Source organism: Lotus japonicus, chromosome 1 (genome assembly GCF_012489685.1).
Source record: "Lotus japonicus ecotype B-129 chromosome 1, LjGifu_v1.2".
Taxonomy (NCBI): domain Eukaryota; kingdom Viridiplantae; phylum Streptophyta; class Magnoliopsida; order Fabales; family Fabaceae; genus Lotus; species Lotus japonicus.
Window position 1 is genome coordinate 26,689,216 of NC_080041.1, and position 57,368 is coordinate 26,746,583.

Here is a 57,368-nt window from a genome sequence, read left to right on the forward strand (position 1 = left end):
CATTTCTTCTTAGAAGGAAAGTTGTGTGTTTGAACTCCGTTGTTAATGTGAGAGTTGTGTCGATAAATATTATATAAGTACCGCTTTTAGTCAAGATTTAATTTTGAAGACATGTCCTGACTCATAATGGTGACGGAAAAGGAGCTCACACAAACTTTTATTCCCAAAAATATAAAAGATATATAAAGTTAAGGTAGTATTACTTTATAATCAAGATTGTGGCTCTCCAGGCCCATACTCTCCGCCTCCGGTCTCCACTACTGATCACTTTCATGAAGGGAATACCCAATATGTGATGTGTTTAGAAAAGCAACGACAATTCACGGTGTATTCTATCTATTCATAGAATATGCTTCCCACTGCATCTCGATTCTAATGTAACACAGTTTTTCCAAGCTTTCTAAACCCCTCGCCAAGGTTACTTTTAGTAACTTCTCAAAAAATAAATTTAAACCTACCTAGATGCCAATCACTAATTAAACAAACTAATATGTATTTAGATTTCAGTTTTAAAAATAGAGTTTAAGTGAATGTAGGTTTGTAAAATATGTCAAAGCGGATTGGTTGTAATATGATAACATAGTTTGGAGTTTTGGGTTAAAAGTGATATGAGTGAATGTAGAAGTAAAAATTTAGTGAGTGGAAATAAAAATTGGTTTGAGGTTAAAAATGAATTGGGTGATTGTGATTTAAAATCTGCCAAAGAATTTTTTTTTTGAAACTAAAATTTGCCAAAGATAATAACACAAAGCTACATTTTTCGATGTAAAAAAAAATAACATAAAGCTATATATTTTTGGAGTTTAAAAAAAAAATTTGAAGGCCAAACGGAAAAGGCAATGAAAGGTAAGGGACACGAGCTGAGATTGAAGATTGAACAATTGATATTGCGTTTAAAAATATGATTACTTTGAATTCTACCATGCCCCGATTCAACTACTGATACTATCATGTCATGTGGTGTTCCACAACAACAGTACCAAAGGTGAAGCTTCTATCCTGATCGCAGTGACAGTCAGAAACTTAATGTCACGTAAACAAACGTATTGAATATATAATTAAACTTTTCAAATGTGTACGTATAAAAAATTATTTTATAATCATCAAATCAGAATAAGAAAAAGAGATCTAGTGAACATTACAAAATTACGAGTACCATGACAAAATTTGCCTATGGAAAAGAGCTCTGCCTAACAATGCGAACGTATCAGCCTTGAGCATGTTCGTAAAGAAGGATCATCTTACTTGGTTACAATAAATTCTAACTAGTTGAAATGATGTTTGAGTATACTTATAAAATTGATATTATGTGTCAAAAATTAGAAAACATGCAATTTTGCAATAAAACATTCTTACACAATGAGGAGGGATCCAAGATTCATGTTCAAAAAAAAAAAAGATTGATTTTATTGAAATATAACGGCTGAGATTAAAACCTAATTAAGCTCTTCCTTGAGTTGTTGTCGGCTGCACACCCAAGAGAAATTTTCTGTTGATCAGAGCTGCGATCTAACTGCCCTTTATTCTCCATCAGATTAGACAACGTGGCTATTGGGTGAAAAAGTTGGTCTGCACCCAACATAGAGTATTGTCTATTGGGGATTAGACAAAGTGGTTTCAATCTTTAGGATGTTTTAAGCCAATCGCAAGCCAATTGTCTGTTGGGTGAAAAAGTGAAACATTGTGAAAGATTAATTCCCTTTCTATGTGTCTTGTGTTGTGGCCCTTTTACAAATATTTGGGATGCATTTATATTTCTCGACAGAGACGATGAATTGGCTCGAGTAATGATATATACACACCTCACTTTCTCTTCCATTTCATTTCCACACATTTTTCTTTCTATCTGTCTCTGCATTTCCTGTCACATCACAAATCATATCACTTATTTCTCTCTAATTTCTACATTATCTCTTTAGGTGGAGGTGAAATTGATTTGTATACTAAACATTATTGGATTGGTTGTGACCCTGTGAGAGAGGAGGAGAGGTGCAGGATTCTAATTGAGAACCATGTACGTGCTTTCTGAGGGCCGGTTCCAGCAATAGTGCAAGGAAGGTTCACATGAGAGATTAATTAAGTTTTAATCTCAGCCGTTATATTTTAATAAAATCAATGGTTAAGATTGGGAGTATGTTTTTTAATTAACCCCAGAGTTAATAGATACCTCCTCGGATACATTTACCCGAATTGACTTTTGAAACTGAAATATAGTATAAATACACAAAATCGGATCAGCCTGATGGAGAAGTTACCCAAGTCAATTCTCTCAAATTCAGATCAAATGTGTAGAATTTATTCTCAAAATTTATTCTCAAACATCTTCAAAACGATGGAGATCCACGTTTGAGACTCTGATCCATGTTTGGAGCTCTGATCCATATGTTTAGAGCTTAGATCCACTTTGAGAATTGTAACGAAACACACCCATAAATATTTCAAATGAGTGTTTGAATTAGTGTTAGCAGAATTGAATTTAATCGGAATGAGTCTCGTTAAAATTAAGTCTTGTAAACGTGAGTTAAAGTGATGATGTGAATTATGTTCCAATACAATTTTAAAAATGTTATTCATGTAGGAAAACGTCGTTTGAATATATTTGATTAGAAATGCTTTTGAATGTATAATGATAAAAATGGGTATGCATATTATTATCATGAGAGAAAATACTGTCATGTGATGAGAGAGATTTTTTAAAGCAAACAACAAAATTGACAGAAATCAATATGCATTGGTCCATAACCAAGCATGCCCTTCTTGTGAAAGCAATGAGCAAAGGAGCCCATAATCATCCTCCGCCGCCCCCAACGTATCATTTCCTCCCACCGCCCCTGCTTACTTTTCTGAAGGTATAACACAAATCTAATACATTTAAAAAACCCTTATATATTTACAACGACAAATTATGATTAAGCATTTCAAAGATTGAAACTTTTTTGCCGTGAACAGGGTCGATGGCAGAATTCAGAAACAGCAATAACAAAAGGACACCGTCTCGCAAATCGCAACGACGTTGTCTCGCTTTCAGTTCTTCAACCAAGTCGCAACGACGTCATCTCGCTTTCAGTTCAACCTCACAACTGTTCGCTCGATCAACGACAGAAACCATCGCATAAATCCCACAACCTAGAACGTCGATTGAAAAAGGGTAAATGAAGGTGTAAGGAAGAAAGAAAAAGGGTATAGATGGAAAGGTGAAACATGACACTGGCGTTCTTTTGAGAGAACTGATTCAGCCTAATGTAGAAACTACTATAAGATGCTTCAGCCAAACATGAATCGATTCTCAAAATTGGAAACCAAACATCTGCAAATTGGATGGGATCCACATTTGAGGTTGGGACGTGATTCTGCAAGATAAGAACCAAACACACCCTTCGACCAAAAAAAAACCAAACACAGCCTAAGTTGTGTTGACCTAAGCTTATGAAAACAAGTCATGACTTACTCCGTATACTCTTGTGAGCTTATTTCAATAAATTTATTAGATAAGCTTATGTGATGAGTGATTGTTGACAAAAACACTTAATTAAATCTATCCAAACACACCTTAAAAAATAAATCAAAGTTGAATGGAGCGAAGATTGCATTATTCTCCCCAAAATTTATTCATCATTCTAATAAACTTTATCTGTTTAAAGATACTTTTAATATCAATTACATGGTATCATTATCACTGCAGCTGCAGCAGTTAATATAGATAAGGAAAAAGGTCACAACTCAGACATCCCGTACCATCTGGGATGCACCAACCCTATCACGCGGAATCAGGCGAAGTTCTGAACCATGCTTGAGGAAAACATTTCCTGAAGAAGTGGCACAGTGCAGCATGTCAATTCAAAGATAACAACAATAAGAGCAAGTCTATTAATACATTAGATTCACTGTCATGATGTATTGCTTCAATAGGAATACATGAATTGCAATTCTGAACAACATAGCCATTTTATGAATAGAGCAAAAACTAATGTCATAATGTTGAACCAGTCCCTGACATTTAAGCAAATCAGCAAGAAAAAGTATGTGTAAGCAACATGCCTTTTAGTTTTGGTTTGAGAAAGAATTATTTTACAAAGAGTTCTTCAGAAGAAAATTTGTCACAGTACACCCGATTAGAACACAAAGATTGATGAATTTTACAACACCAGCTTCAAGTTATATATATGGAATGAATAATGATGGCAATTGCAGTGTACCAAAAACCAAAAGATATGGAACTATGTGAAATATAAAGAAAATCAAATACAGCAAGCAAAAGAAATACACAGTGACATACCTGCACTCTGCTGAGGATTTATCCCAACACCATCTGCAAGCATAGCAAGTAATAAGTAAGACTTACAGCAAATCAGCATTTGATGGTACTATAACAGAAACAAGAAAGAATATTCAGTAAATTATCCCCCCCACCCCCCACATTTTGCGTTTACTTCACAGATCTCCCATATGTTATGAGAACACCCGCAAAACCCCTAGTATTTCTGCAATGCACTCCAATTAACTCCAAAATGCTGTTGAGCCCAATAGATTCAACTATAGAATTGAACCTTTTCCCGGATATTGAAGTTTAGGGCCAATTTATTTCCCAAGTGAATTAGCAAAATTCTATGATTGGTGCTTAAATATTAATTTATTTGTCAGTATATTATACCATGACTACTAGTGTACTACATTACTTGCACTTTCTTTTGTTCTACTATAAAAAGACCTCTCTGAAATATGTTAGACACTAAAGTATACACAGGCACTAATCTGCTAGACCTCTCTATAACTATCAAATAAAAAATGACCACCTGCAGAAGCAACACAGACTAATGAAAAGCAATAACACATTTTGAAAGGAAAAATATTTTCTATTAAAAAACTAGGAATGAGTAAATAGGGGAGAATAAGATACCCTCCAATTTTCTTTTGTTTTGGAGGCTCCAAAACAAAGAAACTAGATACAATAAGGAACGTGAATAAACTCGAGGGCAACAAGACTACCCAATCTCTTTGCTTATCCAAAATAGCAAAACTCAATTAAAGCAGTCATGAGTAGAACCAGAGAGATGCCAAAAGCAAAATCCAATCCCATAACAAATACAGGTATAAAGAGACATCTTTGAGGATGCAAACATTCTGCTCCATCTAGGTCCACCTAAGGATCGCATACATGGCAAACTACCCTAAAAAATGCCGTATTTATTTTTATTTAAAACTTCATAACTAATCATCCAAAAATTGTTCCAAAAAGCACAAAATGAAAGATCTAAAGAGAAGCAACTTCCCTACAAAGCAAAAATATCAATCTACTGTTCGTTAACAAGATCAGGGACACAAAAGTTAAGAATTAGCAGAAAGAAATAACTTGACTGATAAAGAGAGACAAAAGAAAGAGATTAGAGAATACGGAGAATCTCCCCCCAAGGGTTTCTCTTTACAATTGAATGTGGTTCTCTATTATTTAACTTTCCAGCATGAATCCACCGCCACATGATTGGACCCTAACCAATGACAGATCTAGAAACCTTAAGTTGTGGGAGCAACATATATACTCACATACACAAACATGGAGTACTAACATATAAAATTTTCGTGGGGGTGATTAATACGCAATTACGCATTACATATAATGTTAAGATAATATGATATTCTTGTGGGGGCAATGACTCCCAAAACACTAGTTTGGAGAAAGTGTAATGTAAGACCTATGAATTTTCGTTGCACCAAACTCAGAGGAACCTTTTGAGTTACAAAGGAATTGCCAATAAGGAATATTTGGGAGCGCATCAGAAGCTAAACAAAATATTAAAAACAAACATGTGAGAAGATTTAAAAGTCCAGACTCTGCTATCTAAATTGGAAAAGAAACAAATTGATTAAAGCTAAAGAAAAAGATACTGGGTCAACAACTAGAATATGGAAACTAGAAAACAAGTTAGCAGATCATATTTGCTCCAATTAAAAAAAGCAAATCAGTTACAGAAGCTAAAGCACAAACATCTACAACAATACACAGTAACACCACAGAGTAAAATCGCATTTCATAAAAAAATCAGAATTAAACTTTTCGATAAATTACCCTCTTCTCTCTTGACGGATGCTCAAATGACATTGCCGTATTAACTACATAGAAATATTACAGTCCTCCCATGAGAGATCAATATTTTTCACATTTTATTGCATTTTACCATGAGCAAGTGCATAAAGTTAAAACAAAGATTTTGGGTGAAGCCCAAAGATGAAAATAAAGGGTGTTCAAAACTTAATTTCATATACTAAAGGCTTAATTGCAACTTTGGTCCCTGACATTTACAAAAGCCACGATTTTGGTCCCTCACCTAATTTAATTACAAAAATCGTCCCTCACCTAACACTTCGTGAACAACGTTGGTCCAACCGTCAATTTTTTAACGGAAGAAGCTTACGTGGCGTCTGAAAGCTTATGTGGAAGTGCCACTGGCGTCAGAATCGATTTTTCCTCTCCTCTCGGCTGTTTTTTTTATCTCATAGTGAAGCTTTGCTGTTGGGAGGCCTAGTTGTTGGAACGCTGGGATTGAGGTTGTGTCCTATTCCTCTGAGTTTTTTTGTTGTTTTTTCCTCTGAGATGTAGAGGCATGTGCCTCCCTCTCTCCAGTGGCACTTCCACCTAAGTTTTCAAACACCACATAAGCTTCTTCCGTTAAAAAATTGACGGTGGGACCAACTTTGTTCACAGAGTGTTAGGTGAGGGATGATTTTTGTAATTAAATTAGGTGAGGGACCAAAATCGTGGCTTTTATAAATGTCAGGGACCAAAGATGCAATTAAGCCTATACTAAAATTCCAAAACCACCAGTACGGCTGTTCAAAACAGCTGTTCGTGGCACCAAGGATAACTAACAGAGAAACAATATCCCTGACCCTCAGAAACTCACTCGTACCTGTTCAGTACTTATAAAAGGTTCATTTATATTAAAATGGACTAAAAATGCTACACATTTTATCATTCAACAGAGGGAGATTGTAGTGTAGTTTTTCAAAATAGAGTCAAAGGTGTAATTTGAGTATCTCTTAGAGGGGAGTGTAATTTTCAACAAACTCATCAGTAAGAGATAGTTATAACAATCCATTGAATAAAAGATATTCAGGAAAATCTATTGGTGTCATCCCCACATGTATTCCTGCAACTGAAGTATTATTTTTAGGGTTCAGAGGAGTTGAAGATGCAGATTCGATACCAAAAAAAATGATCAAACTCTTTAGAACAGAGCATTCTCAAATAGTTCATCTCTACCCAGAGCTCAAAAAAACCTGGTAACCTAGATCTCATAATCTAATTTCACCCTAAAATCCCAAATTCAACAATCAAATCCAACCCCTAAAAAAAAGCTTAATCTTCCCAAACAACAACAAATCTTTGTAAATACCGAAAATTTCAAAGAAAAAAGTGACGATAGATTAAAAGCAGTTACCATTGGTGATGATGGCGCTGGTTTGGGGAGGGACTTTGAATTCTTCAGCTGCGAATTTGAGAACGGCGGTGAAAGGTGCAGCCTCCGGAACGCTGAACCTGAAATTGCGAGAAATTGAGAAATTAGAATTAGAATTTTGAGGAATGAGATGAAGGAAGGGGAATCAATGAGAAAGAATTACACTTTGAAGGGTAGCTTTGGATCGGAGGTGAGTGTGACTTTGAATGAAACCTTTCCACCGCTCGCCATTGCTGCAACTTTCAACAACCAGTTCGATCACGCTACTCCCAGGAATATAATATAGTGGTCAAGGTTTTTTTTTTTAATAATGTGAGGAAAAAAAAAGCAAAAAAGGGTGTAAAAAAATTATTTAGCCTTATGGGGTACTTTTACTAGGCTTGGATGGTGAGTTGGCACGGGTTGTTAGCATTTAAAGAAAATGTTAGGCCCAAAATGTTATATCGGAAAGATAAATTGCACACGTCAGGAATTGATCTCTGGACTTTCTCTCTATCCAACTCATATGTCCCCAGATCCTACCACTCCAAATCTCCAATGCTAGTTCTTAGTGGTGATTTTGGTAATAAACAAATGTTCAATGCGCTGTCCGAGGGTTTGGGAGATATGGCGGCGCTGACTGCTAAACCTCTCTTTCCATCGGTGGTTTTTGGGGCTATCTAGCCGTGTTTGTCAACATCTGCTCTCCTGCGACGTTGACTGTTGAACTTTGGTTTTTTTAGCAACCTTCTCATTTACGTGAACATAATCGGTTGGACGTTATCGCCCGCTCTTGTTTCTCCTCGTCTGTCTGCAATGGATCGTGGGAAGAAAGTGGTGCTTTATGGAACGGAAGCAGAGGTGCTCAAACCTGGGATTTCTTAAGGTTGATCCACGGCTTGGTAGGGACCTCTGGTTGGTCGGAAAACTGCTCTGTAAGGGGGAATTCAATGATAGGACGTTCCTCAATGTCTTTCAGAATCTGTGGAAGTCCAGGAATAGGGTGGAGGTGAGGCAGATAGATCAAAATCTCTTCACTTTCAAATTTACTTCTAAGCAGGATAGAGACTCGGTGCTTTTCTCAGGCCCATGGAGTTTCAATCGCTATTCTGTGGTGCTAGAGATACTTGATGTTAGCATTCATCCATCCAATGTGCCGCTGGTTCGTCTTCCATTCTAGATTCACGTTTTTAACCTTCCATATGCTTGCTGGTCAGAAACAGTAGCTAGGGCTTTGGGGAATACTTTTGCAGGTTATATTACTTGGGATAGAAAAGGAAACAGGAAGCTGAATGCCTATTTCAGGTTGAAGGTGTGGGTGGATATCACCATCCCTCTTCGACGTGGACAAGCATTGGTGGCTGAGGGAGGGAATCAGATTGAGGTATATTTTAAGTATGAAAAATTGCATAATCATTGTTACAAATGTGGATTCCTGGATCATATGGCTAAGGACTGTGACTTGGAGGAAACTTTTGAGGGTGTCGACCCCCCTATAGTGGTTTACGGGCTGAAGACAATGCATGGGACCTTGAACCCGTGTCGAGGAATGAAGGGAAGTCCACTGTTCGCTCTTCCCGTGACAGTTCAGGGGAGGGATAGAAGCAAGACTCGGGTGTTGATGTGGACGTCGATTTTGAATTGGCCCAATTGGAGAAGGAGGGTGAGCATGATTTCACCTTTGCAGCAGGAACTGATCCACATGTACCCCTACCTAAGCAAGGAACACAGTCAGATAGGGAACCAAAATGTGCAAGTACTCAACAGGGACATGGTCACAGGGATCATAGAAAGAGGTCAGGAGCTTCCTCTTCAGCTCCTGAACTGTCGGGGACGGGAGCCTCCCCTCCCTTGAAGAGACTTAATACTGATGATGGATTGGGATTGGCGGAGACTGCTGGGCAGTCCCGCCCACCTCAATGAGGCTTCTAGCGTGGAACTGTCGTGGGCTTGGGAACCCAGGGACAATTCATGTTCTTAAGAGGCTCATTGCCTCAGAAGCTCCCGATGTGGTCTTTGTTTCCGAGACCCGAAAATCAACTCAGGAGATTTGTGCTATGCACCGGTCTCTTGGGATTTCTAATTTGTTTCCAGTTGGTTGTGCAGATATAGGGCAAGCGCGGGCAGGTGGTCTATGTCTCATGTGGACAGATGAGGTGGAGGTTCAGGTTGTTCATGCCTCCCTTAACCATGTCCTTTGTATGGTGACACACCCACTTTCTCAAACTCTAGTGCAGGTTCTAGCGGTGTATGGTTTCCCGGATGAGCAAAACAAGCACCGGACGTGGGAGCTAATTTCTAGACTCAAGCCTCAGAACCCTTTGGTTCCTTGGGTTTGCTTGGGTGATTTTAATGATATTTTGAGTCCGGAAGGAAAGCAAGGGGGTGGACCGGTAAATGTCCACCGCCTCCAAGCTACTAACCATATTCTTTATGTGTGTGGTCTTTCTGATGCAGGTTTTCGAGGTTTTCATTTTACTTGGTCAAATAAGCGCCAGGAGACCCACACTATTCAGGAGCGCTTGGATTATGCACTTATTAATGACAGTTGGCGAGCTATGTGGCCTGTGGTTGATGTGTCTCATTTGGCTAGACACAAGTCTGATCATAACCCAGTCTTGGTTGCCTGCTATCCTCGACCATGTGGGGAGAAGCAGAAGAGAACTCATATGTTCCGTTTTGAAGAAGTTTGGCTTGATCATAGTGATAAATGTGAAGCGGTGATTGTAGAGACTTGGTCAACCTCTCAGGTTGGCATGGGCCAAAAGCTTGCCGAGGTGGGGTCGGTTCTTGATAGCTGGGGCCGAGAGCGGTTTGGAGATATTCCTATGAAGGTAGCTGATAAAAAGAAAAGATTACAGGATTTACAAAGTAAGGTTCAGAATGAACAAGTGGTCAATGAAATGCGTGAGCTGGAAAAAGATCTTGATTTGCTTCTTGACCAGGAGGAGGTTTTGTGGGCCCAACGCTCTAGGGCACTTTGGCTAAAACATGGTGATCAAAATACAAGATTCTTTCACCAGAAGGCCTCTTAGCGAAGGAAGCGGAATACTATTGATGAGATTGCAGATGATAGGGGTACCAGGTGGATTGATGATCCTAACATATCCAGGGTACTCACTGAATATTTTATAGATTTGTTCACTACCTCTAGCCCTTCTGAGATTGAGGAGGCCACAGGTTTGGTGGCGGGGCGCGTGTCGCCTGAGATGGCTAATTCTTTGCTTGCCCCTTTTACAAGGGAAGATGTGGAGGAAGCTTTATTCCAGATGCATCCGAATAAAGCTCCCGGAGCTGATGGTTTTCCTGCTCTCTTCTTTCAGAAGTTCTGGCATATTGTGGGTGATGATATGGTGCATTTCTGCCTTCAGGTCCTCAATGGGCATGTGTCTCCAGGTAACATTAACCAGACTCTGATTGTTCTAATTCCTAAGGTTAAAAAGCCTATGCATGCGAATCAATTTAGGCCTATTAGTTTATGCAATGTCTTATTTAAATTAATAACAAAGACCATTGCAAATCGTTTGTAGCTTATTTTTGCCTGCTGTTATTAGTGGCCCACAAAGTGCTTTTGTACCTGGGTGCCTTATAACAGATAATGCCTTGATTGCATATGAATGCTTTCACTTCATGAAGAAAAAATGCTCGGGCCGGAATGGCCATATGGCTTTAAAACTTGATATGTCAAAAGCCTATGATAGGGTCGAATGACCATTTTTGCAGAGTGTGATGACCCAAATGGGCTTCCCTCTTTCTTGGGTGAGACTTATTATAAGTTGTGTCACCACTGTTCGTTTTCAGGTTATGTTAAATGGCAATCCACAAATGCCTTTTGATCCGGGGAGAGGACTCCGTCAGGGGGATCCCCTTTCCCGTATTTATTTATTTTGTGTGGTGAGGTGTTCTCTTCTTTGATCCAGGGAGAAATAGCACGCTCTACCCTTTCTGGCATTAAAATAGCCCGTACTGCTCCTGTGATTTCACATCTTCTTTTTGCAGATGACAGTGTTATATTTGCGAAAACAACCTTGGAGGAAGCGAATTGTGTCAAACAAGTTCTTGCTTCTTATGAAAAGGTTTCAGGGCAGGTCATAAACCTTGACAAATCAATGCTTTCTTGTAGCCGAAATGTGCCTAGTCCCCGCTTCGATGAGCTCAAAAGGATTTTGAATGTAAAGGCGGTGGAAAGCTATGATAAGTATTTGGGGCTTCCTACCATTATTGGTAAGTCTTAGACTCAAATATTTAATTTTGTTAAGGAAAAGGTTTGGAAAAAACTAAAGGGTTGGAAAGAGAGTTCTCTCTCCAGGATGGGTATGGAGGTTATGGTGAAGGCTGTTGCTCAGGCCATTCCTTCCTATGTCATGACTTGTTTTATGCTTCCTAATGGTTCATGTGCAGATATAGAGCGGATGATCAGCAAGTTTTATTGGAGTGGAGATGCCTCTAAGCGGAGTATTCACTGACTGAAATGGGACACGTTGTGTCGCTCAAAGTTTGATGGTGGTGTGGGTTTTAGGGATTTCAAGGCGTTTAATACTGCTCTTGTTGGTAAAAATTGGTGGCGTCTTCAAGGGCAACCAGATACTTTGCTTGGCAGATTGTTTAAGTCAGTGTATTTTCCTCATTCATCTATCTGTGCAGCAAAGAAGGGTAGTCGTCCTAGCTATGCTTGGACTAGTATCTTTCGCACTAAATGGGTATTTGAGGAAGGGGCTCGTTGGAGAGTTGGAGATGGGAAAAGCATTGATATATGGCGCGACAAATGGCTTCCGGATGATAATCCGCTTATCTTTAGGGAGGACCTTGCCCAGAGTGCAAATTTAACCTTGGTCTCGCAGTTGTTTTTACCTGGTGCACAAGTGTGGGATAGGGACTGAAGGTATGAAAAACGGTAGAAAGGGGGGGTTTGAATAACGTTTACAAATAAAAACTTCAACCTTAAAGATTTTGACAAATCTTTTCGAGAACTAAGTGCTAAAGATAAGAGATAGAAAAGCACACAAGGATTTTTATCCTGGTTCACTTGATAAATCCCTCAAGCTAATCCAGTCCACCGGTCAAGGTGATTTCTTCCTTCTTAGAATGAAGGCAATCCACTAATCAGGTAAAGTGTTACAACTGCACTTGAAACCTCAAGTGACTAACAATTACACTGACTTAGCTCACACTAAGATTCACTCTCTTAGTCTTCTCTAGGATCCGATCAACCTTGATCTCCAAAAGGTAACTAAACAAACTGTTTAACAAAGAATGTTTACAAGAGATTTTCTTCTGAAAAGCTAATAGTAAACACAATGAATTCAGATGAAAGAATGCTTGAAGGTTTTTTGAATATAGCTTGCGCGTGTGTAATTCTTCCAACCGCATCTTTCAAACTTCAGCCTCTATTTATACTCCAAGGATTAGGGTTTGAACGCTGCATGGAAATGCTACCGTTGGAGGGGGGCAGTTCTGGAAATTCCAGCTTCTGCTGTGGCTGAGAACGTTAGGTAGGTCGTCAGGATAGTACATATGCTTTTGTACTTGGATAGTGACTTGACCTTTAAACCTAGGAGACTTCTGATCAGGGGAATGCTTCATGTTGGAACTTGTGAAGCCGGTTGATCAGAGTCAGAGGGAAAGCACAGATCCTCTGACCGTTGTATCTTCTGATTCTGAACTCAGAGGGAAGTACATGGTCTTCAGAGTTTCTTGCTTCTGGACATCAGAGCTTCCACTATTCAGCTTCTGGATCTTCAGAGTCTTCTACACCATCAGAACATCTGAACCTTCAGAGTTGCTTGGTTGTCAGAACTTCTGGATCTTCAGAACTTCTAGTGACTAAGTCCATATCAGAGCTTGTATAACTTCAGATCTTCTGAAGCATTTCTACTGTTCATAGTGAACATAGATGTTGCAAAAGCGTTGCTTGGGTCACTCTTTATGCACAGTGCTTCTGATTTGTGTGAGATTGAGTTGAGGTCAGGGCCTGTAAACAGCACACTCAGAAAAACACGTTAGAGTACCATAATTGTTCATACTCAAATGTTAACTTGTAATCATCAAAACATAGAGTTGTACTACACGATCAAAACTTGATCTTACAGGGACTTGGTGGAGATGATTTTTTGGCCTCCAATAGCAAAATTGATTCTCCAAATTCCCCTTGCGTTGACAGCTAAGCGTGATGAGCTGTATTGCCCTTATACCGTTGATGGCTTGTATACTACAAAGTCAGGTTATGATTTTATTAGGCAGCGGAAGATCTCTCGCACAAAGTCCTCTTCTAATGCCCATGTTGCTCCTGTTAAGTTATGGAAATCTCTCTGGCATGTCCAAGCTTTACCTCGCTGCAAGGAGGTGGCTCGGAGGGCGGTGAGAGGCATTTTACCGGTGAGGAAATTGCTGCAAGTTCGTGGAGTTGATGCGGACGCTAGCTGTCCTTTTTGCCACGACATTCCTAAAACGATTGACCATGTACTTCTGGTGTGCCCGGTTACAGCACGATGGTGGTTCGCGATGGTCGGTGGCTTGCGGGTGCAGCCCGATAGCTAGCTAATGAGTTTGTTGCAGCAGGTTTTTGAGCTTCATGACAGCAGCTTGGAAGCTTTGTGTGTCTCTGCTTTGTGGGTGATTTGGGAAGCAAGAAACAGGTGTGTTTTCCAAGGGGTGGAGCCGCGAGTTGATGATTTGGTGACCCGATTACAGTTGATGGCGGCACCTCCGCGAACAACAGCTTCAGTTCGGGATAGGATCCTTCCGGCAACATGGCACCGACCACAGCAGAACATCATCAAGCTGAACTTCGACGGATCATGGAAGGGAGATCGAGATGCTGGGTTTGGTTGTGTGGCTCGCAATGAGCACGGCCTGGTTATGGCAGCTGCGACGGTATTCCCCATTGATGCGCCCTCGCCTTTGATCGCTGAAACTTTGGCCTTCCGTTGGACACTTTCACTTGCCGCTGATTTGTTCTTCATGGAGATTGCTTTGGAAACGGGTTGTCTTCAACTTTTTGATGCTTGGAATAAGCCACTGCATGGTGCTTCTTATTTTGTTTCAATTCTTAGAGATTGTAATGATTTGGTTTCTCGTTTTAATAGTTTTAGTTTTTCTTTTGTTCGCCGATCCGGAAACTCTGTAGCTGATCACTTAGCTAAGAACTCCACATAGTACCCTAACTATGTTTGGATTGAGGAGGTTCCGCCGGATTGTGTTCGTTTGGTTGATTCTGATGTAACTTCCTCTATGGCTACTTAAGCCCTTTTTAATAGTATTTCCAGTTTCAAAAAAAAAAGCATTGGAGATGGTTAGTGGTGATTTCTTAAGTTAAGAACTAAGAACCAAGTTCTTAAGCATTGAAGATGGTTGACATGTAGTTCTTAATTCTTAAAAATAAGAACTAGTTCGTATATAAGCAACTTTGCGTTATGAGTTCTTAGCATAAAAAATATATTTTTTCTCTCTTGTCCAAATTGCTTTATTACTTTATGAGTTTTTTTATTACTTTATGAAAATAAAAGTATGTATGATGTTGTATGGTGGGAGCAAATGAATAGTGCTATGAACTCAAAGTTAGGAATTTGTGGTCGGAGCAAAATATGCAAAAATTTCTTATGAGTTGCTTAAGCATATGTGGCAGTACGGACCCACATGAATAGTGCTTAAGAACTCACCTCTAAGAACTAGTATTGGAGATGCTGTAATAGGATAAATTGGCAATCAAATAAAAAGTTGTGAATGTTGCATTCAAAATTCAACTTACGAATGCTAGTGAAAAATAACAAGAACCTAGGCAGGAGATTCTGCTCATTCCCAAGGTTGTTGCTGATGGAATGGAAGGAGAAAGAGTTCACATTTTTTTGTAAATCCCTGTTAGGGGAAGCACGAGGAGAAGCATTCTCTTTTCTTTTGCGAATCTCAAAGGATTGTCTCTATTTTCTGCAAATCACATTAAGATTGAGAGTGTCCGAAAAATGTTATTTCCGCCCCTAGAGCATTGTTTAAGCGAAATTCAAAATCGTTAGAAAAATAAGAACCTTCGGGTATTTTTCCTATGACCTGTGTTTCGCTACGGAACTCTGGACTATACACACGATAGGTTTGGCTTCCCGGAAGTTCGTCGAAGCTAGGCTTTATCTTCTCGGGGACTTTAATTAAGACCCTGAATGAAGAGTTTTTCTATTCGGAGCTTTCAACAAAGTTTCCATCCGCGTTGCCTCATTTCTTTCAACGATTGTGAGAAGTTTCTTCATCCGACGTCAGCTGCAAAAAATAGTTTTTCGGTTTAAATTGATCCATACTGCGTTTTGATCGTTTTCTTCAATTAAAAGAATCTCATTTTGAGTTTTGACATTCTGTCACCAAATACTCGCCTAAAATCATCAGATAAAAGTACTCAAACGATCGGACCCGCGAAATCTTTCTTTTTCCTCATTTTCCCTCCGCTATAAAAGGGAAACAAACAAAAAAACTACCCATAATCCCACCCAAACCCGCGAGCTAGATAGAGAAGGAGAGGAGGTGAGAAATTTCTCAGTTCTTGCTCGATTGTCCCGATTACGGTTGCATTGGATTGCCGCTGAGGTAACCTTTCTACTTCTTGCCTTTGTTTCTACTTTATGATGTTTTTCTCTATGTCTTTCTGTGCTCAAAGTTTTGAGCATTTTGCAAAAAAACATATTTTTAATTCGATTTCTTCTTTCAAACATTTTCTATGTCTTTCCTGCGTTGCATATTCACCGTCGTTGCCGTAGATCTGAAAACTGTGGTAATACCCATTTTTCTCCATAGGTTTGCTTTTTGAACCAAAAATTCACGACTTAACCTTATGTCTTTAGAATTAGTTGTTATAAACGGCATTCTCTTGGACCATATCAAATTACTTTTTCAAAATTTCAACTTTTTTGAGCCTAAAATCTATACCCAAATACCCCTATTTGCATTTCAATTCTGAAAAATTTTCTGAGCATTGTTTTACCCTAGTTATGACCTTAGATTACCTAGGAATTAAATTAGATCGGAGAATACACGCCGAAACGCAAAAATCTTTGTGAGTGGCCGAGAGCACCTCTGAGGGGGGGGGGGAGAGAAATTATTTTTCGCGAAAACTCGTCCTTTCGTCTTAGATTATCATACTCTGAAGCTTTTAAAGTTGTCTGACGATAGTTAGTACTGTTTAGACTGTATTTGACTGAGTAATGTTATATTTTCTCAAAGGTTCGGTTTTGGAAACCTTGGGAGCTGTTGAGGAAGCGAGTGAAGGACCCTTGCACTGTGAAGCTGGACAATTTGGAGGTGAGAGAAACTCACTTGCTAGCTAATGACTTAGGCGTCAATAACTTTGACTTGCTTATTGCTTATGATTATGTTGATTGAGCTGAATTGTAAAATATTTTCTGAGGCTTCAATCGTTGTTAAACTTGAGACTTGTGTCTCCGTTTTTCTGGGGCTTCGGCCAACTTATGTGTTTATGATTTGATTGTTGCTATGATTGATGTTGACTGAACCACATGCTTTATATGTGCTAAGTGGCTAATCACATGCTTTATCTGTGTTTCTAAATCTGTACAAATTTTGAAATTCACAATTTCGTGTATTTTATGTATTGGGTTTTTATTTTCGCGCTTCAAGTCCCACTTTTCTCCCTCAACGACATCGTTTCACATTTAGCTATTTACAGCTCAGTTTATTCATCTTCATTTTAATGTTAAGAAATACCATTAGACTATCATTGTGTATTAATTATACTGGGATTTTGGGTCGTGGATAGTGTTATGCAAAATAAGCTATAGCTTAAGGCCCCCAAAAATATAAAATTACTTAGGCCCCAAAAAAATAAAATTAGTTACTAACTATTAATAAATTTTAAACAACTAAAATATAAAAAAATCAGAATTATTTATTTCCTAAATATTAGCTAACTACAAAAGGAAGTTAGACCAATATATCATTTTTTTTTAAATTACTCAATCTTTTTTGTTACATAAAAAAGTATCTAATCTTATTTAAAAAATAACAAATCTTTCATAAAAAATTATAAAATTCCTATTTCCCCAAAAAAGAATTAATTTTCACCACTATTTGAGTCAGAATATTAATCATCTTCAACAACACTACGCTTAGAAAATTAAGAGATTTCTTCTCTCAAAAAAAGAGTATTAATTTTCCCTTAATTTACTCAAGTGAAATGTTAGAATGACTTGATTATAAAACTCTGATAAATTATTTTGCTTCTAAAAAACTAGAAGGTTAATATAAAAATTAATATTTTATGTGAAGTTTCTTAAAAATTCTCTAAAAAAAATGTCCCTTTAACATTTCGCCTAAGACCCCAAAATGTCTGTACACGACACTGCTGGGTTTAATATGGTTAATTTAATTAGAGGTCTCAAATTTAAGTATTGGATGTCTAATTGCATTGTTCTTGGAAAAGATATTTATCACCCATATATAATTGTCCTTTGCGATGCTTTTTTATCACCTTTTTTTTTTGATCCGTTATTGAGACTTCTAACAATACATCTCTTTCATGATTTCTGCCAACTAACATTTGCATATAGAAAAAAGTAATCAGCCTATTTCACAGTGACAAAATACATAGTTAACCCTTCTCGCTAGCAGGAAAACAATAGAAGATAGATCAATAAGAATAACCTCGTGTACACACATCACCATTTTCCGTGAATTGAAAGAATAGAATACAAATCATTTGCTTTTATTAAAATAACAGCTTCTGTATGCGTGAAAACAGAATTACCCACTATTTATAGACCCCGACCCCGCTGGCACATATCCTTACAGAAAAAAGAAATGAAAAAACTGGTTCAATGAACTTTATACAAATTCACTAAATTAAAAATGAATTTCACTCTCTCATGACTCATGAGTCTCATCTATGATCGACTTTAATTTAGCAGGGTACCAAGATTCCACTCCACAAACTAATAAGCGCCGAAAACATTGTTATCATCATGATCCACCAGCTTCCAATCAATGACTTCAAGCCTTGTGACCCACTGCAGTGAAGCTTGTTATCATGGTAACTGCATACTTGTTTTTTCCTGAAATCCAAAAAATAGAGAGCTTGTTCAATAAATATTGCTTCACATGTTGTCTTGTGCGAAAAACCAAACAAAACCATAGCCTTAAGTGGCCAGATTAATTGAAATCATCTGCATCTTTTTCCTTTTCATTATATACTCAGTTAGTAAAACATAACACTCCAACCAAATAATTTAAACAATTAGAAAAAACAATATTTTGAGAATATTAAAAATCATTTTAAAATGTAAACTTTAAAGAAAAATATAAAAAAATAAAAGTAACACCTTAATTGGGTTGGATTGATAATGTTTCATTTTTTTTATCCAAACTAGATATATATACTCAACATTGATTAAATTTTAGTTTCATTATATTATTCTTTACAAGAATATTAAACCAATTATACAATCCAAATCAATATTTTCACTATAGGTCGGTTCGATGAAGTTCACGAGTCGGGTTTAACTTGCTTTCGCAGCTAAATAAGATATTTGTAGAATTTAATTTGATTAATACATTCATAGTGTAAAAAGCTTTTATACAATCTACCAATAAAATTTGGCTTAATTGCACTTTTGGTCCCCCAACTTTGGCCTTCTTGCGAAAATCGTCCCCAAACTTCAAAATTAGCAAAAACCATCCTCAACGTTTACACTCCGTTGCAAAACTGGTCTGTCGTTACACTTATGTCTGAAAACTAACGTTTTCTGAGTAAAAAATAATAAAATAATAAAAAACACATGAACTTCATCATCTTCATCTCTTTCTTCAAACATTCTTCATTATCTTCTTCATGATGAAGTTCATCTTCATATACCCAAGAACCCACCAAAATCCCAAAAACCAACCCCCACCCCCAAAAACCCAGAAACCCACCCCCACAACAACCCAAAGAAGAAGAAGGATCGATCATCGTCGATTTGGGTCGGCACCTCCTTTGTCTTCCACCGCACCAGTATGCTCTCTTCCATCTTGTAAAGCTTGAACCTTTCCTTAAAGCTTGAACCCCAAATCGAAAAGTTCAAACCTTTTCGTTCATACACATAAATGGGTGGCTATGGAAGCTCTGATTTGGGTTTTCTAAGTTGGGGTTTTAGGGGTTCTTGGGTTTCAGGGTTTGCTGATTTCAGGGTTCTTATGTTAGCAAAAACGCACCGCTTGGAATTACTGAAAGCTCGTCGTTCAACACTCCCTCACTCACTCCGATTCCGATTCCGATCGTCAATCTCTTTTTGATGAGGAACTCAGAGTGGTGCGTTTTTTCTTTCAGTTTATTGATTTGAATTATCAATAACAGTGCAGATGATGAATTTCCGTTTCGGTTTTTCAGGTTGAGAGTGCGTTGAGGAAGAATTTCAAGTCTTATGGTGCCTGGCGTCATAGAAAATGGGTGCTCAGCAAGGGGCATTCGTCCATGGACAACGAATTGCGCCTTCTAAATGGTTTTCAGAAGGCTGATCCTCAGAATTTTCACGCATGGAATTACTGAAGGTTAAATATTGATATTGCATTTTCTATTATGGAAAAGAATTGATGCCTTTTGATCTAGAAGATGGTTTGGTAAATTGGTGTTTGTGCCTTTTGATTTTGCAGGTTTGTTGCTAGGTTGATGAAAAGATCAGTGAGGATGAGTTGAAATACACAGAGGTTACAGGGGCTAATTTTAGTAATTACACAGAGGAGGTTATAGATGAGGTTATATTGAGTTATGTTATAGAAACAAACATTGTCATTGATCATCCTCAAATGTTTTTTCATATGGCCTTGAGTGTGTACTTCTGATATTTATGCTTGATTAATTGTTAATTTGTTATGAGATTCTTGAATCTGGATTTTTTTTTGTTTTTTTTTCTGGAATTCTGGGTTTGAAGGTATGAAGAAGATGAAGAAAGAGATGAAGATGATGAAGTTCAGGTGTTTTTTATTATTTTATTATTTTTTACCCAGAAAACGTTAGTTTTCTAACAGAAGTGTAACGGCAGACCAGTTTTGCAACGGAGTGTAAACGTTGAGGATGGTTTTTGCTAATTTTGATGTTCGGGGATGATTTTCACAAGAAGGCCAAAGTTGGGGGACCAAAAATGCAATTAAGCCATAAAATTTTAAATGAGTTAAGTCAATCAATTTCTAACACTTTTAAAATCTAATTGATTGATGAGTATTTTAACAAGTTACGATTTTCTCATATTTCAGCAAAGGTTAAACAAAATACTACAATTATGATATATAGACTAGTAACCATTCAGACATCCCTAAGACACTTAATTTTGTTTTCTCTACCTCATTTTTATCACATCGCATTCATTATATTATTTTCTCTTTTCTTTCTATATCATTCTAGCTAGTTGTCTACCTCTAGGGTCTACAAAACATTTTTCATGAAATAAATACTCTCATCTTAAAATTTCTCATACTAAAGTGAATTTTGTATATATAGCCTATTGTACCCAAAAAAACATGACTCTGAGGCACAAACCTGGAAGCACAGAAGGCTATGACATAGTCAGTCCCAGAGCAAGTGAAAATACTAGTTGGATCATCATAAGCATAACTATATGAAGTTGGGCAAGCCTCCTTAAACTTCTTGGAATAAAACGTGGGTTGACAAGTAGATGGGTTCCCATAATTCCCTCTGCAACAATATTCATCCTGATCAAACACATCACACGCGCTTCGGCACCCAACCGTCTTGCCGTTAGCCTTAACAGAAAGCTCTTTTGGACAGGTCAACCTGAGGTCAGAATCACACCCCGCGGTGCTGCAGTTCCCCTTCCCGTTCATCGGCTTAATGGAAATCGGCACATTGAAGCCATCAACGAGGCTAACATCGTAGAAATCCGGCTGAGCTAGCGTGAACTCTGCTAGCGATGCTGGGGTTTTTCCGGAGGCGCCGGAGCATTTTAGAGTTGAGCCGCATGAACCGGTCTGGCACGAACCGTTTCCATCTTTGTCAAAGTTGCAACCGGTTCGTGCCCATATACGACCGCTCCAGCTGACCGGAGCGGTGTACACGGCGGATTGCCCCGGTTTTAGGACGAAACCTCCGCCGTTGAAGTTGTCCCCTGGCATCACCGCTGGCCACAATGTCTCCTTGCAGTAGTTTACTATGGTGAAAACTCTGGCACCCTCGCAGGTTCTTTGCCCTGTCCTCATCAGCAGAATGAAACACAAAACAAAACTTTATGCACTTGGTATAAAGAAATAAAAATGGTAAAGTATATTTTTATTCATGTAAAAAGTCTTTTTTTAAAGCATGTAAAAAGTCTTTAATTTTCAAAATTTGTTATTCTATATCATTATATTTACTTTTTATCCTTGTAAAAAGGACATTGTCATACAGATGTAACAAATATGTAAGGCATTACTCCAGTAACTTCTAAAAGCATAGAGTTTTGTTAGTTCCAACTAAGCTATTTAATCAGGCTATAGCAAATTACAAAATTAAGTTAAAAATACATAGCACATAAGACAAAAATTATAGTTTTAATTAGTTGGAACTTGGAAGGATACTGAAACCCCTCTACTTTAAGAGGTACCACCAAGAAAATTCCATATAAAAATCAGTACTAGACAACATTTATGATATACAATCACATCTACACTAAGAGAGGAAAAAATGAGAGAAAAAATATAACAAATAATGTGATTAAAAAATAGAGATGTAAAAACAAACATTATGTGGAAATGCGATGAAAGAAAGAGTGTGAATCAGTTAGAACTCTATAATATCACACATATCCACTAGGATGAGGTTAAGTAACCTCATGAGCTAGTAACCTCATGGGTCATCTAGATAATCTGATTTTTGCTGATGCTAAAACCATACTTTATCCAAAGAAAAAATGCTTGCAAAATTATTTGAGATTTAGCTAGCCTATATCAGAGATTGAACCTGACTCCTCTAATTATATTAAAACCATATGAATTATGGAGTTATGATGGTTGAGTAAGTCTGAAGATATAAGCAATTAACTAGTTAAAGCGCGCATTTATCACAATATGGCTACAATTAAAAACGAGCTATAAGACAAGGCTAGTGCAAATTATGCTGTGTATGTGTAAAAAAAACCACTTAGACAAAATATTACTTATTACCTGATAAGATTATGGCAAGAACCAAAGAAATTGTTAAAAGAAATTGAAGATGCAACGCCATATTGGATCCGTGCCTGTTTTTTTGGTCAAGAAGGGAATAGGAGGATACATGAGGAAGAAAGTGACAGCAGCGCTGAGAATATAAAAGAAGCGCCGCATAGGGAATTAAGGAATACGTGCGGAAAGAAGGTAAGTGAATTGAAGCAACAAAAGGTATGCATGAAAAGAATGGAATATTATTCTTTTCCTAATACATGGGTGCAAGTTTAATCCAGGTTCTTTCTTTCATCCTTTGTACACCTCCACATATTAATTACATCAAGTCTGCAGGCTTATGATGTAACACGTGGCAACAACGGTCACCTTTCCATTAGAAAATTTTTGTGTTTACACTCTATCTACACTTAGGAACACTTACATTTAGAGAGAGACATGAATCGAAGCTAGAGAAATGAAAGAAGTGATGAGTGATGTGATAGAAAAAGAAGAGAGACAGTGTAAAAAGAAAAAAATGAGAAAAAAATAAAGTTTGCAAATTAAAAGAGGAGAGAAGAGAGAAAAAACCTTGAGTGTTTTAAATGAATGCTCTGATCAATTGAAAGAAGAAATAAATCATTTAACTGTCTATGTGTGTAGCCTTGTGTTATCTTTTTCTTCTCCTACTTGAAGTTACACCTTGACCAAGTTACAACCTGTGTGAATCTTTTTCTTGTTGCATAGCATGAGACCGTCTGACCTTAATTTGATTGGTTATCATAACCGAAACATAGTGTTTATACTGTCAGATGCACTAAATAATTGTTGTTGTGAGTTTTGATGTGAAATTTGGGTCTCATAATCCGATCCTATTGGTTTCATTTTCTTTGAACTGAATTCCTTCTTTCTCTTAACTAGTATGCTCATGAATTGATCTATCTTTGTTGGATATGTATCCTATGTTTTGAATGTGTAGATATGTGATTTAGAATTTATTTATTTTGTGCTTGAAGACAAGTTTTAATAAGTTTCCGCTTAAGATCAAGTTGTCACTGATTATAAGAGTGTGATGACCCGGGTGTCTAAGTTATTTTTCTAGTCTATATTTTTATGCCTTTTAATATATTATTTAGAGTAGTTTGGTCATTTTAGGTCACTTTATAATTATTCCATGCATTTTAATATTTTCATGTCGGTTTTAGTAATTTTCTATATTTTTATGATTTTTATTTAGATTTTATTAGGATTTAAGTTATTTTAATTTTAGTTGATAAGTTTTATTCAGAATTAGTTTCTTTTTAGTATTTTATTTTGTTAGTTTTTTTTTTTCGGTATAATAAATGGAGTTGATTTTTTTCCGGTATAATAAATGGAATTGATCTAGTGCTGATGATCTACATGAACTACGAGACACACACGTAAATTGGAAGACTGATGTGTCCGTCTCTACTACATGGCATGATCACTCTTGGGTTCCATCGCAAGAATGCTACGCGTGATGTGGTGTGCATTTCTCTTTATAAGGTCTGTACTGATCGCTAGCTGACACGTGGCTGAAGTATTAGATAAGGTTTTTTTTTTTTGGCTCATGTGAGAATCACGTGATATTAAAAGAAAAAATATATGGATATGGATATTTAAAAAGAAAGAAAACAGAAGGAGAATTGGAGATATATTAAGAAGATTGCACCAACATGATTAGAAGGATATATTGGAAGAACGGTTGCTGAGAGTAGCGACATAAAAAAAGAGGAGAAATTTGTAAAGGGGAGAGGAAGAACAACTTTAATTCACCATTGATTTCATTGATCTAGTTTTAGGGATCTTTGCACCTTAGGGATAAGGGTAACAAATTACTTATGTTTGTCTAAATTGAATTGACCCTTGTTCAATTTCTCCCCAAATTCTTAAATTCTACCGATTTCCCAATTGAATAAAAAATAACATGACAAACTATTGTAATAGAAAGATTTCAATCAAAACAGAGGAGAGATTTATAACTAAAAAGAGAATTCATAATCACAACTGAAACTAGTTCAACACATAGTTTCAATGGTGAATCGAAGTTGTTCCTCTCCCATATATAAACGTCGTTTCTCTTTTTCTAACACGTCGTTCCTCCTCTTGTTCCATGATCGGGGAAAACGACCAAGACTACCCGGGAAGGGGTAGGGAGAGAGGGGAGCGGCGAAACTGCGGCGAAGGGGGTGGCGAGATGATGGTCCTGACGGTGCTCCGTTGTTTGTCGTGCCCGAGAGGGGTCCCTGCGATGGCACTGAAACGCTCAAGTTAGGACGTGGGTTAAGAGACTGAGAAATGTGATAGATTTAATGTGTACCTTAAGTTCTCCAAGCATTGGCTTTTATAAAGCTTGGGGTTGCGCGTTTCGAGGCGATCATGAGTGCTTAGGACATCCTCGAGCTTCGTGCATTTTCCTTGGTTGTTGGTCTATAATTACTTGGTTGGCCGGTTGGGTTTGATCGTCCCTATAATTTATCAGGTGACGAGACAACGTGATCAACCCGGGGGCAATTGGCTGGAACGTCTCCTAGACGAGGACGTGGTCGTCCTATCATGGTCGGGTGGGGAGTGGCCGATCTTGCCGACTCCCAAAACAGTAGTCCCATAGTTCTGGCCCACTAGGATAGTGGAGCTTGAACTAAGAGGGTGATCGTCCCATCTTGGTTTGGGTGGGGAATGGGCGATCTTACCGATTCCCAGAACAGTAGTCCCCTAGTTCTGGTCCACTAGGATAGTGGAGCTTGAACTAAAGTTCTGGCGTCGTGGCTCTCGAAGGACGGGCAAGAAATCAGGTTCCTGGACGGGTTGCAGGGTGTGCCGTGACGGGACAAGTGCGGGTGGCCTGGAGCCTCGACCTGGTCCCGAGGGTTCCGACTTGGTCCCCACGCAATAGGTGACAAGCGCATGTGCGAGTGGTTAAGTTCTTCGAGGATTCTCCCTATCTTTTCTTTGTCTTCGTTGTCTTCTCCTTCTTGGTTCCTTTCATCCACTCGACAAGGCGTTCACGCGCTCAAATTTTCTGGGGTTATGCTCGTCCTCAAGTAAGTGTTTGAACACTTGAAAATTTGTCTTTATATCCATTCTCGCCGAGCATTAAGGCACTCCAAGGGGATTTGTCTTCCTCTCATCTCCCTCCGAGCGTTGACATACTTGGCGTGGATTTTATCTTCATTTCCTCCCCCGCCAAACGTTGAGACGCTCTGGGGGATTCTGTCTTAATCCAATCCGCTCTCACCGAGCGATGAGACACTCGGGGGGTTTTTATCTTCATTTCCTCCCCCGCCAAACATTGAGACGCTCAGGGGGATTTTGTCTTCATCCAATCCGCTCTCACCGAGCGATGAGACACTCGGGGGGGATTTTATCTTCATTTCCTCCCCTGCCAAACATTGATATGCTCAGGGGGATTTTGTCTTCATCAGATCCGCTCTCGCCGAGCATTAAGACACTCGGGAGAGATTTTATCCTCATGTCTTCCCCCTCCGAATCGTTGAGACGCGCAGGGGGATTTTGTCTTCATTCAATCCGCACTCGACGATGCCAATTGATCGGGGAAAACGACCAAGACTACCCGGAAGGGGTAGGGAGAGAGGGGAGCGGCGAAACTGCGGCGAGGGGGTTTGCGAGATGATGGTCCTGACGGTGCTCCGTTGTTCGTCGTGCCCGAGAGGGGTCCCTGCGATGACACTCAAACGCTCAAGTTAGGACGTGGGGTTAAGGGATTGAGAAATGTGATAGATTTAATGTGTACCTTAAGTTCTCCAAGCCTTGGCTTTTATAGAGCTAGGGGTTGCGCGGTTCGAGGCGATCATGAGTGCTTATGACATCCTCGAGCTTCGTGCCTTTTCCTTGGTTATTGGTCCATAATTACTTAGTTGGCTGGTTAGGTTTGATCGTCCCTATAATTTATCGGGTGAGGAGACAACGTGATCAACCCGGGGGCGATTGGCTGGAACGTCTCCCAGAAGAGGACGTGGTCGTCCTTTCAATGTCGGGTGGGGAGTGGCCGATCTTGTCGACTCCCAGAACATTCCACGCTGCAATCATTCTTCCAATACATCCTTCTAATCATGTTGTTGCAATCTTCTTAATATATCTCCGATTCCTCTTTCGTTTTCTTTCTTTTTAAATCTGACTGCGCCTACCGTGGGATTATTTGAAAATGGACCAAGTGGCCCAATTTCATTTTTTCAGTGATAAGACGAAAATATCCTCATTTTTTCAATTTTCCCCTCCTTGCTCCTTCCACCACCATCATCCAGATTTCTTGATCTGAGTTCATCCACCACCTAGATCTGCTGATAGAAACCCAGATATGAGGAGAGAGCATGCATAGGTTGAAAGTGTAGAAAGTACAAGAGAGAAACGAAGAGGATAAGCCATAGCATAAGCTTGGGTGAGTGTGAAGGTTGTGACTGCGTCGTGGTAGTGTTGCTTCTTTGTGCTTGTGCTCGTCCCCAAATTAATTTCTCATATTCCTTCATTTTCTTTTCTTTTTTGTTTTATTTTCCCATACTAACCGAATTTCTTTTGTAACAAACAAATGCAAATAGTTACGATCATGGTGATGGTTGCTCCCATAGAGGTGGCAGTGCTGGTGTAGGCAACTCCCGGTGGAGGTGGTGGTGGTAACGACGACGCCGGCACTAGCGGGTGGTGATGAAGGAGAGTTTTGGTGGTACCATGAAACCTTTTTTTTTTTGAAAGTGGTACCATGAAACCTTTAAATCTCTTTGTGTTTCTTTTCTTTAATATCATGTGATCCCCTTCTCACATAACCCAAAAAAAACTTATCTAAATTTTATGTCATGTGTTAGCTAGCGATTGGTACGAACCTTATAAGGGAAAATGTACACCGCATTGCGCGTAGCATTCTTGCGGTGGAACCCAAATGGGATTGTGCCACGTGGCAAAGACAAAACAATAGTTGTCCGATTTCCGCATGTGCGCCGTAATTCTCATAGACCATCAGCACTGGATCAACTTCCTTTAATATTTCAAAAATACTAAATAAAACAAAACAAAATACTAATTCTAAATAAAACTTATCAACTAAAAATAAAATAAATAAAATAACTTAAATCCTAATAAAATATAAATAAAAATCATAAATTATCGAAAAATACTAAAAACCACATGAAAATAGTAAAATGCATGGAATAATCATAAAGTGACCTAAAATGACCAAAATAATCTAAATAATATATTAAAATGCATAAAAATAAGCTAGAAAAATAACTTAAACATACGGATCATCACCATCTCATATTCATATTCAATGTAAATCATTTATAAATTATACAAGTTGATATATGTCTAATTAACATGTCTATCTTTACAAACATAATTCAACTAGAAACTAACATCAATAAGAATACCATGATTACTCACTACATTTTTTTTTTTTGAAAAACATGATTACTCACTACATAACTTCATGAAAGTACTTCATTCATTACTCAATATTGGCCTGCAAATGAAAGAAAATATAATTTTTCTCTTCAAATCTCTTTCTCATTCAATTCATTGAAATGCCACCATGGTTTGTTTAGGAAAACAAAATTTATGCAAATCAATCCTTTAACAGCAAAGATCCCAAAATTAACTTTTTCTTACCTGTCCAGCAAGAATGCAAGTCTGATTTCTTTGGATTGAAAAACATCCCAATATCTGATATCATCCTTTTTTGGGGGTCTTGCTCTAACTGAGTTGTAACTGAGGCAACTTCATGCTCTAAACAACAAAGTCTTAGATACTAGCGAGCACGGCAATGGCTTCATCTTCCCTATTCTGAACAAGAAGGAAACAATTATACTAAGGAAAATAGATTTTGATGGTAACATGAAAATTCTGTGACCTTTATAAAGAGCGTGAGGTAAAACTAAACTACTGCTGGCAAACCAGAAACTCCCGGCATCGATGGCTATGTTCCGGGGACCTTGCTTGGTTAAGAATGTGGGATCAGTGGAATAACACCCTTGACCTTGAAAAGGGAACATAATATTTTGAGGTAAACACTTCCCCCATATTTAACTATGCATTATTTTGCCCTTTTTTCTGTATATTTAGGCAGCAAGAGATGTTCATCTATTGATTCCATAAGAAACATGGATGGGGGAAAGAAAAAGAGACAATTGTTATATGAAATTGAAGCTAATTGAAATGAAGAGTAATAAAGTTCACACTGCAAGGCAGAGCAATGAAAACATGCTAAATCATGAGGGGGCAAGAAAAATATACACTAGATATGTGAGAATAGAGTGAAGTGAAATGAAGAGTGAAAAAAGGTTAACATCACAAGGTTCAACAAGAATAAGATGCCAAACCACAGGGGAGAAGCTGAACTTTACCATTTCAAATAAGAGGTCTATGTAATTTAGAAAACAAGATATATTTAGTGCAAAGAATGGAAAATTGACCTGTGTAAAAGCAAGATTTATGAGATAAGAAAGAAACTGTCCTCCAGTGATCATAAGCAGATTAGTGCTTACTAAGCTTCCCTTTATTTCTGATGGTGACAATTCTGCAATATAAACAGGAGCGCAGTAACAATCTAGTGAGAAAAAATTTATTTTGGGAAAAATAAAAATAACCCCTTATTTTTTCATCCATTTTAAACATCAGTAATCTCCAGACCGTCCAGCACATTTATATCCATTAATTCAATCATCCAAAGGCTTAAATTAGTTTAACGTTCAGCATTTTCCTTTAAATTTTCATACATTATATTTTATGTGACATAACCCCTCAAAAGTTTGGTTGGGGATGAAAACTTTGAATTCTGTCCACTTTAACACTCTTTGCTCCTGTGAACTGCAGTTGAGATCAACCTCCATCTCCACAACCACCACCACTGCAGCAACCTGAGGAAATAATACCCCAAATTCCATTTTGTAGTGAGGTTAGGTTGTGTGTGTTGTGTCCCATTTTTCAATTATATTGATAGCAGCATTTGCTATGGAAATCAGCAGCATCTTCCTCATCTGTGTTTCTCTTAAATGTCTGCAGAAATAGCACCATAACAGAACTACTAAAAGAGATTGCAGAAAAGGCTCAAGACTTGGAATCTCTCTTCTTCTTTTTTTCAACCTGAATTACCCTCTAATTCAACTGAGAGTCTCACATACCAAGGGACAGATGCAGGATTAAAAGGTGAGGGTTGCTTACCCTATATATGGACTTAATTGACCATATCCCTAATTAGTATGAGACTTCTCACCATAATTTTTTTATTCAATTACATCACCCATCACATATGTGACCTGCTCTAATTTTTTCCCTTTGTCTATTCAATATACTTTCTTTCCCACTTCCCATTGAATGGGGAAGAAACAATATTATTGATTAGCAACCGCCAATGGAATAATTAGTCAAGCTAAAGAACCACCAACAATAATTATCACTAATATAATTCAACATAAATTGTACAAATTGTCATAAAAATGAGTTCAATCTTTAAAAGGTGAAACCAAACTCTTCACATAATAATTGGCACCTAACCAAAATTTGTTGTCGGGAAGTTTAATATATTCCACACTATTATCTCTTAGGTTATACTTGATGATCTTCAAATCCTGACTGTTTGCGAACAGCAGGTTGTTACCATCTTCAGTCAAGCACATCGGCAATGGATTAATTAAAAAGACATCACATTCAAGATGGTCATAACTGACATTCACCAACTGAGTCCAAGACTCTTGAACTCCATACTCTCTCATCTGCCACACAATTAAATGAGTTTCCTTATGGTCATGAAAAAGGCACAAGTGATTCCCTAAAATCCCAAGTTGTGGCTCAACAAAAGGCACCTCACTAACACCTGTGTTGCACGGGTACGGGTACGGTACCCGGTACGGGTACGGTATTGGGTACGCGGTACGCGATTTTTGAAAAAATGGGGGTACGGGTACGTTAGATATATATATATTTTTTTATACATAATATTTAAATATAAATAAATTATGCAAAAAAAAGAACAAGGGAATCCAATTTATCCAATCAAGCTTTAAAAACTTGCACAAAATGGAACTTTCTAAACAGAAAAATGCTTGTATGCAAGACCCACCAAAAAATAGACAAGCTTCAACCACTATGCAAGCAATATACAGAATCAAAATTGACCCAAGGCATCAACCATTCAACCAAATTCAACAAAGCAGAGGAAGAACAAATGAAAGGAAAAAAGCAACATAAAAATGATGTGGAGGAGCGCGGGTACCTGCGGTGGTGGCCGGCGGTGGAGAGGCGGCGCACGCTGGAGAGGACGGCGGAGGAGAGGACGGGCGGCGCTGGTTTCCTTCTCTGGTTCCGTTCGTGAACCCTTGAACCTCTTCTAGGTTCTGTTTCTTTTTCTGCGTTTTCAGTTTTCACGTGTTTTGGGTTTTTTTTTTTTTTTTTAATGGCCAAAACGACGTCGTTTTGGCCTGGAATTTTTTTTTTTTTGTGAAACGGGTACGCACCGGGTACGTACCGTACGCGTACCCGTAGCGTATTCGTACCGGGTACGTACCCGGTACGGGTACGCGGCCCAACATCACGTACCCATGCTTCAGAGACTAACACCCTCCGGTAATGACAAATACGTATATGCCTCCTCACGCATGTGAAAGCAAACAATCACCAACTGGTCTAGAGTAACACTTTGCCACTCATAGTTTGGACCATTCAAGTTGTCAAGTGCTAACCAGTTAACACAGCCACCTACAAACTGACCATCGAATTGCTGTAGCAAAACCGAGGAACTAGGGCTGCTCGAAATCTTTCTCCAACAACTATCACCCATGCAGTAAACAGTTGTTTCCATTTTGGGCTCGGGCTCTATACTATGGCAAAGAGCCATCACAGCCTTGTAAGTGTCACGTGATTCATCATAGCCGAAACCGCGGTTCACCTTATCCCACGGGTCAAACACCCAAGTTCGCATGTGACTTATGTCCCTAGGAAGGGTTGGTGACATCTCAGACTTGAGGTGCGTGGTCGGGTTCCATAGCCTAACAAAGAATTGTTGGACTCCGCCAACACATAAATAACCGCACAAGCAGACCAAGCCGTTGCACGAGCCAACGACCATAGTGGATTTCCAAAGGCAGTAACAGTTTTCATAGGTCACTGAATACAGCTTGTCGAGAAAACGACCTACGGGGAAAGAAACGATGTAGCTGCGGTCGAGGACGACGTCTTCAAAGGAGAGGAGGACGTGGGTGTTTTCAGGCGACTTCTTGAGGTGAAGTTTTGTGAAGGCTTTGTCATCAGAGATGAGTGATTTCCATGACTTGGAAACGCACCTCAGCCGCATGAGATTCTTCACCGAAAGCCATGATAGGATTTCCATTAAGAGTTCCGGAGGGAGAACGGGATCAGCATGACCAGTTTTCATGGTTTTGCGAAGAGAAACTGAACCTGTGACTGTGAGTAGGAGGCACAGAATATATACGAGTCTGAAATAGGGCTGAGGAGCAACCTTTCAAAATACGGTTGAGAGTTTGACCCTAAATTTTTAAAAGATAATCTCACTGATGGAGATTTAATTCAATAATTATTTATAAATATCTTAATTTATCTAATGTTAGTTAATGAAAGAAAATTAAATATGAATTGAATAGTTATTTTTTTTTAAAAAACTAATTGAATAGTTATTTGAAAATGTAATTAATATAATTTTGATTGATTAAATAAATTTAAATGTGATTAAAAATGAGAATTTTGAAATTTGTTTTGATTGAATATCTATCTATTTGTTAAAAAAAAAAAATTAAATGAGTGTGCACATCATCAAATATACATTTGTTTTATACAAATTGAATTCCACCACATCATCAAATATAGATTTGTTTTAATTAAACTTTAAAACAAAAGTTATTATTTCTCCTACGTGGCATGTTGTGATTGGTTGTCAGTGTAAAACTGTTTTACGCCGACAGTGTATATTTATCTATTTTAGTATGCTTCAATCTTCTTGTTCATCTTCTTCGATACTTGCCCTTTTTCTTCAATTTATGTTCCTTTTATTTGATTCTTTGATTCAAGAATGGTAAATCAGGGTGATCCCGCTTAGTGCCCTTTTCGGATCGAGATCCTCTTGATCCTTTTCTTTCTTTCTTTTTTCCCTGCCTACTTGAGATGCTGGTCTCAAGTCTTTTCACATCTAATATATTGGTTGTTCTTTAGGGAAAAAAAAAAGAATGGCAAATCAGTATCAGGATTACCTTGTTAATACTTACTACCTCTATAATGCTGAAAATCCAGCATTTGTTCTAGCATAACCTCAATTAAATGAGAAAAACTATCATGTATGATCAGTTCCATGCGAATGACACTGTTTCGAAGAACAAAACCGCCTTTATTGATGGAAGCTTACCTTCTCCCGCGAGCACTGATTCCAGTGTGGCAGTGATGGAATACAATGGTGATGGCATGGCTTCAAAGATCCATGACTCCAACAATTGCCCAATCAACACTATGGATGGACCTTCTTCAGAAATTTGGAAGAGAGTTGCTAAATAGACCGAAACGAAATGTAAGAAACAGTTAAAATAGAGGGACTAATAACCATTTACGGGTTTGGCAGAAAACAAGATACTGATTCTTGTTACATTCGTTCGGTACTTTTAATCTTTTCTCAATTTGGAAAGATCTGAAAGACTGTTTCTCTCATAAAGATAAATTTCGGATTGCAGACCTGCAAATTTAAAGGAGCTTTGATACCATCATAGGAAAATAACTTGCTGACATTGTGAGGAAGAAGAGAGAGATCCGAGAAAGGGAAGAACACATTTGTTTGAATGTGATTCTGAAATCTTACATACTAAAATTAAAATCAGTGATGAGTTTATATACAAGCTGAAATGATCAGCGAAATGTCAAATGAATTTACACCTACACAAACCATAATTTACATGTGCATTAATTTCTAATGAACCAGCTCTAACAGCCTAACAAATTAACCTGCTACTAACAATAACAGAATAACTGTAACTACTAACAGCTAACAGTAAAAAGTTAAAGCTATTCCTAAAAGGGTAAATTAATAAAATCATCAATCATTGAACTTAAGTTTATATATGCAAATGTGACTGGTTAATTGTTGCCTTAATCTGGTAATATATCCTTTGCTCTTAGTTTTCTTGATTCAAGTTACCATATTTTAAATGATGGGAAGCATGTGTCTCACATGCTGCAGAGAAAAGGTTATAGGACCATAACAAGTTAGAACTTCAGAGTACAAGTTAGATCATTGCTCTATGGAGACGTGATTGCTTCTGTGGAAGGATAAACAAGTTGCAACTTGCTTCAGTGGCATTGCAACTGAGAAGAATGAGAATGAAACAAAGGGTAGTGGAGATGGCAATAACCAATAACCATATCATGTGAGCAGAATATCTAATCTATTAATTTTGTCTATTGCAAATAGGTAATTATATTTATGGCTCTCTCGATCATATTCGAGTTGAGTAGGACCACTATATGCGGCAAAACTTTTCCTATCCTGTTGTCACATAGACTCGAACTCTGGACCTCTGCTTTAACTAGGACAACATCAATCAAATGATCAACGCGCTTGGTGGTATATTTCCGGCTCTCTTAATGCAAAAGATCTCACACCTACTTCCTAAAAGGTAAGCTAGGAAACAGACATATAGTTGCAGGAGCAACTAGAAATTAAAGCTGAAATCTCAGTTTGCAATCATAACTGCAATAACCCACTAGCCCAGTAGAAAATCATAATCAATTACTGCTAGTGACAACACCACATCATCATCCTGATCCTCCTTTTCATAAGCCAGTGAGTGACCATATCAAAAATGAAAAGTACTTCCTTTGAATACACTGATTAAAATAAAGCACATTGTTAAGATTGAAAGGAGGGGGGGTGGGGGGATATTGTAAGTACCTGTAGCAAATAAATGTCTCTGAACTCCTCAAAATCATCTTTGATATACAGAAGGCTCCTGAAATTAAAGAAAGTGTCAGCTTAAGAAATAGCATAGCATATGATCGTAAAACAAAGCAAAATTTGGCATTTCCCATTGATGTAGAAATAGAAGTAGAAGCAGAAGTAGGTACCTGTGTCGTAGCCAAAGAAGAGTCCACCAATGCTAGCGACAGCAGTGAGGCCCAAAATGTAAGGATTCTTCTTAAAGAGGCGCCGGCAGGAGAAGCGGTTAGAGTGAGGTGCTAAACACACGAAATCTTCAACACTCCAAAGACTCAGAGACAGTTTTGCTGACAGGGAGGAAGTGCTAAACCCCTTTAGTTGCTGAATTTTTGTTATTTTTAGTTTTTTCCATATTTTCCAAAGTATTTACTATTTTTGAAATTCAAGAATTCTAAGGAAAAAAATGAAATGCTTTATGCCAATACCTATGAAGAGGATTTTAATCAATATAAATTATCAATACAGATTAGAAAAGAGTATGAGTTATGAGAGTCACTTGCTCATGTGTCAATTTTAGGTGCACTCTGCTACTAGAATGATTCTTCAAGCATTTTTTCCATGTGTCATTCCAATAACCGCCAGCGTTCATCTTGAGCCAGGATCGAACTCTCCATGAGATTCCTAGTTGCATTACTTATAGCTCACCTCATCCTAGAAAGCCACGTGTCACTCCCTTCTTTCTCTTCGCTGTTGAATGCGTCCCTGAAATCACTGGCCCTTAGTTGCTTCATCTTCCTCCGTTTGAATTCGTGAGATTGGGAACCCTAAGCCTCATTTCCTCCATGAAATTCTCATCACACAACCTCCACGACCTCCTCCACAAGTTCGTGAGAGTGGGAACCCTAAACCTCATCTCCTCCATGATACTTAGCTTTGTCGACTTTCGGTGCCACAACAAACACCACCAATCTGAACAAATAGCACGAGGTAAAGCTCTCACTGAGTCTTCTCTTCATTGTGAAATGTGGGTCGTGTTTGGTTTAGGGTTTTATCGTTCACATCAAACCTACAATTTTCAAGTATCCCAACCACCTGGTGATTCTATTTCGATTAATTAACATGATATTCTGTCACTCATGGGATTTATTGAAATGATTTTGATTGGAGTGATGCTTTGTGACTTTTCCTTGCCCAACTTCATAGTCCTCATTTATTCAAATTTCAATTGTTCATGTTTGTTTGTCGTGAATATATCATTATTGATTTTCATTTGACAAGAATTAAACAGTATTTAGATTTGAATATTTTCCATGAAAAATGAGTTTAATTGTGATGGTGTAAAACAATTTTACACAGACCAATCACAATATCATGTAAGAGAATTATTACACATTCATTTTAAATTTTAATCAAAATAAAAGTACATTTTCTACCAAAATTGACACTACATAGACCTTTAATTCTGAAAAAATTACGAGTCAGTTCTGTTTTTTGTCCCTTTAAGCAGGGTAATTGGTTCTTCACTCAGAAGTCATTCAATTCATTGAACATATCAAAATCAAATTATATAAGCTATGATCAAATAGATTATGATGATGCAGGGTAAGAGTGTTTCAGAGGCTGGAGAGATTGGTGATCGAGCAATTTTAAGTAGAAGGCTCAGTGAGAGAAGCAGTTTCACTTTGTTATTTGACCACAGGTCAGAGTATGGAGCTTAATTTTGTTAGGCCTTTAAAACCTGATCTCACTTAATTCCCCTCCTTCAGTGAATGAAATAAGGCTTAATTGCAACTTTGGTCCCCGACGTTTACCAATGCCACGATTTTGATCCCCCACCTAATTTAATTACATGGATGGTCCCCGACGTTGTAGGCCGTGTGCAACGTTAGTCCTACCGTTTATTTCTTAATGGAGGAGGTTTACGTGGACGTCCAGTTGGAGAGAGAAAGGAGGTATGAGGAGAGAGGGAAGCACGTGAGTATCACGTGACCCTTATCTGAACCCATTATACCCAAACCCCTGACCTCCCTGGAACGAAGAAGGTAACGCGATTTAGATCCCTAGGGTTTCAGATTTGGGTATAATGAGTTCATATAAGGTTCACGTGAGTTCACGTGATACTCACGTGCTTCCCTCTCTCCTCAGATCTCCTTTTTCTCTCCAACTAGACGTCCACGTAAGCCTCCTCCATTAAGAAATAAACGGTAGGACTAACGTTGCACACGACCTACAACGTCGGGGACCATCCATGTAATTAAATTAGGTGGGGGACCAAAATCGTGGCATTGGTAAACGTCGGGGACCAAAGTTGTAATTAAGCCATGAAATAATAGTGGGTTCTGAAGAGACAAAGCCAGTGAGATCCCTTTAACACTTTTTGATGGTGTCAATGATTTTGATTTTGGTCGGTATTAAATAATCATATCTGGTTTATTGCTCAGATTGTTAAAATTTCCTCATGATCATCATATGCAAGTTTTGGTCTGTTTCTATCTTTAGGAACAATGTAAAGGTTTGGCAGAGTTACTGAACTACGCTTCATGTCTGCTTCACCCATCAGTTTTTGCAATACTTGAGGTAATTAATATCCTAACCTTTTATTGCATTAGTGTCATTTTTGGTTTAGTGCTAATGATATATACTTAGATCTTGACTTTACACAATTAAACCAACTCGAATTTTGGAATTATTACAATGTGTTTTTTTAAGGAAAACATTAATAGTAACTCATAATCCAACCAAGTGCCCACTTAATTGTAACACTACTACTATTTCCATATCAGTTGGGAGATATGTAACATGATATGTAGAAAAGGGTCCAGTAGTAATTCACTTTAATTATATGCAATTTTATTTTGATCTCTTCTACAATCTCTCAAAATTAAGTGACATCTAACTACTGAAAGGCCTTAGTGTTTTCATGGACTTAACAGATCAAAGGCTTTTTTCTTATAGAAAATGTTAATATTCAGGTCTTTACAAGATAAACACCGCAGAAGTTATTTGGTCGAACAGTTGCAGGTGTTACAGGCGAAGAAACTATTCTTTACCTTGACCTTCCTTCTAATATGGTTTATCCCTCTTTGTATCTTTATCGAATTGCTGCCTTGTAATACATACTCATAGGTTCAAACTTGTTGATAAAGAATATAGTTTCAGAAAGGAGGGAAAGTATTATGGCTGCACTTGCTAGTGTGTTAAAAGCAGCAAGTTTCTACAATTTTATTCTTGTCATTACCCAATTTTCTCTCCAACTATTCCAAAAGCTTAACCTATTAGGTGAAGAGTGAAGACACATGAATTGTTTTATATCTACTTCTAACAATATTTGGCTACCTTATAATAACTCTAGCTAGCAGCCACAATTTTGGATGATATAGATATAACTCTGTTGGGTATTAGGATTTCTCCTTCTATTGCATCTACTTATACTGAAAAACTAAGTGCATATTTTGAAATCACTTCTATAGCATTTATTCTAAAGCCAAAATAATGTTCGACACGAGAAGCTGATCATGTGAATGGCTTTTTAGATTGAGATAAAGAGAAGCTTGTCTAAATATGTTATAAGTTATATCTTGGTTCTTGCCCATATATCTGTTAGTCCTATTTCATTTTGATAATCTGGATCTTTTTCCCAAATTCACATGTAAAAAATGAAGACAGGCTGCATCAGAGTTTGGAAGTCATGAAGAGAATGTAATGTTTGATGCAGGTCAAAACCGGGGATTGTGATACTTTTGTAGCAGGACTAGAGTTTGGAGTGATGGGGTGTCTACTTTTGCAGCAGAGTTCAATGCAATGAATCCTTGGAGAGCCTATGTCTATGCTATCATCACAAAATGTGTCTCATTTTCTGCTGGCATCTTAATGTACTGAGTTCGTCCTAATTTTACATGACAAAAAGAAACTCAGAAATTCACAGAAATGGGGGTGGGGGTGTGAAGAGATTTTAAAGCTGATCAAAAGCCTGGTCACAGAACATGAACCTGGTGCTAATTCATCACAATAGAGGTAAGGTAATGTATGAAATGAAATTTCAATAGCTTTAAGACCCAATTGGCTTGCAATTGAGCGAAATAATTTTTCATGGAGTTAATTAGCATAGCATGGTTTAATTCCTTTATAGTTTAACACCAAAAGAGGTCATGGAATTCTGTTCTGTTTCATTGATAATCTTCCTCAAGGAGAAACAACTAATGAATTCTCTAGGAAAACCTCCACCATCAACTTTGAATAGTTACAACTAAATTTATGAAACTGCAGTTAAAACTAAAACTTGCATTAATTGCTATCATGCAATATTTTGTTCTAGTTCCACCCTTTCCTTTTCCCCTAATTTTTACTTGTTTTATTCTATTATGAAATAATTAGTAAAATTGAGATAAAAAAGTTACAACTCTTCAATAGAAGAATCTCGGAGGAACTTCACTTAGATTGGCAGCTAACCGATTACATATAGGCTGGGGAGCTTGCGAATCCTACTCTTGGAGTTATAGACCCAGATCCTTAAAACCCAATCAAGCTCAATGACCAAGTGAATTTCAAAATGTTCAACTTCTACATGTAGACTTGTCTATGATGCAGGCATATTTGTAACTTAACTACAATGCTATGAATTTGTCTAGGTTTCGTAACTTGTCCATTCTCAATTTCCCATGGTGTGATGTGTAAAGATTATAACACATTAGATTGACAGTTGAAATCATCATAAAAAGCAGACGTGCACTGAAATACAGGAAGAATAACCAGAAGAAGAAGTGAACCTGAAAGTTTTCTGCATGTACTTCACCAGAAGGCACTGCAAACACAAAAACATGAAGGGCTATAATGACTAGGACTCTGCTTCAAACATGATATTTGTGAAGCCTAGATCAAGACACCTGCAAATTGCCCATCGAAAACACATTGCTTCTGCAATGACAGGTTGTGACAAAATTTACCTTGACTCCTCCCATATCAGTTCGCGACGAGCATTGCAGAAATTGATTTGCTGCTGCGGACTTGTGCATATGAGAGGAAACAACTGGTGCGGAACATGCAGATAGACCAAGTTGAATTGTTTGTTGAATAATATTCGATTGTGTCGCATCCCCACAGCCCAAATGAATTCTATATGTGTGCTAACAGTTTCCACATCGTCTAATTGAAGCAGATTATCAACCCGGGAAGGGTTTCTACCACAGTTAATTAACAGCACATCATAATTTGAGTACGTTAATAACTAGTGTTGAGATAAGCAAAAAAAATCAAAATTTGAGTAAGGTCAAGTTCGTGATCATTGAATGTTCCATCCACATTGGGCCATTTGGTAGTAGATATTTCTCTCACATGGTTTTTGCAATTGCATCATATAACTGCAAGTTTAACCGCATAAGTTTATGATTTTCTGCAACTGCAATTTAATCCTTGATTCTCTATAGTCTTTTGATTTGGTTTAATTAGGATTACAACATGCATCGCAGTATTAAAAGCCTACTACCCCTTTCCACCAAATCTCCCCCCAAAAGAAAATTTAATAAATCCTACAATTGAATTAACTCAGAGGCACATTTATTTGCCCGTGCTTTATTCATAATTCAGATTCAGATTGCTTGCTTGCTCCCATCAGAACAAAACCAAATATAATAGAGACATCCAAAATGGCCTAGTAATTTTCACGCTTCCATTAAATCACAAAATTATGGGGCTCTATGCATCGATCTTCAATCAATTTGATTACAAATTCAGAACCACGTAACAAAAATTAATATATGAAATTCTCGTATATATCCATCATTAATTGATGAAATCTGCAGGTGTCACGAGAATCTAGAAGTGTTGCGCGGTGTCGTCGCCGTTGATTGGGGTGAAGAAAGGAGTCACGGCGAAGAGCTTCTTTCTGGCGAGGCAACTGGGGCGGCGGTTAGCGGTTACCGCAAAACACGGGATTCCGTTATCCTGGTTAAGTGGCAGTTGATCAAATTCTGTGGGAGAAGACGGTGACGACGGTGAGAGTTGTTGTGTTTCTGAGAGAGAAATGCGGTGGGCCCACCTTCTTGCAGAGACCTTGGAGTCCCTGAGTTTTGCAAGTGCTCTTGGTCTTAAGTACCTATTTGGGGATGAAGATGAAGATTTACATGGTGATGATGATGATTCCTTTGTGTTTGGGCATTCTCTCATAGTCATGATGATGATGATTGTGAATGAGAAAAACGAGTGAGTGAGTGAATGGAATGATAGAATGAATTGGAAAATGAAGTGGAGAGGGTGGTGGTTTTTAAAGGGTTCACTTTATGGTGGGAAACAACGGTTCACTACTGATTTACTACCATTCTCGTCATGGTCACACTCTTTCGACTACTTGGCCACGTGATTTGCAAATTTTATTACATTTTATTATTGATTTTTATTTCATGTTTTAAAGACGTCCGGAATTATAGCTGATAGTTCAAGTGGTAAAAGCTTAGAGACATATGAGTTGAGCAGGAAAAGGTCTAGGATCAAATCTTGAAGGAGGAGAGTGCAATTTATCTTTCATTTTTTTGAACCGCAATTTATCTTTCTTATATGCCAAAAAAATTCAGTTTGGACAGTTATCTATTAATTTGAATTATATATTAAAGTTATCTTATATTTTATTTCGGTGGTTGATTTGGGGCTCTATGCATCGATCTTCAATCAATTTGATAACAAATTCAGAACCACGTAACAAAATTAAACTATGTATGAATTTCTCGTATCAATCATAATCTGATACAATCTGCAGGTATCATCAGAATCATTAAAAGTGTTGTGCGTCATCCCCTTCGATTGTGGTGAAGAAAGGGGTAACAACGAAGAGCTTCTTTCTGGAGAGGCATTGGGGGCGGCGGTTAGCGGTTACCGCGAAACACGGGATTCCGTTATCCTGGTTAAGTGGCAGTTGATCAAATTCTGTCGGAGAAGAGGGTGAAGAAGAAGGTGAAAGTTGTTGTGTGTCTGAGAGAGAAATGCGGTGGGCCCACCTTCTTGTAGAGACCTTGGAGTCCCTGAGTTTTGCAAGTGCTCCTGGTCTTAGGTACCTGTTTGGGGATGAAGATGAATATTTACATGGTGATGATGATGATGGCTTTGGGTTTGGGCATTCTCTCATAGTCATGATGATGATGATGATGATGATGATGATGATGATGATGATGATGATGAAGAATGAGAAAAATGAGTGAGTGAGTGAATGGAATGATAGAATGGATTGGAAAATGAAGTGGAGAGGGTGGTGGTTTTTAAAGGGTTCACTTTGTGGCGGGAAACAACGGTTCACTACTAATTTACTACCATTCTCGTCCTGGTCACACTCTTTCGACTACTTGGCCACGTGATTTGCAAATTTTATTACACTTTATTACTGATTTTTATTTCATGTTTTAAAGAGGTCCCGAATTGTTCCGTGCTAGAACATAGAGAAGGAAGGTAGCACCCAAAGTATGAGGAAGGTTATGAGAATGCTTAGAGAGAGAAACTCTAACCGCTTAGAGAGAGAAAGTATAACTGAATTTCAATGCTATTATTATTCAAATGAGCTAAGAGTCTCTTACAATTGATATTTCTCTCTTATTTATAGAGGTGGAGTTGGGCTTTGGCGCCTCTTTCCTATTCAAATGGGCTAGTTGGGCCTCAGGAAGGGTGGCCCAATGTCATGGCGCGTTCCCTGCCTAAGGTCAGTTTCCCTGGGCGAGGGACCCTAGGGTCTCGCCCAGTCCACAAGTCCACAAGACACCGAGCTCAAAGCATGAGAGCTAAGTGTGTCTTTAAGTAAGAAATAAGGCGAAATCCCTAAGAATACTGACTAAGACCTAAAAAACCTTAAAAATCTAGAAGTGAAAAACAATGGCCAACATGGCCTGATAAATAAAGCCTTTGCAGTCAACACTTTGGATCTCCAGTCGTGCCCTCCTCTTCTAGGCGATCCAAGTCCACAAGCAGGCTTGTGGCGACGGCTTTTAGTCCGCCCGCTTCTGCATAGGCACGCACGTGCCTCGAAGTGACACCGGGGTCAGTGAATCCACAAAATCTCAATCACTATCTTTGACATGACCTTTCCAGCCATGTCACAACTTTGACAATTTGAATTTCAACCAATCGGCAGCAACCGTTGCGGCTTTCATTTAATGCGGCACCCCCGTTTCCCCAAAATCCGTGTCACGTCTCCTGAGGTAATCATTCCACCTTTGCCATGATGAGGCACGATTTCCCAACCGTTTCTTATCATAACCTTTAAGTTCAACTCCTTTCTCTCACTTGCCACTTTCGAAACCCTCCACAGCCTTGCAAAGTTAACCAAGCTATTACCTCAGCATCTTCTCCTCTTCCGTCTCAGTTCCTTTCTGCAAAAAGATGACTCCTCAACGCCGCACCAAAAGATCCCCACGACTCCAAAGCCCCGCTCAAACATCCCGCGCCCCGACCATTCCTCCTCCTGCCGGGGGGCATCCCCTTCATGAAAACCAAAAGAATGCCTTCTGGCACAAAATTCTTTCTACCCTCCCTTCGTCCGCTACCAGAGAACCCGTTCTGAAAGCCATCTGCCAACCCTCCGAGTTGTCCACCGACAAATCCATCGCCGAGCTGGCCCGCCGGGTCGGAGGGTTATGCTATGAAAATTCTCTCGAAGATGTCCTTATCACCAGCCGGGGCTTGAGCAGCCGTTGCCCCTGGAAGTGCCGCACACTCGAGCAAGGTGCGGAAGAGCCCCACTTCTTCTACGTTTATGAGTACTTCTTTCTTGACCTGGGGATCAAACTACCCTTCTCCCCCTTTCTTTGCCAGGTTTTGAGAAAAATCAATGTAGCCCCAAGCCAACTTCATTTGAACGCCTGGGCCTTCGCCCGATGCTACGAGATCCTGTGTGATGCCATCAACCTTGAAGCCAAAACCTCCTATTTCTTTTACTTCTATGGCGTGGAGCCAAGATCCTTGAAAGCTGAGACTCTCGGGTGGGTATCCCTGAAGTCCCGAACGGGTCGACAACGTCTCCAACCTTATAAGATTAATATCAAGATGGGGCTCGGGCGCCGATATTTTCGCGTAATCGTGCACCCCTCCTATCCTGAAGCTTTCACACGCCGGGATGGGACTGCTTCATTTCCTCTTTACTGGACCGAGGATCCCTGCGACGTTCCCCCGCCACCCGACACATCACTGGATAATGAAGACAAAGTCATCCTCGGCTTCCTCGCTGGGTTCCCCATCCTGGAATGCTCCCAGTTGCTCGAAGCCGCTCGCGAAAACACACTCCACACCCTCCTAGAAGGGATTGACTTTACTGCGGCCGCACTACAACGCGCCTTAACTGCCGATCCACTCGAGTTTCCTCCTGTTTTCAATACCCAGGTGAGCAAGAGGAAACGCGTCGCCGCCGATTCTGATGCCGAGACTGCCGCTCTTCCGTCGAAGAAGGTCATAGGATCTTCCTCAGCTGACCCCGTTCCCGGCGCAGCTGGGACTGATGAGGCTACACCGGTTGTCGCCCCATTGCATCCTACTGACGACCTGGCTCCCAGATCCCATGGTGATGCCGCTCCGCCTTCCCCCCCCGAAGAGGTCTCAGAAATCAAAAAAAGTTAACCTTGGTTCAGAGGGAAAATCCGGGGTCGAGACTTCCTCGCCCCGCAAGTTGAAAAAGAAGAAAAAGAAAGGAGAGAAATCTTCGACTGGTGAAGCATCCGCCCCACGCCTGGAGAAAAAGAAGAAAAAGAAAGGCGAGAAACCTCCAGCTGACGAAGCGTCCGCCCCACACCTGGCGGGCGAAGAGACGCCGAAGCACTTGGGCGGTGCTGAGTCCTCACCTTGTCCGGAGGGGGTTTTCGCTTGTCAGCAACCTTCTGAAAATTCTCCCCAAACAACTCCTTCTCCTGATCCAATCGAGGCGGACCCAGCTGGAGCATCTCTCGCTCGACCGGCGAGCCCTCAGGACGAAGGTGCAAACTCCCAAGGGTCGCCAGTCTTTTGCTCCCCCAATGCTGAAACTAACCATGCTACTTCCGGCGACCAAACGGGACCTTCAGCAAGCCAACAACCTTTCCTCATCGACTTTATGTTGTCAAACGCCTTTCTTGGCAATATGAGAGCAGCCGAGATTCCTGACCTTGACATCGTAGTGCAGGAAGCCCTCAACCACCTCTTACGAGCGGGGTGCCTCTTTGCCCAACTATCCCAAGACTCAGCTTCCTCCGCAGAAGTGGAGAAACTTCAACAAGAGGCTGACGGTTACCGCGTGGCCACGCAGGAGGCTCACAAGGAATGGGACAAGTTGCTGACCCAAGTGGCAGCTCAAACGAGGAAACTGACCAACGTAGGCGTTGAGATGAACTACTACGACGAGGACATGGCTGCTTGTAAGGAGAGGACGGATGAATTGGAGTTGGATTGGTATGAACTTCAACAAGAAGTGAAGGCAAAAACGGAGTCAATCAACGCCGACAAGGCCACTTGCATCGTTCAAGGCCAAGAGATCGCTTTCCTTTAGAGCGAGTTGGGAGCGACGAATGAGGCCCTGGCTGACGTGAGGTCGCAACTTGAGGCAGAAAACCAGGCCCTCGCAGATATGGACTCCAAGATCAAGACCTCTCAAGCCAGGTTGGTAGCTGACGTTGCTGCTGAGGTCGTGGAAGAACGTGGCCGCGGCTTCTTTCTTGCCAAGGCTCAAGTTCAACATCTCTATCAAGGAATTAACCTTGATGGAATGGGAGCTTTCAAGAAGATTACCCCGCATGGGCTTGTTGGCCCTGACGATCCTCCGGGCTTCATTGCCGAGCATTTCGCCGCTGCTGAAATTGAGAGGGAAAAATCGTCAATGTAAAGATAGCTATGTTTTGTCATCTTTTGTAAATATCATCTTTTGTAATGAATTAATGTTGTTATATTTTTCTTTATTTTGACTTCGTCTTGCGTCTTTCCGCCGCCATTTAGGCAATTTTTAAGGAGTTTTCGCCTTGCGCTCGCCCGGCGCCATTTAGGCAATTTTTCGTTCGCCCATCGCCATTTAGGAAATTTTTCGTTCGCCTTGCGTTCGTGTAGCGATTTGAAGGTGTGCCGAAGAAACTAGGACTTTTGCTCATTTTGAGGCTTTCATTCACACCAATATTTCCCGTAAGAGCAGGTCTGGCCTTGGCGGTTTCATCCCGCCAAGGGCTTACACTGCTGGGGCCCAATGGCCATATGGGTTTACCCAGACTTATGCCTAGTTTATTTTCTCGCCCATATTTCGGGGAGGCCTCGTATTCCCAGATTTCGGGGATACTAAGGGGATAAGGGACCCACCCCATTTTGGGGATGAGTCGCTTTCCCGAACACATCGCCAACGATTGGTCAGCGTTTCGCGTTGGACTTTCCCGGAGCAATCCCCAGACATCAAGGTCGTGTTGGGATTGCCACCTTCGGGGAATTTTTCCCACCGAGCGAACGTGACGTGTTAGTTGAGTTGCTATTTGGATAGCACCGGTTCGCGCCGGACTTTCCCGGAGCAATCCCCAGATATCAAGGTCATGTTGGGATTGCCACATTCGGGGAATTTTTACCACCGGGCGACCGTATCTTTTGAATTAGGAGTATTGCTGGTGAATATCCTTTTTGTATTTCATTTGTAAAAGATTTTTTGTACATCGAGAGATGCCTCATTAAAAAACCCCCGTGTCGGAGAAAAAATGTGCATCTTTATTTTTGATCCTACTGGCTTTGATCCGACCCTTCCGCTGCGCTCTCGCCCTTGTCAACGAACTTCCCTCTCAAAGTATCGTGCCCAGAACCTCATCCTTTGTTCCTGACGTGCTTGCCACCCACTCCACGCCGCCGCGGATTTGGCGTTCTTGCCAGCTGGTTGTCAATTCGCTCTCTTGCACGCTCCTCTTACCTTTCTTGCCCCTGAAGACCTCTCCTCCCGCCGATTTCCGCTGCCTTACCCTGGCCTTACCTTTATCCTTGATGCGGTAGGTCGGGCCTCCTCGTCCTACCTCTAGCTTATCCCAATCCTGTCCAAACAACTCTGTTCTTTTCTTCCCGCCCTCCTGGCGTTGGAGAATTCTTAAGTCCGCCCCTGGGCTTACCACCCTTCTTTCTCCCTGCACGCTTGGTCCCTTGCTTATCAAAGCTGATGTCCTGAACTGCGGAAGTTCCCAAAATTCCATATCTTTAGGGCTCCAGCTGAAGAGGTCAAAATTTTCCTCTATCAACTTTTCCAAACGTCGTTCCTGTTCAGACGTGAGCCTGGGCTCAATTGCCAACACTCCTCTACTGAATTTGTACCTTTCTAGATCATCAACTATCCCTGCCCAGCGCTCCTCTCCCCTAATGCCTGTGAATAGTCCCTTTCTTTCTGTTTCCTCAACCTCTTTTGCTTGCCTTTGATTCTTCCGTTGTCTCTTTACCTTTTCCCCGGCAATCTCTCCCACCCTGCGCTCCTGCTTACCCCTCTTGTTCTGATTTCCCTCTTGAATCTCTATTTCATGACACCGATGTCCCTTGCCAGCTCCTTTTTTGCCGTACATGCTGAGGCAGTTATTGTAACATTCTCTGGCTCGCCTTTGGTCGACTGCAATCTTTCCCACTCTTTTGCACATCAGCGGATACTTAACCGCCAGGTGAGCCGTGGAGATTACCGCACAAAGACGGTTAAGTGTGTTCCTTCCTATAATGACGTTGTATGAAGCAACAACCTGTATCACGAGGTATCTCACACGAAGGAGCTTGGCATTCTCATCAATCCCAAAGATTGAGTCCAAATCTATGTATCCGCGCACCCAAACTTGCTCGCCCGAAAACCCCACCAGAGTCCTTGTATAAGGCATTAAATCTTTATCCGTTAATCCCAGCTGATCGAATGCGTCTCCGTAGATAATATCAGCAGAGCTGCCTTGGTCCAGAAGAACTCGGCGGATGTTGAAACTGTTGATCCTGATCATGACGACTATAGGATCATCCTTGTGTGTCTCGTATTGTTGGAAACCGAAAGGAGTCTCGTATTGTTGCACCGACGTCACCGCCCTAGCGTGTCTTCTCCTTGCTGAGGCCGTTGCACCACCCCCACCGAAACCACCTGCAATTGTATTTATCGTGCCAACCGGCGGTTCAAGATCTTTATTAAAGGTTTCCTCTGCTCCCTTCTTTCGTGCAACCAGCGTCTCCTTTTTGTCAGTAGTCGGCGTTTGGCGACGATCCTCCTGCCGGCGTTTGTCTTGTTGGCGGGACCCTCTGTACCAGTTCCCCTGCTGTCTCTCTCCGTTCCAGCGGTCGCCACGTTCATTAAGCTGCGACCAGCCTGCTCGGATGAGCCTCTCGATTTCATTCTTCAGAGTAAAGCAATCCCCTGTGTCATGTCCTGCTTAACGGTGGTACTCACACCACTTGGTCTTGTCCGTCGTTGCCCGCGGCGGGTTATTCCTTCTTTCGCCCTCCTCAACTGCATGCGTCACCTTAACTTCACGTAGCAGCTCTGTCAGGTGGGCGTTCAAGCTTTTTCCTGCCTCCTCTCGACGACGAGGGTTAGCCGGATGCCAGGGCCGGCGTCGCTCAAATTTTCCTTTTTGGGATACAAAGATTCCCTCGGTGTCTTTTCCCCAGTCCGAACCTTCCTGTCCCGTCTTCTGCTTCCCTCTGCTTTCTCCTTGCTCGGCTTTTCCTCTGGTGACACGTCCCTCTGTTTGCCATCTTTCTCTACCTTCGCGCGCCTCCGCTTAAAAGCGTCATCCTCCTCGTCAAGTATGTACGTGTTCGCCCGGGCTCGCACCTCTGCCATTGACTTGGCTGGATTTCGGCTCAATTTACTATTTAGCTTTCCTGGCTGCAATCCATTTTTAAAGGTGCGAGCACAGGCATTTGGCTCGGATTCCTCTATCTGTACTAACGCAGCGCTGAACCGCTTCACGTACTGCTTCAAAGTCTCGCCCTCGGATTGACGCACATTGTACAAATCTTCAATCGTCACCTGCTTAGTTTTGCTCGCCGAGAACTGGACAAGGAATTTGGACGAAAAGTCACGAAAGTTCGTGATGGATCCTCGTGGTAGAGTCGTGAACCATGCCATTGCCGTTCCTTTGAGTGTGGCTGGAAACATCCTACACTTGACCGCATCAGAAGCGGCGCTGATCACCATCTTCGTGTTGAAATACAGCAAGTGCTCCTTTGGATCAGCCTTTCCACTGTAGGTTTCCAGCACTATATTCTTCATATTGTCTGGAATGGCAACTTCTCTCACTGCCGCTGAAAACGGTTCGAACTCCGCCACAGCCTCTGCCTCGCGCTCTCCCTCATCTTGCTGCTCAATGCGGTAATACTCTAGCTGCTCTTGGAGATACTCGTTTCGTTGTCGTATATCGTCAATACTACTAATCAGACGCCTCCAATCTTGGCTGGAGATTGGTGCCTGAGGTGCCTGAGTCTTTTCTCCTGACGCCGTTGGTGACCTCTGCTGCTCTGGCGAGGACGGCGGTGAGGGCAACAGAGGTGTTGGAGAAGGAGGAGGTGGAGGCGGAGCAGGAGGAGTCACCTGATTCGTCTCCTCACGTTGAACCTGCGCACGTCGTGGCCTGCCTCTGACGTGGCGCGTCGGTGAAACATGTCGATGCTCTGGATCGTCATCACGTCGTCTGCGACGTGTTTCCATCGGAATTGGGGAATCTCTCCGGAAAAACTCGGAAACGGAAAAAACTGTATGGAAAATCAAAGAATCGTCCTCTAAATCACAATCTCCAAAAAATTCGAGAACAATCGCTTAGAAGAACAAGCTCCACTCTTCTGAATCACGATCCACGTAGTCCGGGAATAGAAATCTACCGATGCCCTGATGACCCTATTTTAGTAGTGTTTTTAGGGTCATTTCTTCGTTTGTTTTGAGTCTTTTTGTTGAGTCTCATGTAGTGTTTCATGCATTCTCATGCATTTTTATTCTTTTCTTTAGTCTTTATTTTGTTTTGGTAATTTAGTAGTTTTATAGGTAGTTTTCTTGCATTTTAAGTAAAGTTTAGGACTTGCATGGTTTTGTTGTGTTTTATGAAGGACTTCTTGTGCTAATGAGCTCTTGGAGCTTCTAGAATCTTCCTTGTCTTGTTGGTTAGGTTTGGAGAGCAGAAACTGAAGGAGAAAGAAGGCCAAGAAGCATGGAATTGATGAAGAACATAAAGAGGATTGAAAAGAGGAGTTTCAGAAGCCAAAAAGTCATTTTCAGGCGAGCTTGAGCGCCTAGGTGCTGGGAATGGGCGCCTAGGCGCCAATAGGGTCAGAGGCATGTTTTTTCAACATGCAATTGGCGCTCAGGTGCTCTGAATTGGCGCCTGAGCGCCCAGTTTCGTTCATTTTGCCTATAAATAAGGCTTAGGCCAATTTCTTTGATACATTTGGGCATTTTACTCATTTTTGATCAAGTTTGAGAGCTGAGGAGAACTTTGGGGCCAAGGGAGGCTTCCAACTTGTATTTCTTCTCAGGTTTTCTTTACATTTCCTTTATGAATTCACTAGCCATGAGTGGCTAGTTTACTTTTTGCTTTGGGTTAAGAGATTCTATGAAATTTTAGTTTGTTAAATCCTATCTCTATGCATGAGTCTTGATTCAATCTTGTATTTCAATTCCTTATTGCATGTTTAGCTTTGGTGCACCTCTGCTATAGGCTAGATTATAATCAAATGGAAATTTGTTATGACTTAGGGACATGAATTGGAATAGATCCTTCTATACTTGCTTCTAGGAATAGAGTGAGGGTAGGGTTTTGTTGGCCTGAATAACCATGCTATCATACCTCTTATGAATGTTTAAGTACACAAGGAATTGGGCTTATCTTTCAATTTGAGAGAATTACTTTTGTGAGGAATCAACTAGTAAGTACATAGGCTATAACAACAAGAGATAAATCAAGATATCACATGCATAGGATAGGTGGACTAAAATGGATTAGTTGATCAAAAACCCAAGGCAATTTTCCATCATTTGTTATTTACATCATTTTCAACATTGCTCTTTTGCAAAACTTTTGTCACAATCAACCAAAACCAATTTCTGAATTTTACTGTTTTAAGAACTTGCAAACTCTAGACTTAAATCAACAATTCTCACTCACAATCCCTGTGGTTCGATATTTTAAAACTCGGAGGTATTCGTACACTTGCGAATTGACCAACATGCCCACAGACGGCGCCAAATGTTCCGTGCTAGAACATAGAGAGGGAAGGTAGCACCCAAAGTATGGGGAAGGTTATGAGAATGCTTAGAGAGAGAAACTATAACCGCTTAGAGAGAGAAAGTAAAACTGGATTTCAATGCTATTATTATTCAAATGAGCTAAGAGTCCCTTACAATTGGTATTTCCTTGTTATTTATAGAGGTGGAGTTGGGCTTTGGCGCTTCGGGAAGGGTGGCCTAATGTCATGGCGTGTTCCCTGCCTATGGTCAGGTTCCCTAGGCGAGGGACCCTGGGGTCTCGCCCAGTCCACGAATGATAGCTGATAGTTCAAGTGGTAAAAGCTTAGAGACATATGGGTTGAGCAGGAAAAGGTCTAGGATCAAATCTTGAAGGGGGAGAGTGCAATTTATCTTTCATTTTTTTGAACCGCAATTTATCTTTTTGATATGCCAAAAAAATTCAGTTTCGACAGTTATCTATTAATTTGAATTATATATTAAAGTTATCTTATATTGTATTTCGGTGGTTGATTTAGATGGTGAATGTTTAATTACCCGTAATGATTTTGGGTTCTAGTTTTATATTATATTATATTATATTATATTATATTATATTATATTATATATATATATATATGTATATATATAAAATCTTCGTTGGGAATACCTTAGCCTCGAAAAGGATAGTCTCCCTAAACCCAAAACTACTTCTTCTTGCAATTTGGTTAGGCACACAATTTCTGTGGATTCGATAATCTTTTGTATTACTTCGATCGATCCGTACACTCATAAAATACGTATCATGGGCTGTTCGGTATTCCCTATCTTGTATGAAGATTTTTCTCATGGCTTTTTATTATTTCCAATAAAATGTTTACTTTAGAAAAAAAATATGTAAATCATTGAAGGTGTATCATATGAAAAATATTCTTTGAAATGAAAATTTTAGGAATAAATCATGATCGTTAAATTTGATCATGAAGAGTTATGATTAAAAGATAATTAATGTCACATGATAACTAAAAATGTCTTCTAACTTTCTAAAAACGTAATAGGACCTAATGTCTTACTCTTGAACACTCATTATACGATCTAACGATCCTGATTTAACCGCATCTGTTCCGTGCTAGAACATAGAGAGGGAAGGTAGTACCCAAAGTATGAGGAAGGTGATGAGAATGCTTAGAGAGAGAAGCTCTAACCGCTTAGAGAGAGAAAATGTAACTGAGTTTCAATGCTATTATTATTCCAAATGAGCTAAGAATCCTTTACAATTGGTATTTCCCTCCTATTTATAGAGGTGGCGTTGGGCTTTGGCGCCTTTATCCTGCAGAAATGGGCCAGTTGGGCCTCGGGAAGGGCGGCCCAATGTTATGCGCGTTCCCTGCTTAAGGTCAAGTCTTCCGGGCGAGGGACCCAGGGGTCTCGCCCAGTCCACAAGACACCGAGCTCGAAGCATGAGAGCTAAGTGTGTCTTTAAGCAAGAAATCAAGGCGACGTCCCTAAGAATACTGATTAAGACCTAAAAAACCCTAAGAATCTGGAAGTGAAAAACAATGGCCAACATGGCCTGATAAATAAAGCCTTTACAATCAACACTTTGGATCTCCAGCCATGCCCTCCTCTTCCGGGCGATCCAAGTCCACAAGCAGGCTTGTGACGAAGGCTTCTAGTCCGCCCACCTCAACATAGCTATGCACGTGCCTTGAATCGTGATACTCCGCTGCATGTTGTGTCCATCCTATGCGTTAAGCCTTGAAGTGACGCCGGGGTTAGTGAATCAACAAATTCTCAACCGCTACCTTTGAGATGTCCCTTCCAGTCACATCACTTCTTTGACAATTTGAATTTCAACCAATCGGCAGCAACCGTTGCAGCTATTCATTTAATGCGTCTTTCTCACTCCCCAGAATTTCACAACCGCAATCATTTCATTTCCTTACGTCATGGGGCACAACCTCTCTTTTTCCTCCACATCCCTCGGTAACCGTCCACAACTTCTTCCTACACGTTTTCCTCCACACGTCGCTCCCCGCTTATAACAGCATTGTCCTACTCATTCCTTCCGTTCCTTTGCGACTTACGAATCTTTGCTCCTTTACTCTCGCACGAACTTGTCCAGTGTTAGAATTACCTTTGTTCCTTGCAATCCCTCTGCCATGACTTCGAAGCGTCAGACTAAAAATCCCAAACGTAATGTCGTCGCGGCCACCCCGCCAGGAGGCGTCCCTCTTGAAGAAAAAGAAGTCATTTCCTTCCGAACGAGGACTTGGGAATCTTTGAGTGCTCATGCCGTCAGGGCCTTGCCCGCCGGGACAATACCTAACCAACGGTCAAGTTTGGAAAATGAGTCATCCATTTGGGAGCTTTCCTCAGAATCCGACGGACTTTGTCATGAGAAACCTCTTGACGAGCTTCTGTGTGTCCGTGCATGCTTACCTCTTGAACGCCCTTGGCTCCGCCCTCAAGACGGCTCCGTGGGTGATCCTCACTTCTTTTATGTGTATGGGTATATGTTCACAAGTTTGAAGTTTAAATTTCCTTTTTCCCCTTTTATCTGCTCCGTTCTTCACAATATCAATGTGGCTCCTAGTCAACTTCATCCCAACAGTTGGGCCTTCCTCCGGTGTTTCGAGATTCTCTACGACGTGATTCACCAGGAACCTGAACCTTCGACCTTCTTTTATTTCTATCTGGTATCTGACCAGCCCTCCCCACAACGTAACTGGGTTTCCATAGAAGCCAGGCCTGATCGTCAGCGCTTCAACCCCATCTGGCCTAGTATCTCCATCGATTTAGCCCGGAAATTTTTCAGGGTTGTGGTGTCCCATGAATACCCTGAGATTTTTACACACAGAGATGGCACCGCTCGATTTCCTTTCTACTGGACTCAGGGCGCGCGCCAAATTGTTGACCCGTCTGAAGACTCCCTCACTCCTGAACACAAAACTGTCATCGACTTTCTGGCTCGTGTTGCCGTTACAGACTGTTCTCGAGTGATTGGTAAATATTCCTCTTTTACCCTTTTCACTCTTCCTATTTTCGGCCGGCTTACCCCCCCCTTTTTTTGTATATTTTTAGGACAAACTCACCGCGCCGAAGGGGAGCTTTTGGCGGCTTTTATGAAGAAGAATAACGTCTCCTTTCCCCCTCAAATAAATTTGAAAGGCGACAAGGCATCTCTGTTGAGAATCCAGGCGGGCGGCAAACACCCCCTTGGCGAGGAGGATCTTCGCCCTTCCCCAAGAAGATTAAACTCCGGCGAGCCTTCAGGGGCCATTCCAGCCCAACACCGTCTTGTCGATGACTCACTTTCTCGTCCAACGATTATCTCGTCGGCGCTTGGTCCAAACCTGACGTCTTCCGCCAACGCCCCTCCTCCACCTGTTTATACTTCCACTCTCTCCTCAGGGTCTGTGAGTCGGGGATTCCCGTGTTCTCTAACTTTGACATCAGCCCAAATGACGCGAATGGATGAAGTTGTTAAGCAGCGTGGTTTGGATAATGTCTCCGAAGGGGCTGTGGCGGGAGTGCTCCACGCGCTCCACTGCTATAGGCGCTCCGCCCAGGATACTGACGAATTACGATCCGAAGTGGCGCGCCTCTTGTGACACCCGGGGCTGACGAGGGCGGGGAGTGATCGCCGGTGCAGTGAGGCACGGACAAGGAGCGGCTCCTAGCAGGCTTCTAGGCGGAGGGGCACATGAATGAACCGATCTCACACCCGAACAAGAGGTATTCTGAGACTGTATAGGGATGGACTATACAGTTGAGGAGGGCATAAGAGATTTGATTGGTACTACTCATAACAACAAGTTGCAACTTCTTTTCGGGAGCCCAACTGATAAGAACTCCATGGTTAATGTAAGGCCCAAGTTTTAACGCTTTGGATAAGTGAATAAAATAAAAGAGTTATTTGATTAAGATAAATTTGGGAAGGAAAAAGGTTCAGGAAAAGTCCAAGAATTTATCGAAAAACCGATAAGAGTTATAGCACGACTAACATACGCTTAATCCTTGGTCAAAGGTATTAGTGAATAGTTAATTTACGCTTTAGGACACGATGGAAACTAATTCCAAGAATCCTCAGAGAAATGTTAGAACTTCTCTTTTCCGTCCTTAAACAAATCATTTCGATGCGAAATCCTGGAAAGTACGAACGTCAAATTCCAATTCTCGGAAGTTTGCCGAAACGGAATCCCTGATAGTTCGAGAAACCTAAGATCGACAGACGATGAAGGTTTTTTCTATTCGGAGCTGCAAAAGAAGATTCCACCCGCGTTCTCCTATTTCTCTCGTCAATTCTAATCTTTCTTCAGAAGGAAGTATTCTCATCCGACGATCACTGCAAAAAGTAGTTTTTCGGGATAAACCGACTTACACCGACTTATGCCGATCTTGGATCTTCTGGTTTAATTCCAAGAATCCTATTTTGAGTTCTGGAATTCTGTCGCCAGAACCTATCTTAGAATGCGCAGAGGAACGCGCAGGAAAAATCAGAATCGCAAATAAATCATTTTTCCGTTTTTTCCAAAACCTATAAATAGCTCGAAAATTAGATTTTTTGAGAAAAAACACCCATTTCCCCTCCCCAAACCCGCGAGCATCAAGAGAGAGAGAGAGATCCGGATCTTCGTCGTTTCTTGCCCGTTTGCTTCACCGATCGTCACTAATCGAAGACCTCGAGGTAGGTAATCTATACTCTCCTTCGAATCGTCGTTTCTGTCCACTTCTCCTGCGACTTTCTGAGTTCTAAATTTTGAGGTTTTTGAAAAACTGGTCAAATCAGCTGATTTCAGCGTCTAAACTTCTTCCCTGCATGCTCCTGAGCGTGTTCTGCGGATTAGATTTTGTCAAATGTCGACGAAATGCCGCCGGGATCAATTTCTACCCTAAATACCCATTTTTCGGCAAAGTCGCAACCTTTACGCTCTAATCTATCGACTTGGCTTAGTGCTAGTAGGATTTGTCGTCATAAACGTCGTTGTGGACGTCCCCATCCAATTTGTTTTTCAAAAATCCAATTTTGAAATTCTGAGCTAAAAATAATGACCAAACTACCCCTATATCAGTTTTCGATCCGAAAATTTTTCCGAGCCTAGAACCGTCTTAGTTACGGCTTATGTTAACCTAGGAACCAAGTTTGATCGAAGAAAAATCGACCCTCCCAATTAGAGGAAGTGGCCGAGAGCTATATCAAGGGGGGAGGAGAATCCGATTTTTCGAAAACTTGTCTTAACGCGTTAGATTGTCGTACCACGGAGGTAGTAGTGTACTGTGTAACCCTAGGACTCTTTGATTGCTGAGTTTCTGACTCTTGGTGTTGATTTCTGTGATTTTTGCTTATGGTTCGTTTGAGGAGATTCCCAGAAATCAAGGAGAAGAGCTTGAAGAACATTTTGAGGAGGAAGCTGGAAGACCCACCGGTGAGGGCTACTCTCTGAATTACTAGATAATGCTTTAGGTGTCGATGAAATTCGACTTGATTTATGTGTTATGCACCTAATTGCTAAATGTCTGAAATGATTTCTGAGGCTTCGGCCGAACTTGTTGAGTACTTGATGCCATGATATTGTGTGCTAAATGATTCACATGCTATGTGCTACATGGTTAACTTAGGATGTGTTGGAATATGCTGTTTATGCCTATTGGTTGAGCTGTTTCATTGATGCTATTCCACTCGTGCCTATGTTTCTGGAAAGTGAGGATTACGGGCAAGTCATGCCGAATTTTTATGAGATTTTGAGAGAGTTTTAAAGGACGAACGGAGTTCGGACCTTGTTATGTTTTAATGGATCGAGACCTTCTCAGGGAATTATTTGAGATTATGGGATCTCTGAAAACTCTTAGGAAGTATTATAAGATTAAAATGAAGACTATTTCATCACGGAAAACTCATAAGACATTAATCAACTTCTAAATACTTTGAACAATAATAATAATCTTAGATAAGAGCTTAGAGCCGAATATTAGTTTGGGAAATACGAGAAGCGTCGTCGAGTCCAAGTTTTGAGGAACTAACAAGTTTTCGAGTATGTTGATACTCTTTTCGCTCGATGAGCAGTTTAATGTTTGGCTATCTAAAGTTTAGCCGGAGACTATAAGTTTCCAAGTACTTCGGTACCTTTTCGCTCGATGAGCAGTTTATTGATTGGCTATCTAAAGTTTAGCCGGGAACCATGAGTTCCAAAGTACATTCTTCTTCTCTTGATTAATTCATTTTGTCGCAGAATCGACGTTTGCCTTAGGGTAGGCTTTTTAGAGACAATAAGTTAGCTAGAACACGTGACGACGTGTCGAGTGAGGTCGGAGACGTTGTTTGGCTAATCACTTGCATTCATGCACTCATTTTGAGGTTAATACACGGCGTGATACCGGACCTCGGTGGATTCCAAAATGGTCATAAGACCCGGATTTCCATATTTAGGACACTACGGTGGTCCTCAGTAGCAGACGGAATGGCAGACCTACGGGTTCACTGCTGATCTGACTACTTTTGTGTGGTGTAAGAGACACGCGAGCAGGAAGGTACCCACCGCGGCTGGTGTTAGGGCCGCCTCGTTGATGTCCATCCTTCTTCCGGAATGCATTTTGTTACCCAGCATTGCATTTCATGCAACATACATGCTGACTTAGTTGCTGAGTGTGATTGGTAACTGTTTATCCTATCTTTGAGGCATGCTACTTGTTATTATGGTTCTTTATATTCATTGTGATACATGCAACCCTAGGAATCTATCCCAAAACTTATAAGCCTGAGCGGCAAGTATTTATTATCCTATAATTATATCTGGTTTTATTAATTATATAATTC

General features: G+C 40.2%; 3 protein-coding genes and 2 long non-coding RNA genes across 11 annotated transcripts; 1 reads left to right on the top strand and 4 right to left on the bottom strand.

Moving 5' to 3' along the window:
- Nucleotides 1-3,558: 3,558 nt before the first annotated feature.
- On the bottom strand, nt 3,559-7,776 carry LOC130734302 (ubiquitin-fold modifier 1). The gene is made up of 4 exons (XM_057586652.1): nt 7,618-7,776; nt 7,437-7,534; nt 4,277-4,309; nt 3,559-3,806 (listed from the first exon to the last, which is right to left on the bottom strand). The coding sequence occupies exons 1-4, from the start codon at nt 7,683-7,685 to the stop codon at nt 3,721-3,723; spliced, it is 285 nt and encodes a 94-aa protein (XP_057442635.1). The 5' UTR covers nt 7,686-7,776; the 3' UTR covers nt 3,559-3,720.
- Nucleotides 7,777-18,113: 10,337 nt separating this feature from the next.
- LOC130734303 (pathogenesis-related thaumatin-like protein 3.5) lies at nt 18,114-30,916 on the bottom strand. Of its 5 annotated transcripts, none has more exons than XM_057586655.1 (5): nt 30,772-30,916; nt 28,973-29,076; nt 28,170-28,338; nt 20,938-21,604; nt 18,114-18,478 (listed from the first exon to the last, which is right to left on the bottom strand). In XM_057586655.1, exons 3-5 carry the CDS (start codon nt 28,231-28,233, stop codon nt 18,328-18,330), a joined length of 882 nt encoding a protein of 293 aa, XP_057442638.1. In that variant the 5' UTR covers nt 28,234-28,338; nt 28,973-29,076; nt 30,772-30,916; the 3' UTR covers nt 18,114-18,327. The 5 variants fall into 5 exon arrangements, with proteins under 5 accessions (XP_057442638.1, XP_057442636.1, XP_057442640.1 ...); XM_057586653.1 differs by having other exon boundaries at nt 28,170-28,343; XM_057586657.1 differs by lacking the exons at nt 28,973-29,076; nt 30,772-30,916 and adding an exon at nt 28,411-28,947 and having other exon boundaries at nt 28,170-28,343.
- Nucleotides 30,917-31,101: 185 nt separating this feature from the next.
- LOC130731332 (F-box/kelch-repeat protein At3g23880-like) lies at nt 31,102-31,929 on the bottom strand. The gene has a single exon (XM_057583595.1). The coding sequence runs from the start codon at nt 31,927-31,929 to the stop codon at nt 31,102-31,104; it is 828 nt and encodes a 275-aa protein (XP_057439578.1).
- A 338-nt stretch (nt 31,930-32,267) lies between these two features.
- LOC130734305 (uncharacterized) lies at nt 32,268-34,754 on the bottom strand. Its single transcript, XR_009017898.1, has 3 exons — nt 34,617-34,754; nt 34,444-34,501; nt 32,268-33,048 (listed from the first exon to the last, which is right to left on the bottom strand). It is a non-coding gene; the product is annotated as an uncharacterized LOC130734305 (long non-coding RNA).
- Nucleotides 34,755-35,033: 279 nt separating this feature from the next.
- LOC130734304 (uncharacterized) lies at nt 35,034-40,994 on the top strand. 3 transcript variants are annotated; one of them, XR_009017897.1, is made up of 5 exons: nt 35,034-35,415; nt 36,030-36,127; nt 36,928-37,005; nt 38,144-38,447; nt 40,227-40,994. It is a non-coding gene; the product is annotated as an uncharacterized LOC130734304 (long non-coding RNA). The 3 variants fall into 3 exon arrangements; XR_009017895.1 differs by having other exon boundaries at nt 38,144-38,442; XR_009017896.1 differs by lacking the exon at nt 40,227-40,994 and adding an exon at nt 39,057-40,056 and having other exon boundaries at nt 38,144-38,442.
- Nucleotides 40,995-57,368: the final 16,374 nt, after the last annotated feature.

Excerpts from the sequence above, each read along its gene's own strand:
- LOC130734302 (XM_057586652.1), bottom strand. The coding sequence starts at position 7,685 with ATGGCGAGCGGTGGAAAGGTTTCATTCAAAGTCACACTCACCTCCGAT. Across the intron at positions 7,535-7,617 it reads CCAAAGCTACCCTTCAAAGT|GTTCAGCGTTCCGGAGGCTG; the intron begins GTAATTCTTTCT and ends TCGCAATTTCAG. Across the intron at positions 3,807-4,276 it reads AAATCCTCAGCAGAGTGCAG|GAAATGTTTTCCTCAAGCAT; the intron begins GTATGTCACTGT and ends CCACTTCTTCAG.
- LOC130734303 (XM_057586655.1), bottom strand. The coding sequence starts at position 28,233 with ATGATATCAGATATTGGGATGTTTTTCAATCCAAAGAAATCAGACTTG. Across the intron at positions 21,605-28,169 it reads CTTGCATTCTTGCTGGACAG|GGCAAAGAACCTGCGAGGGT; the intron begins GTAAGAAAAAGT and ends TGATGAGGACAG. Across the intron at positions 18,479-20,937 it reads ATAGCCTTCTGTGCTTCCAG|GAAAAAACAAGTATGCAGTT; the intron begins GTTTGTGCCTCA and ends TTTGGATTTCAG.
- LOC130731332 (XM_057583595.1), bottom strand. The coding sequence starts at position 31,929 with ATGAAAACTGGTCATGCTGATCCCGTTCTCCCTCCGGAACTCTTAATG.